Source organism: Nansenia antarctica (genome assembly GCF_963989245.1).
Source record: "Nansenia antarctica genome assembly, chromosome: 1".
NCBI classification, from domain to species: domain Eukaryota; kingdom Metazoa; phylum Chordata; class Actinopteri; order Argentiniformes; family Microstomatidae; genus Nansenia; species Nansenia antarctica.
In genome coordinates this window covers 66,702,414-66,763,361 of record NC_137674.1, presented here as the reverse complement: position 1 = coordinate 66,763,361, position 60,948 = coordinate 66,702,414, and the positions used below count along the sequence as shown (strand labels likewise).

Below are 60,948 nucleotides of genomic sequence, written 5' to 3'. Positions count from 1 at the left end.
ATAAGACCAAGGACTTCCTCGTAGTGAGATGAAGTCACTGACACTGATCTAGGGTCAGTTTTGGGTTTTCCCCGTGAACGCTAAAGGATAATACTTATTTGTGGTTGGTAAATTGATCCTAGATCCATGGGAACTAGGGAGTGGCCTCTAGTGATGACCTGGTCACACTGACCACATGATCCTTCACTGGGGATTTTTTGTTTGTTTTATGTTCATGTTTTCTTGCCAAACCTTGTGAATGAAATTTACTACCTCCAACCAAATCTCATATAATTTGACCAACATGACATAGGGCCGGTTGCTCAGACAGGGCTTAAATAAAGACAGGACTAGGCCTAATCTTGACTAGTTAAACTAGGTAATTTAAGCCGCTTGCATGAAAGTATCTCAACTGTGGCTTAGTAAATCGGAGACTATGGAGTCCTGGAGTAAGCCTTATTGCAAACACCTGGATTAGGCCTCATTTGAGGGAGGCGGAGCCAGGCTAGTTCATACATAGGGCTTTCACACCGGCAAAGAACCGTGCCGGTTCGCGAACCAAGTCTGGAACCGGCCTGGGCGTTCAGACCGAAGCTCAATTGGTTCGGAACCTGAAAAGTTGGTTCGCAGCGGGCACCAAAAAATAGTGGTTCTCAAGCGCGAACCAAAACGTAGAACAGTCACGTCGTCAGTGGGTGTGTCCTATTCTAGGCTGCAGAGACCAGCAAGGAGGAAGTAGACAAAATGTAATCTAATCTAAATCTAATCATTAGTGATCAAAAACAATATAAAAAGTGTCATTATTCTCTCTATCTTCCTCACATGCTCAGCAAACACACACACGCGCGCGGACATGCGCGAACGCGAATTTCGTAAGCCATTTCTATTCCAGTAATGGAGCAGCTGATTAGTAAAAGAACGCATATAGAAAGTGTCTTTTGTTTTGTTTCACAGAAAATTGTGTTTATTTCAGATACTGTAGTAGTGGAAGATATTATCCTCTTTTCCAGTGAAGTAGCTGCCATCTAGTTGTGAATTGTTTTGTTTATCCCGCCCCTTCATCACCCAGCGTTGATGACACGGATGGTTCAGGTTACACTGGTATGAACGTGGTATTGTGGTTCACTTTCTCTGTGCTGCTGTCCTTGTCTGGAGGGGAGATGAAAGCCCGGAGCTGCAGCGAGGTTAGACAGGCTTACACGACCAAAGGCTTCAGTCGGCGACGACCCCCCCTCCCCCCTCCCTCCCCCACCCGGCGACGACCCCCCCTCCCCCACCACCCGGAGACTCTCTACCGAAACCGTGGAACAATGGACAACCCCCCCCCATCCCCCAATCCTCATCCCCCTACCTGGTCTACACTCTGAGCAAACGCAATGTTATTATGTCGCCCCCCCCCCCTCCCCCCCGCCTAAATCTACTGGTGTTTTTGTACCCCCCCCTTCCCCACCATGACCACACACTGTACATACTTGTTGTTTTGTCCCCCCGCCCGAACTACCCATTGTACATATTATATGTGTGGTGGCCTGGGAAAACCCTTCACATGGTGGCATTTTGACATTTTCATTTTTTAATATTTCCATAAATTAGAAGTTCTCAGCTATTCATAACTGGTTGAATGACTGAGATAGCCCTTTATTTTAAAAAGTTATGAGCATTTTAATGTATCATGTCAAAAAAAGTGAAAGATGAGAAATACTGCCCCCATGCTGCCCCCGACCCCTTTCTCCTCCGGGTCGGGGGAGGAGCCTATGCAGATCGGCCGGTCTCGTTTGTCTGCTTGTGATGCAGACAAACTACCCACCACAAAAACATAAAAATAAGTACTTTCTCTTTTGTTTTCTTAAAATGTTTATTCACCATAATGTAGTATGGAGTTCAAAGTACTAGAATACCACATAATATCAAAATCGCCAAAATCGCGATTTCCATCTATTTTTGCTCTTTGCCACAAACGAACGCCAGCGACATCCGACGGGTTTTCCCAGGCCACCACACGTCTGTCCCCCTGCCCGAACTACCCACTGTACATACTTCGTGTTTTGTCCCCCGCCCCCACCTGTGGTGTATGTCCCCACCTGTCCTACCCGCTGTACATACCTTATGTTTTGTTGTATTGTTCTTCCCATGTTGGATGTATGTTTATCTTGTAGATAGTACTAGTTATTTGTCTGTATTATCTTGTAGATAGTACTAGTTTTTTGTCTGTCTTACATGTAACGATTAATTGAGTATCAAGGACCCCAATTGAAATAAGCCAGTGGCTTTCTTGGGTTTTTATCCTGTTAGTTGACCTTGTATGTAATATGTACTTTCATGTACCTACTTCTGCAAATCTTCTAATAAAATGTTTCAATCAATCAATCAAAACGCGGGCTCGTTCGCCAGACAGCACCAAGGTTCAGAGGTTTTCGAAAGCGAACCGGCACGGTTCTTTGCCGGTGTGAAAGCCCTAACAATGGTCCCCATGAAAACCCGGAATGGAACAGAAAACACAATTTTTAGTGAGAACATTGATAGAAAACAATACCAGGAGCTTTTATTTTGAAAGCAAATGGTTTTATCTTAATTGTCAGAAAAATATGTAAGAAACTGATGTGACTGATGTGGATCTTGAGATGGAACAATGGCAGTGGCAACCAGAATTCGTTCAAAGAACTACACTGAGTTGGAAAAGACGCTACTAAAACAAATTGCATCAAACCATCCAATCATTGAAAGTAAAAACCATACTGCTGCTACCGAGCAAAAGAAGAAGAGTAGTTGGATTGCAATTAGCAGTGAATTTAATGCAAATGAACAAGTAACAAAACGAACAGTACAGCAACTTCAGGTGAGATCTTCATTCATCTCTTCATGAGATTATCAGCATTTCACTTCTTATTTGCTGCTTTTTTTGGCCTCGGCTCACCTGTAAAAGAGATGCAAATCTCAGTGTGACTTCTCTGGATAAATAAAGGTTAAATTAAAAAAATAATCATATTTGTGTAAGATAATTCATATTGAATGACATCTGCTTTTATAGACTCTCTGGAAGAACATCAAACTGACTTTAAAAAAACAGAGTGCAGAAGCCAGAAGAGAGCGATTCACTGCTGGTGGCGGACCACCAAAAGATCACCAAACTGATGAATTCAGTGATGTGCTTTCTGGAATGATAGAGCACCAGCTCTGTGAAAGGAGGGAGGAGGGATTGATTAAGAGACATGAAATATGTCTGAATATTTATGAATATTTGTGACTGAAAACATTGAATATGAATGAATTAATGAATATGTAAACGAACGAACGAATGAATACGTAAACAGATACGGCCAGCACTAATGTTGTTGGGGGGGTTTTCAACATAAAAGGACATGAACTAGAGTGATTGTTATTTATACTCAATATACCTTCACTCAATTTCCATTATGATGTTTCACAAAGCTTTATCATACTGTGTCAACTTCAAGTTCCTAATTATCATATGTTGCAACTTTGAGACTTGTTGATAGTCACACCTTGTTCAAGAATAAACAATTTAACAAAGAAAACAAGCTTCCTTGGTTTCATATTTGTTCACCTATAGCCTACATTGTGAAGGAATGCCCCACAACAATAGAGCAATGAATGAGATAATTGCTGCACTATAGCTAGTAGTAGTAGCATAATTGTTGCACAATGCTCATCCTCGCCGTAGATTTTTTTTTGTGATCAATTTTTTATTTTTATTTGATGTACAAACACACAAAGGACAATGACAAAACAATTACCAAAATACACAACATTCATACCTGCATACATTCCCCCTACCCACCCTCCCACACCAAGGTCTTACTCCGCCCAAAAACCCTCAAGAAGGATTTAAACCAGCTCAACATAAATGCCACCAAATAAAGTAAATAAACATAATAGGATAAACATAAAACATTAAATACTATAATATTCAAATATCAATACCCACACCATTACAATTATTAATAGTAGCCTATTTAAGATTATTATAATAGTATTTTAGTACTATAATGTTATAAACATAATGAATGGCCTTTGAAAGAAGAGAATAAAGAAAGGAAAATGGAAGAGAAGGAAAAAGAGAAAAATAAATAAAATAAAATAAATATCATACTAGTGGAATAACCATAAGTTATGCATATCACCTCTGCATACATTCTATAAAGGAAGTCCATAAACTAATATTATTTTCTTGAGCGCCATGCATGCTGGCCACGGACCTTTCTAGTTTGGCTAGATCTAACACAGTGTTTAACCAATGCTGATAGGACAAGTCATGGGGGTCTTTCCACCTCTGAGCTACCAGTTTTTTGGCGGCTGTGAGGCCTACCAGAAGCCAGCGTTGGTGCATCATTGATACATTTAAACTGGTAAAATCATTCAGTAGTAGAATTATTGGGGAGCAGGGGATAGAGGACCCAAGAAACTCAGACATCTTATTGATGGCCATACCCCAGAATGATTTAACACCAGGGCAATCCCACACCCTATGGATGAAAGTTCCTGTTGTGTGAGCATAACTGACAGTTTGGCGAGGGTGTTAATTTCATCAAAAAAAGTTTGCGGGGTGTACAGTATAGCCTGTGTGCAAAGTTATAGTGAATCATCTGATGATTGGGGTTGCGAGATGCTAAGTTGATCTTAGTCCAAACCGTAGTCCAATTGATTGTAGATGGTGAGATAGAAAGGTCATGGCTCCAACGCAAGTTAATTTGTAGAGGGATATCTGCACATTTGATCATAAGTGTGTAAAGGTTAGAGACTAAGGCTGTGGTAGGTTTACCAACAAACATTTTGTGGATGGGATGTACCTTCAAGTCTTCTCCCCAGGGGACTCCGTATGCCCGTAGGGCACTGCGGAGCTGGAGGTAGAAAAAGAAAGAGGTGCCAGGTAAATTAAAGTGAGATTGCAGGTCTTGAAATGATCTAAATTCATTACCTACAGTGATGTCAGATAGGGTGTAAACCCCTTTTCCACTCCACTGAGGGAAGGAAATGGGGCGACCTCCTGAGCAAATGGCAAAGTTATTAAATAACGGAATGTAAGGATGGAACTTCAGATGAATGTTGGCCTGCATTTCTACAGTTCTCCATGTGGCGACAAGATGAGAGATTAAAGGGCCAAACTTGGATTTACAGGTTTTGAGAGGAATGTTAGAATAGATAATAATAATAATAATAATAATAATAATAATAATAATAATAATACCAGATAACATCCAGATAACATCCTGAAGCCTATGTGGGCTCACCAACTTCTCCTCCAGAGATCGCCAGGCTACTTGTGCATCTGGGTTGAGCCAGGTGTGAAGAGCACGAAGGGTTGTTGACCAAAAATAAAACTGGAAATTAGGCAATCCAAGACCACCAGAGGATGTGTGTTTCTGCAGAGTGGACATTTTCATCCGTGGGCGTTTCCCTTTCCAGACATACCTGGAGACCAATTTATGTAATTTGTCCCAGTGTCCAGCAGGTGGAGCCAAGGGGAGCATAGCACTACAGAAGTTAACCCGGGGCAAGATGTTCATCTTAATAATGGAAACTCTAGATCGGAAAGAGTTGGGAATAGATGACCAGCGCTCCAGATCCGTCTCCACTTGTTTCAAGGTAGAGTTATAATTATAAGGTATTGTAGTTTGTAGTGATGGATAGATTGATAAACCTAGATATTTGAAATGGTCAACCACTGGCAGGGGCGGACTGGGATCAAAAAACAGCCCTGGCATTTGCGACACAACAGCCCTATTTCCAAACCCAACACGCAACACGGATTGTTAACATATAAAGCTTGAGATAACCAGACTGACTAGAATCCAATGTAGACATTTGGAACACATAACACACGCAACTGACACACACTACAATCGCTGATGAATTCAGAGTGCCGACAACAATCCACAGTGACTGACTTAACCTGAACTGTGGCATCTATCTTAGCCAAAAGGACCTTGAGGTCCAGTTAAGCCTAATAGCTTACGTTAATATAGACTCGGTGTAGCTAAATGAAGCTGCTCTGACACGGAATACAATAACGTTAGCAAAAAAAAGCTACAGTTACATGAACCATCACATGTATGAGCCTAAACAATACACCAGCCACAGTGCATATTACATTTAGCTTCACCAAAGCAGAAAAAGAGCACTGCACAGCCACAGTGTAATAAATGTGTTTTACCTTCATGTAATTAGCAGACTACTAAGTAGTTTGTTTTTCTCTACAACCCTGTCAATCATTCTCTCCCTCGTCGTCTCCCTCTACCACAAGTTCAATGTTAGTCCTAGTGCTAGTTGAGGAGTGTTGCTGGCACCTGCTTGCTTCGCAAACAGATTTCGTTCTTATATTCTATTCTTCTTCTTCTACTCGAGTTATCTAGCTTTGCGTAGCAACGAGTTGATCATGAGAAAATTCGTTAGGCCCTGGGCATACGCGCAGATCTGCACGGACGGCCCGGGCTGATATAAAATGTTTTGGGTCGCGGTCTGCTGAAATAAGTTATTTTCAATGAAAATCACCAGAGACAAAATTACAAATATGTTATTCATTTATTTTTTATATAATACATTCTGAGCGGCCCAGAGTCTCGCGGCCCTCCTGGCATTTGCCAGGCTTGCCCGATGGCCAGTCCGCCACTGACCACTGGGATATCTGATGGTAGTGATGCCTGCCTTGAGGCCTCATTGATGGGAAGGAAAGCCGACTTGGACCAGTTAATTTTATAACCGGAAATGCTCCCATACTGGTGAAAAATAGATAAAAGATGTGGGGTTGAATTTACGGCATCACCAAGATAGAGTAGAATGTCGTCACAATAAAGTGAGATATAATGATCCGTGCTATGGGCAGTTATCGGAATGTGGGGTGACTGACGCACAGCCTGGGCTAAAGGCTCCAAAGATAAAGTGAACAAAAGTGGAGAAAAAACGCAGCCTTGGCGCGAGGAGCGTCCGACAGGAAATAAAGAGGAACACACATTCCCAGTCATAACCATAGCTGAAGGAGAGGAATAAAGGGTCTTTATCATGTTGGTGAAATTTGTCCCGAAACCCATAAGCTGGAGAACAGACCATAGGTAGTGCCACTCCAGACGGTCAAAAGCTTTCTCTGCATCCAGAGAAAGGACCGCACAGGGAGTAGCATTATCAGCAGAAGCATCAATGATGTGCAAGAGCCTGCGTACATTATCTGAGGATAATCTGGATTTCATGAATCCGGTTTGATCCGGATGTATAAGTTTGTTCATGAATGGCTCCAGTCTAAGTGCCAACACTTTTGCAAACACTTTTATGCCTGCATTCAAGAGTGACAAAGCACGGTAATTTGCGCACTCAGTTGGATCTTTGCCTTTTTTGTGAAGCAATGTTATAGTAGCGGTGTTAACATCTCTGGAAAAGGCTCCACTAAACATATTAGTGGAGGCTGGTGACTTCCAGAATTGAGGAGGCCAATTTTTTTTCCGCTTGCTCGCTTCACTCGCGATGGAATGTTCCCTGTTCTTCTTATCTGTCTTTGTTAAAAATTATTAATTTGTGTTTGGCGGTACTGAAGGGATTGGGACACTCTCAGGATGGTGGATGAAGCAGCTTTTATTGCCTGCACAATGGGTCATCAAATAAACAAAACAATTGGCATGAATCTCTGGTCCGCCTGCAGCAGCTATTGTCCCTTCTGCTCAGGCTCACAACATTCACCACAACATACTACATACAATCAATGACATGTCAAAAGCACTCAAACACTATGTCAATCAGACACACAACATACAATTCAGAACAATACTTCATCCATTTCTAATATTTATCCTGCAGAACAGCACTCATACACGCGTGTGGCGGAAAAAGGTACTACACGGAGGCCAGGCCTCCTGTGCCCACCCATTTTCAGTGATTTGGCCAATCACATATTGCCATGAAAAAAATTGCATTACATTGACTTCTATGAGAAACCACTTTCCGACAGGAGGCCTGGCCTCCGTGTAGTACCTTTTTCCGCCACACGTGTGTATGAGTAATAGAAACGGATAGGGATTCTGGCCTGTAGGTGCTTTACAATTGCAATATTGGGTTTTAGCCATGGAAAAGATTTATGAACAAAACGGAAATAATATTAATAAATAATATTAATATAAAAACATTTAAAATATGTTTTTTGTTAAATAAATAAAAAATAAAAAATATAATTATTGCTTTTTTAAATCTCTCTCTCTTCTCTCAAATTATTGGGGAGGCCAGGCCTCCTCCACCTCTATGGAGGAGCCTCCACTGGTTTGCATACATTTGCCACATTACTTTTTTATCCTAAAAAATATATAGCTCAGTCCGCTCAGTTTTTATGATAAAAAAAGTAACGTGGCAAATGTAGACCAGTCACTCTTCATGGACACACAGCTGGGTACAGGTGAGGCTGGTCTCTCCTGCTGGACCCTGAATTACAAGGTGAAGTTGTGCTTTTAATTGTGCCATATATATGAGCTGAGCTCTTACAGCCAGTTACACGGGAGTGTGGCATTGTGAAGGACAGAGTGTTAATTAACCTTTTTTGTTTCATTCAGGGGATCCCCATTACCATGGAGGGTATACACTGGGGATTGTTCCAAAGTAGGAGAATGCTTTGTGCAGACGCTCATCATCCAGGTCATCATCCAGGTTCTTCAGATACAGATTGACACCCTGGTTGAGAGAAACCCTGTTTAGTTATGTTTTTCATACCTCAAATACATCAACAATAACTATGTATAATATCAACTTCTCTGTTAGTATCAGAGAACTGAGAACTGGAGGCCACAAACCTGGTATCTGGTCATACGCTCATGCTTCATGTGTTCAAACCCTTCAGCACAGTCTTGCGCTCTCCTCTCTTCTGGGCATGGCCCACACCCACCCCCTATTGATCTTCTTACCATTCATGTCATGAACGGCCTTCTGGGCATCCTCATGCGTTTCGAAGCTAACAACGATTTATACGTGTTTTAAAGCAAGCTCTGTCCCTTTTCACCAATTGTATAATAATTATATTTATAGTAGGCTAATTATAATTGTAGTAGCCTATAATAACAGTTTAATAATGGGGCTAGACTGTATTTATGACTGTATTACTTTGAACCTATTTTAATAGCATGTTAATACAATGTTGCATATACCAATACCGTACTTATCTTTACTGAAACTACTCACATTGGTTACAATAATATTGTTTATATAAATAATCTGACGTCACTACTGTTCCCATAATCCAGTGCAGCATCATGGCGGACACCAGAGAGAAGGGGCTGCAAGACTACAGGAAAAAGTTACTTGAACATAAAGAAATTGATGGACGTCTGAAAGAGTGTAAGTAATTAAATGTTTATATTCGAAGTCGTCGACATGTTAGAGGAGCAGCCAGAGGGATGAATATCAGGACCAAACGGGAAACACAGACAGGTTTCTTGGTCGTTGGCTAGCAGCATGCTAAGTCGCTTTGTCATGCAGCAGAACGGCCGTAGAGATCAATGGTCCTGACAACCGGCTAACGTAGCTGGCTAGGCTAGGGTACTATCACATCAACAGTCTGTTATTGATGACCCTAACTATCACATCAACAGTCTGTTATTGATCACCCTAACTATCACATCAACAGTCTGTTATTGATAACCCTAACTATCACATCAACAGTCTGTTATTGATAACCCTAACTATCACATCTACACAGTCTGTTATTGATAACCCTAACTATCACATCAGTCTGTTATTGATGACCCTAACTATCACATCAGTCTGTTATTGATGACCCTAACTATCACATCAACACAGTCTGTTATTGATAACCCTAACTATCACATCAGTCTGTTATTGATAACCCTAACTATCACACCAACACAGTCTGTTATTGATGACCCTAACTATCACATCAGTCTTTTATTGATGACCCTAACTATCACATCAACACAGTCTGTTATTGATGACCCTAACTATCACATCAGTCTGTTATTGATAACCCTAACTATCACATCTACACAGTCTGTTATTGATAACCCTAACTATCACATCAACACAGTCTGTTATTGATAACCCTAACTATCACATCAACACAGTCTGTTATTGATAACCCTTAGATCAACACAATTTGTTATTGATCAACTTTGTGAGTTATTTGCCTCCAATCATGTTTTTGCTATTAAGCTTTCCAATCAGCAGTGACAGTTGATAGCATATTTGATTTCTATTAATTACATATTTCTTATTGTTTTAAAAAAGCTAGCCTTGATAAAGCAACAACTCTGATTCCTCCTCTCTAGTGCGGGAGCAGCTCAAAGAACAGACAAAGCAGTATGAAAAATCTGAGAATGACCTGAAGGCCCTACAGAGTGTTGGTCAGGTAATATTGATTAATACAAGATGTAGGTCTAATGGACAATGTTCCAATGTAGCCCTGCCTGTAAATGTTTCCCTTCAGTCCTTCATGGCTAATTGCAATGATGTGGTGAATAGAAACGTACATATTAATTTGCATATAGGTATTAAGAAACAACTGCTGACATGTTTACTGTGACTTTCTGTTTTTATTTAGATTGTTGGTGAAGTACTGAAACAACTGACAGAGGAGAAATGTAAGTTGTATTATAATTGACTGGAACAACCTGTATGTTATGTAATGACATGCTCATTTTTCCTACCTCTCGTCCCAGTCATTGTCAAGGCAACCAATGGACCTCGCTATGTTGTTGGCTGTCGCAGACAGGTGAGTCCTGAGCCTCCATCTTGCCCTCAACACTATATACACTTCTGGGTCTCTATCTGAGTTATTTTTCTATGACTGACATTGAGCTCCTGTGTGTGTGATTGACAGTTGGACAAATCACAGCTCAAACCTGGAACCAGAGTGGCGCTGGACATGACCACCCTCACCATTATGAGGTAGGCAGCCTGACCTTAACCCTAACCCTAACCTTAACCCTAACCCTAGACATGACCACCCTCACCATTATGAGGTAGGCAGCCTGACCTTAACCCTAACCCTAACCTTAACCCTAACCCTAGACATGACCACCCTCACCATTATGAGGTAGGCAGCCTGACCTTAACCCTAACCCTAACCATGACCCTAACCCTAGACATGACCACCCTCACCCTTATGAGGTAGGCAGCCTGACCTTAACCCTAACCCTAGACATGACCACCCTCACTATTATGAGGTAGGCAGCCTGACCTTAACCCTAACCCTAACCTTAACCCTAACCCTAGACATGACCACCCTCACCATTATGAGGTAGACAACCTAACCTTAACCCTAACCCTAACCCTAGACATGACCACCCTCACCATTATGAGGTAGGCAGCAGCCTAACCCTAACCCTTCCTGTCTCTTCTGTTGACATCAGTTGTGCTTCCTTCAGTTGTCAGTGTGTCCTCTGTTTCAGATGTATGTATCATTGTCCTGAAGCTGGTTGTGTGTGTGTGTGTGTGTGTGTCCGCCAGGTACCTACCCAGGGAGGTAGACCCTCTGGTATACAACATGTCCCATGAAGACCCCGGCAGTGTCTCGTACTCAGAGATCGGAGGCTTGTCCGAACAGATTCGTGAGCTGAGAGAGGTACGTTCAAAACAGTTTTTTTGTTCATACAGATTTATGTTGGAGGTTTATGTTACATGAGTTCAGAGGTTGAGAGATGGTTGTTGAATGACTCATGTCATTTCCTCATGTTTTGCGTCAGGTGATTGAGCTGCCCCTGACCAACCCTGAACTCTTCCTGAGGGTGGGGATCATCCCCCCCAAGGGTTGTCTTCTCTACGGCCCTCCAGGTGAGTCAGCAGCCAGACTTCAGCAGTAGAACTCAATCTTCATGTGTGAGACTAAACATGACAGTTTATTGATTTGTCTCCAATTTTTCCCATTAGGCACAGGGAAGACCCTTCTGGCCAGAGCTGTGGCCAGTCAGCTAGACTGCAACTTCCTCAAGGTGAGTCGCTCACTTCTTTTGTTTTCTTTAGTTTCTTTAGAGTTTGGTCTGTGGACTCTGAAACAGATGGTTGTCGGCTGTGACACTGCTTCCTGTCTTGTTTGTGACACTGCTTCCTGTCTTGTTTGTGACACTGCTTCCTGTCTTGTTTGTGACACTGCTTCCTGTCTTGTCTGTGACACTGCTTCCTGTCTTGTCTATGACGCTGCTTCCTGTCTTGTTCCAGGTTGTGTCCAGCTCTATAGTGGATAAGTACATAGGGGAGAGTGCCAGGTTGATCAGAGAAATGTTCAACTACGCCAGGGACCATCAGCCGTGCATCATCTTCATGGACGAGATTGACGCCATCGGTGAGTCTGCTGGGCCCTGATACTCCTCTCTGCTCGACCAGGGAAACCGTCTCACATCACTCAGCGCTGCTGCCTTTCAGGCCTTTCATGGGGCTTCATGACTTTCATGGGACTTTCTGAATGTGTTGTAAGTTTGCCTCACGCTTTGCTTTAAGGTGGCCGTCGCTTCTCTGAGGGGACATCAGCAGACAGAGAGATCCAGAGGACACTGATGGAGGTAACATCTCTGACTGTTCAGCACCAGGAACTGCATGGGGGTGTTGAAGAGCCCGGCATGTTTAATGAAGGATTTACTGGAAGGTGTTTAGCTTCATTAGGCTCCATGGCAGATGATCCTTCCCTGAGCGACCTGCTGACTAATCTGTCTCTCTGGTCCCTCAGCTGTTGAACCAGATGGACGGCTTCGACACCCTGCACAGAGTGAAGATGATCATGGCCACCAACCGACCAGACACCCTGGACCCTGCCCTGCTGCGGCCTGGCAGGCTGGACCGCAAGATCCGTACGTTCTCTCTCTACTTCCCTCCTCATCGTTCTCCTGTTTCTGTCACATCCAAGCAGTAACAAACCTGACGTCTATGAATGGATGAACCTTGACGGTCCTCTCTCCTGTTTCAGACATCGAGCTGCCCAACGAACAGGCGCGTCTGGATATCCTGAAGATCCACGCTGGCCCCATCACCAAACACGGAGAGATAGGTCAGTGTATAGGGTTAGGGTTAGAGATAGATCAGTGTGGACTTGTAATGGAGGCAGCTGCCAGATCCATGTGTGTGATATTGTAGTAGATGTAAAAAAACGTAATTCTTCCTTCCTCTATCATTTTGACTGCCAATGATCCCTGGCCTGAGCAGAGATTACTTTTTCTTGCGATGACTGATGGATAGATGATTCACTTACTAGGACAAATGTATTTGTTGTAAGTCGCTTTGGATAAAGGTGTCTGCTAAATGCCAAAAATTAAAAAATGTGTCACATGCTGCTCCTTGTAACAGGTGTTGTTGCCTCTGTCTTTTCAGACTATGAAGCGATTGTGAAGCTTTCAGACGGTTTCAATGGAGCTGATTTGAGAAACGTGTGCACTGAAGCAGGTAACTGTTCCCTCTGGGACCATAAATACAACAATGTATGCACTCACTGTACTGTAAGTGTCTAAATGGCATATACACTCACTGAACACTTAGGAACACCTAGTAAAAGTAAGTAAAATGTATTTATAGAGCACCTTTCGCAGACCAAGGGTCACAAAGTGCTTTACATAACAAGGAAAAAACACAGTAAAACATAATACAAGAGTGAAAGCCACAGCAGGTTAAAACAGGCAAAACAAGTGAAAATAAAAACAAGTAACAGACAACAGGTGTACAACAGCATCAACAAGACACAGGAAGACAAGCCCTTGGGGCTATCCAAAAGCCTGTATAAACAAAACAGTCTTTAGCTGTTTTTTAAAAACCTCGACCGAGCCAGCTGATCTAAGATCCAAGGGCAGAGAATTCCAAAGCCTGGGGGCCACGGTTTGGAATGCTCTATCACCCTTGGTCTGGCACGGGGGACAACCAGCAAACCCTGGTCAGAGGACCTGAGAGACCTACTGGGGCTGTAAGGACACAGTAGGTCACAGATGTAAGCAGGTGCCTGATCATGGAGGGCTCTGAAAGTGATGACCAGAATTTTGAAATTAATTCTATATTAATTCTATTAATTCTTCACCTGTACACCTTTTCATTCATTCAGGTGGTATAATGGTGTGAGGAATGTTTTCTTGGCACTCTTTGGGCCCGTTAATACTAATCAGTCATGGCTTGAATGCCACAGCCTATTTGAGTATTGTTGCTGACCTTGTGACTCCCTTCATGGCCACAATGTACCCATCTTCTAATGGCTACTTCCAGCATGATAATGCACCATGTCACAAAGCTAAAGTCATCTCAAACTGGTTTCATGAACATGACAATGAGTTCAGTGTTCTTCAGTGGCCTTCCCAGTCACCGGATCTGAATCCAATAGAACACCTTTGGGATGTGCTAGAACGGGAGATTCACTGCTTGAAAGTGCACCTGAAAAATCTGCAGAAATGGTGTGATGTCATCATGGACCAGAATCTCAAAGGAATGTTTCCAACATTTTGTGGAATCAATACTACAAAGAATTGAGACTGTTTTGAGAGCAAAGGGAGGCCCCTACCCAGTATTAGTATACTGTTCCTAATAACGTGTTCTGTGAGTGTATATGCAAGAACACATAATCGTTGATGTGAACCTGACCTGATGTTCAGGTAGTCTGAAGTATCGTGTGTGTCTGTCTGTCTGTCTGTCTGTCTGCCAGGTAGGGCTGCAACAACGAATCGATTAAATCGATAATAATCGATAACGAAATTCGTTGGCGACGAATGCCATTATCGATTCGTCGTTTTTAAAAAAAAAAAATTATTTTTTATTTTTTCCCGGGTTTTGTTTCCATAACAAACCTACTTCCTGTTGACGCACGCCACGCTGTCTTGCGGCCGGTGTAGGCATCGCGAATCATAGCGAATCATAGCGCTACCTATGGCCGGAAAGGGCAGAACCTATGACCGGAACCGGAAAAGTGGGAAAATCCGGTACCTACACCGGAGCGGCGGATACATTTAAATCATGCTACTCAAAAGCCTTGAGAGTGAAGCTGTCTGCTGTCTGCTGTCAGGACATGCTAGTGAGTTAGCTAGCAGGGTTAGCTCGCTGCTGCTGCTAGCTGACTGTCACTACGCTGCTCGTCCAGCTGTAGTCTGCGTAGCTGTGCTGAGAACCAGAGCACTAACTATGTTTCTATAGAGGAGGGTTACACTAACTATGTTTCTATAGAGGAGGGTTACACTAACTATGTTTCTATAGAGGAGGGTTACACTAACTATGTTTCTATAGAGGAGGGTTACAGCTAACTTCCTATTGTTTTATTATATAAGTCCTGCTGGGCTCAGCCCTTCCATGGTCTCCTGCTCTCCATGCAAATGCGTTAGTGTGAGTTCTGGCGAAGCGTCAGCTAAATGACTGTAATGTAATGCGATAGCCAGTGAGTGTTTGCTCGCATTCATGAATTCAATATTGCATGACAAGTGTATTTAGCTAGCTGGCTAACGTACAGTGGTAGAGCAGAGGTGATAAGCTAAAGGCTAGCTAGTGGTAGCCTACCAAGCTACCCGTGAGTTAGAGTGAGGCACTGACTGTAGCCTAGCCTATTGTATGGAGTGAGAGGACACATTGCATTGTTTTGGAGCATATCTGTTATATAAAAACATTAGTGTCTTGTCTGTAGCCTATATTGCACTTTGGGTTACTGACCTTTACATTAAGCAAAGTTATTACCTAAAACAATGCATGTATTGAGCTAGAGTTCAACTACTTTATTGAAACAATCTACCGCCATAGTCCATGGCCTGTTGTTAAACCTATTTGATGTAGCAAAGCCTTTTTTATTTATATTATTTTTTATTAATACTTATTCATGTTGCACATGTATATGTATAGGCCTGGCTGATTTAGAAAACATAAAATACAATTTGCAAAATAAATCTTTTTTAATAAAAAAAAAAAAAAAAAAACTTTTTTCCAAATCTTTCCCCCCGTGTTTTTTGGTAATCGATTAGTCGGAAAAATAATCGGCAGATTAATCGATGATCAAAATAATCGTTAGTTGCAGCGTAGTCTGAAGTGTTGTGTCTGTCTACTAGGTATGTTCAGGTGTTGTGTGTGTGTGTGTCTACAGGTATGTTCAAGTGTTCTGTGTGTGTCTACAGGTATGTTTGCCATCCGTGCTGACCATGAGTACGTCACTCAAGAGGACTTCATGAAAGCTGTGCGCAAGGTGGCAGATTCAAAGAAGCTGGAATCCAAGCTTGACTACAAGCCTTTATAATACTTATATCTATATATCTATACTTCTGTGTAAATGAAAAAGATTTGATGGAGGGTTTGCTGTTGCTGTGTTAAGAGACCACCACCGGGAAGTCTTTTTTGCTATGTTGTTTTTGTATTATGCCGAAAACGTCTCTTCCTTTATTTGGGGGAAAAAAAAACATTATATATCTTGGGTCTGTTCATAATAGAATATAATTTCTATACAATGTTGCCAAGAAGTGACCTCAGACTATTATACATACATTAATTCATATGTCCCTGTGCCTAGTTTTTTAGTCTGGAAAATTCTGTCACTAAGATTAGTATATTAAAAACAGTCCATATTCTCCCTATTGGACTACCTGTAAAGAAGTGCAAAGGAAATATGGCACATTAAAAACGTAATAAATTAAAACTGTTTATTGTGTTTTTTTATACAGTGCCCCTGCACAGTAATGCTGCAATGTTTGTTTTCAGTCTTGTCAGAGCAATACTTGGAAATAAAAGAAACATTGGCTCCCTAACCCTCTAGAACACTAAATGAGACTTCAAGACTAAATGAAGAACACATACAGATTTTTATAAAACAGGAGAAATAAAGTTCAAGTTGATGACCTAACCCTAACCCTGACCCCTATTCATCCTGATAATAAATACCTTTCTATACAGTATAAAGACAATACATATCTTTCCTCTACATTAGACGTTGTAAAGGTTATATTCTCTCATACCTACATTGTTTCAAAGCTCAGCTCAGTGAATAATTTCCCTCTATAAACTCATTAACATAATAAAATATGTGGTTGTAATGTTCACATACCCTTTAAAAAGTCGGGAATGTAAAATATATCCCTTCAATGATAAACATTTTGATTCCCTTGAAATAATACTGTTTGTATTGAGTAACATTCCTTCCATGGAAATACTAATAACATTGACATTCTACGATCATTCCTCCTCTTCCTCCTCCTCCTCCTCCACAGCGGGCTTCTGGGACAGAGCGAAGGACTCAGAGACGAAGGCCCTGCATATGGGGCAGTGTTGGAAGCGGGACACACAGCCGTCACACACGCAGGCGTGTCTACAGGGCAGCAGGACGCGGTTGACCGCTGCGTTCTGACACACCACACAGTCTTTGCCTTTTCCCTCTGACCAGTCCTCCTCCTCCCCCCCTCCTCCCTCCTCCTCCTCCCCCCCTGGCCCCTGCTCCGTCTCGCTGCTGGGGGGTTCACTGTCCTCCTGTGGTTCTGGTGCCTCTGCGCTGGGGGCCGGGTCAGTCACCCCAAAACCCTCCCCGCTCTCTGCTGACATAAAGAGTGGCTGGGGAAAAACCACACAACAGAATAACATGATGTTTCTGGACGTCAGGAGGTCAGTCTGAGCCCGTATGAGCCCCTCTCTGTACAGTGAACACAATGATGCATCATTATTACTGGGACGTGTTAAGTTAATGCATGATGTACTTCGGCATATACATCGGCATATAACGCTACCCAATGAAGACTGATTTGATTATAATTTCATTGCACATTACCTTTAACTCATACATGTTCCCTTGCGCTGTGAGAAGATACTGAAACAGGATCCGTGCAGACAAGTTGTATTTGTCATCAGGAACGTGAACCACAGTGACACTAGCCACCTGGAAGACAAACAACGAAAGATTGTTGAGAATATGGCACCGTCTAACCATGCCATCTTACTTCCCCTCACACCTTAGTTAGGGATATTACTAATCCATTACAGGATTACATGTACTAAAGTGCCTGGATATCAGATTAAATGGATAATGCTGCAAATGTCGTCTGACTGACTGACAATGTTATACGTGTCCCTGGCCTCAGCCTCGGCCAATGTGAGCAGGGCCACTAGGGGGTAGCGTTCCCGTGGCAACAGCCCGAAATTGGTAATGCCGAGATCAGCTGGCATCTCAGTGAGACGCTCCTCTCTGTCCTCGTCTCCGATTCTGAAGTTCTGGGTTAAGGTGTGAAAACAAACATAACTGAAACATCATCCATAGTGAAACATAGCTGCTGATATGTCCTCTCCTCTGTCACAGTGTCACAGCCAACATGACATGTTGCATACATTGATGAAACCTGTCAGAAACTTAATACAAGCAAGGGCCTTTCACATTGGAATATCACATCTACTAATACAGCTACCTACAAAGACACAGAACAAGCTTATCTTATCATTTAGTAAAAAGATACTGGAAGCGCTGGCAGTGGTGGTACTGCAGATGCAGAGCCTCCTGGAAGCGTTGCGGTGTGCTGAGCCTGGGGCCGTGTTGGTGGGCCCGCAGCGCCCCCTGCAGGGCGTGAACACCACAGCCCCAAAAACAGCTGAGGACGCACGGCTCCAAGCAACCCGGCTGAAGAGACACACCACCTAGAATAATACAATGTTACCATGTTATAGAGTGATCTTCCTTCATTAAAACATATACAATGTTTGAAAGATCATCAGTCCCTAATGTACATTTCCTGTAGCAGGGGAATTGATGTAATTATAATACTGGTACATATTGTTCCTTGTTAACCGTTAACACAAACTGCACTGTACGTCACAAAATAACTTGTGTCTGACAACAACCCCTGGACCTGAGTGTGTTAATGCTCACCAGTCACAGAGGCAGCCCCGGAGCCTATGTCCAGAGCAAAGGGGTTGGTCACCTGAACCATCCTCTTCTCCGGGACAGGTGAGACAGACTCCGTCTCATCAGAACTGCGTAGAATGACTGGGACATCAAACCCAAACCTGAGGCGAAGAGGAACACAACAGCCAGTAGTCAGTCACTTCCGTTATTCCACATACATTTTTATTTAACGATGACTAAAAGACTGTTGTGTTGTACTTTACAAATACTTAGGCCTATAGGTCGCCAGAAAAAAAATTTAGTCAGTGTAGAACATGTTTATATAATTCGTTTTTTCATCAGCATAATGTATTGCTTCATGTTATTCGTTTCACAACACAGTCCTAAAGCTTATTGGGCTTCAAGTGAAGTCGTTTTCATACAGAATTATTTGAGGCAAAATGTGTTCTTTTGTTACAATGTCACTTTGTTTCAGTGTTCGCGGGTGTCGCGTCTGGCGGCGCGTGGATGTGTCAGATACTGGAACCCCATGACGCGCGCGCTGTCAAACTGCGCCTCTGACCTTTATTGCAATAATAAGCGCAGACATAGCTTTTCTGCTAGTATAATGTAAAAAAACCAATGTAATATTTTATCACTGCCTGAGAAATAGAGGCAATTTACACTCGGGTAAGCTAGTTATTTGGTCAACTGGAGTCGAACACACATAAACAGTTCATTCAATGCAATGTTGTTGTCAACAGCGATGAGGAACCTACCAGCCGAGGACCATGGCGGCGGTGACAACGAAACATAAGGATATAACAGTAATGTAAAACACGGGTGAATATTCATACAACATGACTAGGAACACGGCAGCCATTTCTAAGCGTGTCTATAAGTAAACACGGTAATATAAACCCTATTATGATGAAACCTGCTGGTAACACAACATTCGTGATCTTCCATCACAAGCACTTCCGTCTTTCAACTACGGTGGCCCGGTCACACATCTCCCTGATCCGCATTATTTACGCCTTTGGGAGGAGCAGCACGTAGTGTACCGTGTAGCGTGTTCTTTAGTAAGCAAACCACAGATTAGGCATGCGAATAGAAAAGGGTGAACAGGTAGATCTATCGGCAGGATACAAAATTGGTCGCTGAAAATATTTATGAGTAATTATAAGAAGTCCCATGCTCGGCAGTTCTGCGGAAGCGTGGACAGGATCGCCGTACAGATGGTGGCAACAGCGGTGAATAAGGACCCGTTAGTCCTGGACCCATGACAGCCGACCGATAGCCCCTGGACCCATGACAGCCCGATAGCAGGTAAACAAGAAGAGAAGAGGAAGGTTTAGAAACACACTCCTTTTTTACATTGGGGCAATATTATTTTTTTGTCAAGTCATGAGCAATTTTAAGGACAGTCCGAACAGCCGCCAGCAGAGCGTGGACAACAATTCTGTCAGCAGTAATGACTGGGACATGGCAAACGATGTCTTTGTGTCCTGCTACGAGGACCCGATCGGTGAGACCATCCACGGGGGGATGGACGCGGTCCAGTCCGGCATGGACAGACACCTGCCGATGCTGCGAGGCGGTCACCGCTTATCTCAGGACGGCATGATATTGGGCCTAGTGGAAGAAGCTTATTCGGGCTATCACCCTCACCCCGACTCGGGAACATCGTACCTGGACATCACCAGCGACCTGAACTACACCGAAAGCGATGGAAATGTCACCACGAAGAAGCGGAACCGCTCCAACAGCTCCCGGCACCGCGGCGAGGTGGTCACCGAGCTGGGCCCGGAGGAGGTGCGCTGGTTCTACAAAGAGGACAAGAGGACATGGAAGCCATTTGTTGGACACGACTCTTTGAAAATTGAAGTGATTTACCGCAGATTATGTGAAGTAAGCCCCGACAAGGTCAAACGCAGGGGCCCCTCCGAGGGAGAGGACACCGGGGGTTCGGCCACAGGGTCCGAGATCCAACCGGAGGTGATTGAGGGAGCCGTTCAGACAGAGACACTGACAGCGGAACAGGGCAGTGAAGGGGACGGGGCATCAGGGATGGATGACAGTCATCTGGATTCCCGAAGGACCAACGTTGAGGCTGTGTGTGTAAGAGGGGGTCTCTATGAAGTGGATGTGAAAGAGAAAGAATGCTACCCGGTGTACTGGAACCGTGAGTCTTTTTAATACTTACATGATTTTAACCTCTTATCCTGCGGTTTGTCTTGTCAGCAGATAGCCGAACTGATAACAAGCTGATAGTCACCAAGTTAAGAAATGTAAATGTGGCCTTTATAATTGTTTAAAAATATATATGACTGATATATATATATATATATATATATATATATATATATATATATATATATATATAACTGATAAGCCTACTCCTATAATGTTGGACCAACGTGGACCACAAACGAAGCCTCTTCCCACAGAGCAGGACCGCATCCCTGTGATGAGGGGACAGTGGTTCATAGACGGCACCTGGCTGCCCCTGGAGGAGGACGAGAGTGACCTCATCGAACTGGAGCATCTGGCCCGCTTCAGGGGACAACAGATGAGGGACACCTATGAGACAGAGGTGGTGACCACCACCGTGGACAGCAAGGATGGTAGGGTGGACGGAACTGTGTGTCTGTGTGTGCGTGTGCGTGTGTGTGTGTGTGTGTGTGTGTGTGTGTGTGGGATGTGGGAGTGTCCAACCAATAGCATTTAGGGCTGCAAGGTCACAAAGCAGATCAGGTGACCTCCATTGTGCTGACATCAGCTGAACCAGGGGGGACATTCATAAGCTCACCTGACTGAACCAGGGGGACATTCATAAGCTCACCTGAGAGAGAATACACACACAAACATGCTCACACACTCACCTCATGTCTCTTATACAAGGAATAGAATACCCTAGACACACACACACACACACACACACACACACACACACACACACACACACACATACACACACAAAGCCACTGGAGACGTTCATTCATTAACTAAACACAACAGGTCTGTTAATTAACACTCTCTTTCAGCCCTCGTCAGTCTGAAACTAAGCCGCAGCCACGTGGACTGGCACAGCGTGGACGAGGTGTACCTCTACAGCGACTGCACCACCTCCAAGATCGCACGCAGCGTCACACAGAAACTAGGATTCTCCAAAGGTTTGTAAAATCCTTCTTTCTCCTATATGAAACAGCAGTCTGCTGTGAGATACATGTTCAAATAATGACGTGTTCCTGTCCTGTACAAGAGTGAGTGAGCTGTTGTGGCCTGGGGTGGTCCAGTGGTCTAGCACCACGGTCTACAGTGCACACTTATGCCCATGTTGGCATGGGTTCGAATCCGGCCCATGCCCTGCTTGCTGACATGCCCTTCTTCTCCTTACTCTACTCATCTGTCCAATAAAATAAAACATTTAGTGGGGCTGCCCCACACAGAAAAAAATCACTTGAAAAGAAAAGAAGAGTGAGCTGTCATGGCGTTTTGTTCTCCTCAGCCTCCAGCAGCGGGACGCGTCTCCACCGGGGGTACGTGGAGGAGGCTGCCCCAGAGGACACGCCGCCCGAAACAACCCACATCGTGTTTGTGGTGCACGGGATTGGCCAGAAGATGGACCAGGGACGCATCATCAGGAACACAAGCATGTGGGTCACACCGTCACATGGTCACACAGTCACATGGTCACACAGTCACGTGACTCTAATGTCTCTAAAGTGGGGATGTCAGATGAGTTTGTGTTGGTGTCGAAGCCGAAGCATTTTTTTTCTTGACTTTCAATGCAATTGAAATGTCTGTGTTGGTCTGTGTCTTTGTCTTTCTCTGTAGGATGAGAGATGCAGCTCGAAAGATGGAGGAGAAGCATTTTTCGGACCGTTCCACTGAGCATGTCGAGTTCCTGCCTGTGGAGTGGAGGTCCAAACTGGCTCTGGATGGAGGTAGGACCATGGCTGTAGACTGAGAAATGTACCTTTCCAATTGGATTGGATGTTCCTGAGTTGGTGTCTTCTTGTTGTTGATGACATGGGATGTGTGTGTGATGGTTGTAGACACGGTGGACTCCATCACACCAGACAAGGTGAGAGGACTAAGAGACATGCTGAACAGCAGCGCCATGGATATCATGTACTACTCCAGCCCTCTGTACAGAGACGAGGTGAGACTTTAGATCTCTCACTCTCACTCTTTCTCTCTTTCTCTCTCTCTCTCTCGCTCTCACTCACACACACACAAATGTTTGTGATGCGTGTTTGTTTGTGTAGATCACCAAAGGTCTGACGCTGGAGTTGAACCGTCTCTACACGCTCTTCTGCAAGCGGAACCCTGAGTTTGAGGAGAGCGGGAAGGTGTCCATCGTCAGCCACTCCCTGGGCTGCGTCATCACCTTCGACATCATGACAGGCTGGGACCCGGTGCACTTTGTCCACCCAGACGCCCCAGAGCCAGAGGAGCCCAAAGCCAGCTGGTCGACCTACGAGGAGAACCACTTACAAGAGCAGCTACGCCTCACACGCCTCAGGTACTCAACACGCCTCAGGTACTCAACACGCCTCAACACGCCTCAGGTACTCAACACGCCTCAACACGCCTCAGGTACTCAACACGCCTCAACACGCCTCAGGTACTCAGCACACCTCAACATGCCTCAGGTACTCAACACACCTCAACACACCTCAGGTACTCAACACACCTCAACATGCCTCAGGTACTCAGCACACCTCAACATGCCTCAGGTACTCAACACACCTCAACACACCTCAGGTACTCAACACACCTCAACATGCCTCAGGTACTCAACACACCTCAACATGCCTCAGGTACTCAGCACACCTCAACACGCCTCAGGTACTCAACACACCTCAACACGCCTCAGGTACTCAACACACCTCAGGTACTCAACACACCTCAACACGCCTCAGGTACTCAACACACCTCAACATGCCTCAGGTACTCAACACACCTCAACACGCCTCAGGTACTCAACACACCTCAGGTACTCAACACTCCTCAGGTACTCAACACTCCTCAGGTACTTAACACGCCTCAGGTACTTAACACGCCTCAGGTACTCAACACGCCTCAGGTACTTAACACGCCTCAGGTACTCAACACGCCTCAGGTACTTAACACGCCTCAGGTACTCAACACCCCTCAGGTACAGGTCAAGTTTTATTGTTACGTTCCATTACACATGTGTAAGACAGTAAAACTCTTAGGCTTCGGTTCCTGACATTAAGACAGTGAGACAATTGGACAAGTAATACGTTGTGGGAGACAAATAAGACAGATAAGATGGGATACAATTAGCTGTACAAATAGTAAAATAAACAAATAGTTCCGACTGTCATTTGGTAAATATGTTGAATTTACATCATTTTGTTGTGTGTAATATCTCTGTTTTGCATGAACACTTGCAGGTTGAGGGACTTGGAAGATCAGTTTCAGGGTTTGCAAACCTCTTCATCTGTGGCTGCGCCAGCCCTGAAGTTTAAGGTGATGTTGACAGATTCTCTCCTCCATCCTGTCTTGATTGTGGTGACATTTAGACTGGTCAAGACTTAACCCCTCTGCTCTCCTTCTACTGTTCCTCTGCCGTTCATCTGTTCTAGGTGGAGAATTTCTTCTGCATGGGTAATCCCCTGGCTGTGTTCTTGGCCCTGCGAGGGATCAGACCTGGGAACAACGCCACCCAGGACCACATCTTACCCAAGTCCATCTGCCAACGTCTCTTCAACATCTTTCACCCTACTGACCCAGTGGTGAGTCAACCAGCAGCAAACAGCAGCCTACAGGGCCGTCATTAATAATGTCACAATTAACTCCCTCATGATGCCTGTGGCTGTATTTACAGGCGGTTACTGTCTTACTGTATTTACAGGCATACCGACTGGAGCCTCTCATCTTAAAGCACTACAGTAACATTTCACCTGTCCAAATAAACTGGTAAGTAGTCCTTACGTTCAGCCAGGTGATAACGTGTGTCTAACCTGCCTGTGGACTGCAGGTATAACACCACCAGCGAGGTGATAACACCACCAGCCAGGTGATAACACCACCAGCCAGGTGATAACGTGTGTCTAACCTGGCTATGGACCGCAGGTATAACACCACCAGCCCTGTATGTGTGTCTAACCCTAACCCTGTGTGCTGCAGGTATAACACCACCAGCCCCACCCCCTACGACCTGATCCGTCCCACGCTGCTGAACCCACTGAAGGAGAGTGCCTCCGTGTCGGACACAGAGAGCATCCCCTCCCCCTGCACCTCCCCCCCCCAGGCCCGCAGGCACTACGGAGAGTCCATCACCAACCTGGGCAAGGCCAGCTTCGCGGGTGAGGGGAGAAGGGATGGAAGATTGGCAAAGGGCAGAGGGGGATACAGTAAGAGAGAGAGAGAGAGAGAGAGAGAGAGAGAGAGAGAGAGAGAGAGAGAGAGAGAGAGAGAGAGAGAGAGAGAGAGAGAGAGAGAGAGAGAGAGAGAGAGAGAGAGAGAGAGAGAGAGAGAGAGAGAGAGAGAGAGAGAGAGAGAGAGAGAGAGAGAGAGAGAGAGAGAGAGAGAGAGAGAGAGAGAGAGAGAGAGAGAGAGAGAGAGAGAGAGAGAGAGAGAGAGAGAGAGAGAGAGAGAGAGAGAGAGAGAGAGAGAGAGAGAGATACTTTGCTGGACTCGTCATTGTATTATCTGGTCTTTGGACTTTGACTGTTTGGTGTGATGTGGACTGTGTCATGTTTTTGAATGAAGGGTGTGTATATAGGTGTCATTTTTGCTGAAATTGCCTTATTTCGTGGCGTTGTGTTATAGAATGGAATGAGTACGTGTCTGAGGAAAGACCTCGGACTGAAACAGAAGTAGCTTGCATAGCTGATGTATCAGCAAGCCAAGCACTGCATAGCAAGCAGACCCTAAACAAATCAATACAGAGTAATTACGCCCTGTCTCCTGGACTGACAACACAGGGCCCATGAGCTCTCTGTTTCCTTAACGCAGAAATATATCTGACTAAAGTGCATTTCACAGTAATAAGGCTGCATTCTAAGGCAATTGGCAATTATGTACATAGTTCTCGTGAGATGTCTGTACATTGAGCTCTTACAAGGGTGATTCTATATGCATGGTGGCGGTCTGCGTTCTAGTCTCTCTGTATTTTTCCCTAGGTGCGGCCAGTATCGGCAAGGGCATAGGAGGGATTTTCTTTTCCCGCTTCTCGCGCTCCAGCGGTCAGGTTAGCGGCTTGGAGGAGGAGCCTTCGGACTCGGAGGGTGGGGCGTCTGAGGTAGAGAACGCCCTGTCAGGAGAGGAGGGGGGGTCTACAGAGGGAGAGGAGAAGGAGGAGGATAGGAGGGAGGTGGAGCCCACCATGTCTCAGTCCACCTCTGCTATCTTGGACAACACCTCATGTAAGTACAGTCTCTCCAGTCCAAACCTCAGAACATGTCCATGCCTCACACTGCTTTTCTAAACAGGGAATGAACTGCTACTGAAACCTTTTTGTCTTTGAGGCAAGCTTCCCCATTGCCTTTACTGTCTTTGTGTTTTCCCCCCATTATGGACGGCTAGTATCTACAGTGTGTGTGTGAGCTTTGTTGTCATCCTTTGTCTTTGTGTTACAGTGGAGTTGGAGAGGCGCATTGACTTTGAGCTGCGGGAGGGCCTGGTGGAGAGCCGCTATTGGTCGGCAGTGACCTCTCACACGGCCTATTGGTGCTCGCACGACATCGCCCTCTTCCTGCTCACCTTCATGTACAGACAGGAAGACACCTCTGTGCCCCCGGAGGACAACCCTGAGTCCTAGCTACACACACACACACACACACACACATACACACACACACACACACTCTTATCCCCACCCTATTTCACTCAACACATTTCACTGGCTTCCGGTTTACACAGCACACTCTCCATGACCTTAGCAACCACCAGACCTTAGCAACCACCAGACCTTAGTAACGAGACCTTAGTAACAGACCTTAGTAACCACCAGACCTTAGTAATAGACCTTAGTAACCACCAGACCTTAGTAACCACCAGACCTTAGTAATAGACCTTAGTAACCACCAGACCTTAGTAACCACCGGACCCAGACCGTAGTAACCAGACCCAGACCCAGCAGCATTAAGAGAACCACTCTTCAGACACGTGGTGCTCATCTCATCAGACACTGTTCCCATACCGCTGCCTCCCCCGCCCCCCCCCCCACCTCCCCTGCCCCCCCCCGGTCCTGAGAATGACTGTTCCTCTTATGACCCCAGTGACCCCAGTGTTGACCACCCACCATCCCCCCTGCGCTGTATTGGCTGTGCTGACTGGTCCTGTGACCCTAAATGATGACTGTGTTTCTATGACCATGACCATGCCTCTATCTATGATCAAGCCTCTGTCAACCACCAGGACACCCCTGGACCTGTAGCCATGGCTACGGCCTCCCCTCTCTCAGCATGGAGCCTAACCCTAACCCATACTCATTACAATGTCTTGCCTTGTAAGAGAGGAACATCTGAATGCATTCATAAACAATCTGATGCCTAAGAGAAGAACACATGACACCCATTTGATCTTATTATTTAAACCTGTGGACTGGGGTGTAGGACAGACAGGCCTGTAGGACAGACAGACAGACAGGCCTGTAAGACAGACAGACAGACAGACAGTCCTGTAGGACAGACAGACAGATAGGCCTGTAGGTCAGACAGACAGACAGACAGGCCTGTAGGACAGACAGACAGACAAACAGACAGGCCTCTAGGACAGACAGACAGACAGGCAGGCCTGTAGGACAGACAGACAGACAGGCCTCTAGGACAGACAGACAGACAGGCAGGCTGGCCTGTAGGACAGACAGACAGACAGACAGGCCAGTAGGACAGACAGACAGACAGGCCTGTAGGACAGACAGACAGACAGGCCTGTAGGACAGACAGACAGGCCTGTAGGACAGACAGACAGACAGGCCAGTAGGACAGACAGACAGGCCTGTAGGACAGACAGACAGACAGACAGACAGACAGACAGGCAGGCAGACAGGCCTGTAGGGCAGGCAGACAGACATGTAGGACAGACAGACAGACAGGCCTGTAAGACAGACAGACAGACAGACAGGCCTGTAGGACAGACAGACAGACAGGCCTGTAAGACAGACAGACAGACAGACAACATAGAATGCAGCCATAATGACTTTACTGTACTGCTTAAACTACTGTTATCATTTGGGGAGTCATAAGATGATATGTCATATTATCTTATAGATATGTCATGTTATCATGTTTACACTAATTGCAAGATTAAGCGGTTATGGAGAAATGAAACATTGTTGCTTACTCTTTGGGGTACACAACTTTAATAAGTGCCCAAATATTAGTTTGTCTTTACTCTCATGACCAAGTGACAGGGCTGTTCACTTGGCTAATAGAAATCCATTGGAAGAAGACCACATAATTGCTTGTTCAATGGAAGAAGACCACATAATTGCTTGTTCAACTGTGATTGGTCTTGATCTGACATGAAGCACTACAATTATGTATATCAATTTATACTAACACTGACATGTTGCACATGACTTAACAGATTTACATGAGTAAGTGAATTACAACAGTACACGTCTGTCATGCATGTAGAATCCATGCAAAATGTTTCTTATACAACCATGGAGTGACAATGGGCAGATATGAAGAATGAAGAATAAACCATAGTTCTTTTTTTCACACCTCATTTACACACTTCAATTTCTAAGAAGTGAACGTTAAACCGATTATGATTTGGATCAAAATGAAGCATGATATGCAGTATGTACATAGAGAATATGCTTTGTTTAAGATTGTCTTGCTCTATAAGGGGACAGTAGCATGAAGACGCTCATCTGAAACCACACTGAGAGTTTCTTCTCCTGATTTTTTATTTATTTTATTTTTTAGGTTTTTACAACACTTACATTGACATAATATCGGCTAGGAAAGGATCACACTTGCCATCCAGAGGTTTTTAAACAAGATTTATGTCTAGCAAATATTTTTCTTTAAACTCAGGATTTGTTAGAATATATTTTTACTTTATTTTACACATTTGTTTCATGAGATGTGTTTGTGAGCCTTCCCTTTGAATACTGACTGTCATTCATTCTCCTGGTAGGCTAATGTATTATTATACAGAGACAACCCTTACCAATGATTGTCTCCTCAGTTCTGCATATATCATTGTTTACATGTCACTACATTACTCAGTTAATTAATGATCATACCTCCTCCTTCCTTAGGATACAGCATAGACCTACCCATCCTTGTGCCATAACTTGTGATTATTTGATATAGAGATACTGTGCTAGGCAAAATGAAAGTACTGTACCCTAAGGAAAGTGACTAGTTATTGTGTTGTGGGAAGTCTCCATTCATCTGTACCCGCTGCCATGCTCACGAGGACACTGTATGTTTCTGTCACGCTCACCCTTTTTAACCTCGGTGTTCTGTTCCCTCTTCTAATTAATGACGTGGTGCTTTACCATGGTAAACCTTTTGTTTTTCATTAAAAATAGATCTCTACAGCTGTGTGTATGGTTTCAGTTCATTTTATTCAGCACTGTTTTACATTAAATATACTGTAGGGAGAAGCGGTCATTTTCACTGTGCTGAGAATATGCAGCAGCTGAATTGGGAACTTTTATTGATTTGTTTGAAAGTGATGATAAACCAAGTCAAACATTCAGATGATTAACGTGTTGGTGATTAATTGAAATGAGATGAAACTCCCAACAACAGTACTGGACCGGACCGGACCCACGTGACCACAGACGTGTTAAATAGGCTGGTTGCTCCGACAGAGTCGCCTTCTCTGTAAGGCACGCCGCTGTGGTGTGCCGTGTGTCAGCCCAACTAGACACAGTGCATTCTTTATCTTGGATTATACATCGATTTCGGAACATCTCGGTGGCATCATTCTGATAGGTTAGGCAGAGGAATAGTTTGGTAAACAAACCAACAGTCTCTGTTCCTGTAACGCTGTGATCCAGCAGAACAGGTAAACTACCCTGAAACATTGTTTGTCTTTGAAGGAAGTATTTGATAGCCACTTATCTTCAATTATTGTTAATGTTTCCATGTGCATAGTTGATTAATTGGTTCTGATGAAAAGATTGAATTAATGACTTCATTACTTTTTTCATTGGGGTTAGGGTTAAGTGTCCATGACCATGTGTACTGTGTCACTCACTGTTGTGCTTGTTACAAGTCTTGTTAGAAGTCTTTCAATATAATGCTGATCAAATTGTACACAAAGTAGGTAGGCATGGGTAACTATTTCTATCTACTAATATGCCCATTTTAGATAATCCATCACCTGTCTTGGCTCCAACATCCACAATGAATATCCAGTCTTCTATCAATAAGGAGGTATTTGCCCCTCAAGATGAGAGGATGCTGGTTGCTGTTGAGGTGAGGAGAAGAAATAGGAAAAGGCTTCCGTTTCTGCCAACTGGAGGGAAGGGAGACTATGCAACGTTCATCTGCCTGTCAGGTAAAACCATTGTCTGGTACATCTGTTCTGTTCTGTATTGAACACATTGTTTAGGGGAGCACAGCAGTGGCAATGTTGTCAAAGGACATGGATACATAAAGCAGGCTTTGACCACATGTTGGAAACATTTAGTTGTGTTTAGTGTGTTTGATTGATATGTATTTGGGAGTAACACACAATGCTCACAGAGTGCAGGTCCCAGAGGACAACACAGGAAAGTAAAACACTTATTCAATCAATAGCGATTGTGTGTTGAAGTCACCCAGTGTTGTTCGCCCTCCACTGCTCCCCTTCCCTGTCAGTGACTAACCCCCCCTACTCCACACCACTGACTAGTGTCCTCAGCTGACATGATGAACCCCCCCCCCTCTACTTGCTGCAAATATCACGTGAGCCCCCCCCAGAAAGAGGAAGATGTATGATACAGTCTGCTTCTGTGGATGGTGAGGTATCTCTGATACTGTTGGACTGTCTGTGTTCATAGTTTAACACTAAGTTGATGAGTCAATCCCAAACTCCAGAGCCTCTTTATACTACAACAATACCTCTGCTGTAAGAAGAGCTGCTGAAGGGAGCATCGAAGCCCAAGTCTTCCCGAAACACTTGTAAAGTGTTAATGTCAGTTGATTCAGGCGATTCCTTTGGTTCACAAACACAGAGAGTGAGTCACATGTAAACACAAGTGGTCATGATTTTAACCAACCACTGGCATCTTCATTTCAAACCAGTTTACTGATCAGTCTGTCTGGATCCATCGACACTGCAGTGTTTACGTGCTCCTTGGTGGGTAGTAGTATGAGTTGTGCTTTTTTTGTTGTTGTATTGACACATCTCTGACCCTTCATCCCCCAGTGACCAATAAGAGGCCAGCTCAGCTCCTCATCACGAAGGTCAAGCAGTTTGGTGACTCCGCCTCCTTCACCAGGAGGTCTCAGTGGACGGCAGAGCAGCTCCGACAGGTCAACGGAGTCAACCCCAACAAGGTCAGCCCTGCCCTAACCCCATCAACAACACTGTGCTGTCTGTTTGTCTGTCTGACAAATATCCACCTCATTGCCTTAGGTTGACTACTGTCTACACCCTACTGTCTGTCTCCCCCAGGACTGAGGTGTGTTTAGGTTGACAGGTCTGTGTGTGTGTCCCAGGATTGCCCAGAGTTTGATCTGTGTGCCCCCCCCCCCCCCCCCCAGGACTGACAAGTTCCCTACTATGTGCCCCCCCTCCCCCAGGACTGCCCAGAGTTTGACCTGGTGTTTGATAACGCCTTTGACCAGTGGGTGGCGAGCTCAGCGGCAGAGAAGTGCATCTTCATCCAGATCATCTACCACGCCTGCCAGACCTACTGGGAGGGCAAGGAGACCAGAGGAGTACTGGAGGCCCAGGGCAGCCCCGGGGGCCAGCCAGGTCAGAAGCGTCCATCGGGCCTGGGAAGACGGAAGAGCATGGTGGCTCCCGCTCCCCCCCCCAGGAGGACTGAGTTTGTCAACTGCCAGTCCAAACTTACAGGAGGTAAGGGGAAAGGGGAGGTATATAAAGCACTGAGGATGCAAGAAACACTGTTTCAACCTGCCAGTGAGTGGGCTTGCCTCTCTCCTCCCCACAGCATACAGAGTCCAACTGCATTTGAGATTTTGTAGTTTCACTTTGGCCTGATGCAATATGGGAATAATGGCGATTTTTTTTTGTTCGATTGTACTAATTGTCTCCTTGTGGTCGTTCTAACAGACGCCTGCACCATGAATCTGGTCCTTTACCGCTGCCAGGTGTTCTTTAACCGCATGAAGAAGGTGATGGTTCTTAAAGGTCGTCCTAACGCTGCAGGTAAGCAAACCAGAACACACTTGCACTTTTTCTCTCAGGGGTTAGGGTTAGGCACAGAGGGGAGACTATACCTTCGGATGGTGTGTCAGTTCCATCATCATGGCTTCCTCTCTCAGGCGCCTGGTTTGTTTATTGTGCTCTGTTGCACCTCTCAGCTCTCAGCCACAGTAGAGAATGGCTCTTCTATGATGTGGCCGTCAGATGAGAGGAGACTTTGTTTTTATCAGGAGGGTTGACACCAAAAAAAAAAAAAAAGAGGTTGGACACAGACACAAAGGCTTGTTTGTGACTGAAGGAGCGGCACCCCATTGAACCCGGGGTGGGAGAGGTGCCAGGCCGTAGCTAACCCTAACCCTGCAGGCAGAGACACACAGCCCATAGCAGGGCAGAGACACACAGTGTAGCGCAGCAGCAAACTGTCTCTTATTCCCTGTTTGTAATAGTAATGTAATGTATGTAGTGTAATGCGTCTTTCCAACCCCAGTTACCCACTCCAGAGCTACAATATATTACATATGGTAATATATGTGTATGACTACACAGTGACCAGGGGGGTATTCCATCAACGTTGCTGAAGGAAAATCCAGGCATATTTTTGATAAGTCTTGCGAGCGACATTGTCCTTTAGCGACATTGATGGAATACCCCCCAGGTGTTTGTATTTGAGGTGGTCGGGCCCTGTGTGTTGTACAGGTTCTAGTGGCAAGTGTCCTCCAGGGGGCAGTGTGGGTAATGTAATGCAGAGGGCCACCCTGGCGCTGAGTGAGCGTGGGGAGCGGCTGGGCCGGGCTGAGGACAAGACCGTGGACCTGATGCACAGAGCCCAGCAGTTTGCAGACACGGCTCACAAGGTGAAACACTAGATAACAGATGTGCCTTACACACACACACACACACACACACACACACACACACACACACACACACACACACACACACACACACACACACACACACACACACACACACACACACACACACACACACACACACACACACACACACAGTCTATACAGACCCAAGACTAGTTTGACAGTGATGTATATGTTTTTAATTTTCTCCTCCAGTTGGCTCTGAAGCATTCAGTCTAGAGGCACCTCTCTGGACCAGTCCTCTCTGGACCTGTCTGGACCTGTCTAGAGACCTTACCCCCACAGGGCCTCTACAGTATATATAATAATAATAATAACATCCTTACTAACGCTGAGTGAACCCTGCCTGGACCCAGTGGACTTACTCTGCACGACTCCTCTGTGAAGAACAGGCTTCCTGCTCTGAGAGGAGGGACTTGGTCACCGTGGCAGATTTCTTGGCTGTCCAGAAATGAAGAACTGTCACAGACGGGCCGGCGCAAAGCACGTCTTTGGCGTGGAGCGCAAACTGGAAGAATAACCTTTGACCTTTAGGATAGGACCTGAGCTGCTGTAGCTGGTTAAGGATGTGCTCTGTGTGTTTGCCAACGCTCGTTCACTTCCATGGTAGCTTCGGCCCTGATGGCAAGAGAACCTATTTGAGAACATATTTGAATAATTTACATTCAAGTTTTGTTTCTTTGCAGGCTCTTAGACGTTTTAGTATAGGTCATATTAGTAATCCCATACTAGAGTCAAAAGTAACAAACCTGATGCACTTTAGTTTAGATTTTTTTCAGACTTTATATTTACTGGACAGGTGCTCTCTCTACCGTGGAAGTAAATATGCCAGGTGTTGTTCTGCTCATTGCTTTACATTTATAATTGTTTAATTATGTAGCATTTATCACAGTGAATGGGCACACACAATAAGAAACAGATGGAGAGAGATTCTGTCAGACAACTTGAGATGAACATGTTTAAAGTCATTTGCGGCCTTATAATTGTACCAATTTTATCGTTTGTTCTTGTAACATTTTAGAAATAACCAACTTGAATGAAAAGCTGAATGATGTCAAATGGATAAGTGGGTCTCATTCAGGTGATGACATCATGTGTTGTTGAGGCAGGGAGAGAGGAACACCTGGATGATGAGTGGTGAAATGTTTTTTTACGAGATTGAATGTTTACTGTGTGGTTGGCCTTCTGTTCCCTTCTTAGACATGGATTACTTTAATGCTAGTTTTCTTTCACTAATTTCCACTGCTCAATTCCTCCTGTACCCTTTCCTTGCTTTTATCAAAACCTTTGATTCATCAATAAGCACTGTTAGGTGTTTTATAATATTAATATTTCATCTTCCATCTTACTGTCCCTCGTCTTTGTCAAAGCTTCTTGTATGTAAGATTAACGTGCTTGTTGTCCAAGCTGATGTCTCGTGGATCACACTCTGTCAATTGTCTTTTGTCTCTTTGTGTCATAGTGTCTCTTGTGTCATAGTGTGTGCGTCTGTAATACACTTCCTTTTTATTGAAATATTTGTTATGTTTAGAAAGTGGTTCCATGTCAAAGATAGTTGAGTACCGGTAGAGTAGAGGGTACAGGCAGGTAGACCAGGGCTCGTCTATGGACTTGAATGAGTCGGCATGTTTAAAACATAGAAGATAGAGAGAGGCAACGCTGTTTTGGGGGTCAGTGATGAAGGTTGGAGGATGTGGTGAAGATAAAGTTGATGAGTTAAATGCTGTTCTTTTGTGCCTGTGTTCATGGCTGTTACTGAATTGGTCTTTTAGATAACAAAGGTGGGTTAATTGATGCTTGTGTGTGTTTTAGCGGACAGACATGGCTTAATTGATGTGCTTTAATCAGGTGCCCCTCTTAATGCTTAACCTCTTGGAGCCAATGGCACCAGAGAGGATTCTTACTATTATGATGCACAGATAGAATGAGGCTTGATTTGATTAGTGACAAATATATTTCTTTAATGAAAAGCTCATTAGCAAAGGTAGAGAGACTGGTGACAGGTCAAGAGTTGAAACTGATAATGGTACTTGTTCAGAGCATGTTTTTTTTAGCCTAGTTATGAATGTACCAACCCTGTTGATGCCTGTTTAACCCCTGCTGAAGCTTATATTACAATTGCCTGCTGAATTCACATGTTCTTGCCTTGGCACTTTGTTTGAGGTGGTAAGTGTAAATGTAAACATGAGATTTGTTCCACTGTCTGTACTGTGATCAAAATCAAACTTGTAACACTCCTCTTTTTCACCTAATGAATGATATGGAACCAATACCATGTTCAGTGTTTTCATTGCTTGTGTGTGTGCCTGGGTGAGGATCAACACTAGATGGCGCTCATACAGCAAACAATGTAAATGTGCCACCAATCAACACCATTATTCTTCACACACCTTTCTATTTGAAGAGGTTATTTATAATAACTTGAGCATGTTCTTCTAAGGAGACATGCATAACCATAATGCACTACTTTATTTTTCCATTGTCTTATCCCAAGTCATAACTCTGTCAGTCCACTGGCCAATCAATCTTTCTTACACAATCAATTACGTCTTGTCTTTCTGCTTCTGTCTATAATTAGCCATGGTAGCTAGCTAGGCAGCTAGCCGTGGTATACTAGCTAGGCAGCTTGGTGAGACCCTATGGGTCCTCTTTAGTGAGTACAAAACCCATTGATGATTCAGCTATAATGAGGACATGCAGAGACTCCTTTTCTTAAGTGCTCCTGCAATGCAGCAGATGTTTCAAGGCTCCATGCAGACACCCAGAGACAATACCTCTATATATTTTAAATTATATTTTATCTACCAACTTGAGTTTGTGTGTGGTCGGTATGGATGTGAAACACTCACCTTCTGAAGCGCTGTGTATACGTAGACGTATGTTATGATTTACCCATCAGTAGCACGGTGTGAAGAATCAATACATTTTAACATTCATGGTCACAGCGATGAGTGTCAGGAGTGTAGTATCGACAAATAAAATATATTCCATGATGGCTAAAGTAGACGTGTCAGCAGGAACGGCCGGTCGTGACATTGTGGCCATAGGGGGCTGTGGTGACTTTTGCATCAATCGCACATTGATCCTGCTTGTCTATTCTGCCTGGGTGGAACATGCCTCTGACCCTGAGTCTGACCTCTCTGTGGCCTTACAGGGCTTAAATAAGACCCCTGTGTCACCACTCCAGGCCAAGATATAGCCTATGACCCCCTGGGTATAGGGATATATGACCCCTGGGTACAACATTCGAACATTAACAAATTGAACTCGAAGGATATTGTCATCATCATCTTATGACTGCTGAAACATCTCCTAATAATTGAACCATCCTTTGTTTGTGTGGTTAGCCAGTGTACCACGGTGGGGGGAGCAGGACTGAAGGTGTTTTCAAGGCACTTTTTGTCCCAGCACCTGATGATGTAGAGGAAGTTGGATCCTTCTGACATTGTCATCGTGCTGCATCACTGAAGGCCGTCTGGCAGCAGACTTATATCTAATAAAGTCACACTCTGATGTTTATTGGAGAGAGTCTCAACCCTCCGATTCCTGGGGGTGCACATACAGGATGACCTGTCCTGGAAGACCAACACAGCAGCCATCATCAAGAAGGCACAACAGCGGCTCTACTTCCTGAGAGTCCTCAGGAAATACCACCTCAAACAGGAGCTGCTTGTGACCTTCTACGGCTGCACAGTGGAGAGCATCCTCACCTACTGCATCTGCGTGTGGTTCTCCAGCTGCACAGCCGCAGAGAGGAAAGCGCTACAGAGAGTCGTGAGATCGGCCCAGAAGATCATCGGCGCCCCCCTCCCCTCTCTGGAAGAGCTGTACAACACACGCTGCCTCAGGAAGGCCTCCAAGATCTCCAGAGACCCATCCCACCCTGGGAATGAACACTTTGTTCGGCTGCCCTCGGGCAGACAAATAGACTGAAGCTCAGCTTCTACCCTAGGGCCATTCAGGCCCTGAACACAGCAAAGACCTAGGTTCTAGGCCCTGGACAATCTAGACAATTTGATGGCAGCTACTAGATTGTAATCAAGTGCAATACTGAAACACAACTGTGAACATTTCAAACCTGCAAACTGAGACACTTTAAATGAATGTGCAATAATACTATGTGCAATATGACAACCCTCGTGCACATAAGGTTCAGAGATAGGAAATGTTAGGATATTTATAGCATAGCATAGAGTACAGCACAGTGTTTTATTTGTATAGTATAGTATAGTGGATAGTGTATATAGCCTTTATTTATGTAAACCAGCTCTTTTCCCTTCTTGTTTTTAGTATTTTTTTTCCTAGCACCAGGGGAGCCCCCCCTCACAAATGTCGTTGTATGGTACCTGTACTATATTAATGACAATAAAGACCATTCATTCATTCATTCATTCATTCTTATTGAAACTGGTAAAATCGACTTTTAATCTCTCCCCATACATCATAGCCCTCAATCGGACTTCGCATCGATGCATATTATTACCAGTGATTTACAGGTCATTGATGCCATGAAGAGAAAGTACGCTTTTAATCCCTGAGAGAAAGAAAATCCATTTAGTTTGTCAATTTGCCCATTTTGATGCAAATGTTCTCTTTGTCTATATCAAAACACAGAAAGTTAACCTAGAAAAAGCGATTTGTGGGAGAGAGGGTACACTTAATTTTCAAAGGCCCCTCTAACATACTTCAGACAAACTGTTGTATTGTACGAGGAGAGAGAGAGAAACAAATCACATTTGTTATGAACAGAAGAGGTCTAGCTGTCAGGGACGAGATTAAGGACAGATGCACGGACACACAAACGCGTCAGGGAGCACAGGAAAGTAGGACAGGAGAGAAAGAGTGTGTGTGTGTGTGTGTGTGTGTGTCTGTGTGTGTTAGGGTTTCTGTCTCTATGCCTAGGTTCTGTACAGTACAGATAGTCTATCTTTTCAGAGAGTGTATGTAGGGCAGATCCCAGCCAGGCGACAGGCTTATCCCTGGTTGTCTCACACTGACGACAGGAAGCTCTAGGGAGAGGACAGGAAGATCTAGGGAGAGGACAGGAAGCTCTAGGGAGAGGACAGGAAGCTCTAGGGAGAGGACAGGAAGCGGCTCTAGGGTGAGGTTGTCACATAGAAGATGTCTGTTGGCTCGTCGCCATGGTTGGTTGAGATCGTGTCATAGAGGAAGGTCATGCCCATATACGAGATTTAATGGGACATAACCTCTTCATAACCATACATTTTGATATCTTTAAGCACTATTTTTGAGGGGTGAGAGATCGATGAAGGTGCTCTATATCATGCCTGAAGAGAGTTAATTGGTTGAAGGGCAATGTATGTGGAGATCTGAGGATGGTAATAACATGGTAATAACATGCAATAATTATGTGTGAAGCCTGTGAACAATCACTCTTTTATTATGATTCAATACATCTACCCGGGACATCCTTCCATATTGTCCCAGAGGACAGTTAGTGTATCATGCTGTAAGCTAACAGACAGAGATCCTGTTCCACCTGGGTGGGAGGTAGCTGTGAGAGATGGGAGGTAGCTGTGAGAGATGGGAGGTAGCTGTGAGAGATGCAGTGCTGTACCTGGGTGGGAGGTAGCTGTGAGAGATGCAGTGCTGTACCTGGGTGGGAGGTAGCTGTGAGAGATGCAGTGCTGTACCTGGGTGGGAGGTAGCTGTGAGAGGATGCTGCTGTACTGCGGTAGCTATTGTTTCTCCTGCAGCAGCATCTCTGGCTTCACAAGCATCTCACAGTGGGACCATATGGTCTTCTCTATTTCCCTCCCAGCCACACCTCTGGTCACCTTCAGCCTTCCCCTGCACCCTGGCAGCCTGACCCCCCCCCCCGTCTGGGTTACTCTCCTCCCCTTCTACAAATGCCTCTCTTTCTCTCTCAAGAGTCCCCCCCCCCCGTGCCCAACTCGCTGCATTATTCTCTCTCTCTCTCTCTCTCTCTCTCTCTCTCTCTCTCTCTCTCTCTCTCTCTCTCTCTCTCTCTCTCTCTTTCCCTCTTTCCCTCCCTCCTGTCTTGGTTGTCTCCTCATTCCTCCATAGCTCTAACATGGGACAGGTCAGGAGAACAACAAGCTGCTTTAAAGAGAACATCACTAATATATCAGTCACTGATTTGGTGTGTGTGTGTGTGTGTGTGTGTGTATGTGTGTTGGGGGGAGGACACAGTGCTGATACTGAGAAACTGAACAGAAATCTTCTGACGAATGAGACACTCCACCCACTGCAGGGGAGGCTTGTGGAGGTAGAAATCGGAGGATGGGCTCATTGTAATGCCTGAAACAGAATTAGGAATGGTATCAAACACACGTCCTCCAGTCCAGGCAGTGATCAGTCCAGAGACTTCCTCTAATGAATCAGGTCTGATGAGGTGGTCAGTGGCTGGTCTCTGCTGGTTATATGACCTGACTGTATGGTTTTATGGAGGGGCCTCTACAGTAGCTCACACCCATTGATTAAAATGAAGTGTGTGGTGGGTGAATTGATCCCCCCCCCGCACACGTAGAGGAGCAACATCTGATTGATGGTGGTGTTTGTGTTAACGTGTGACAGAGTAATTGGAGCCCTCACTCCACTGACCATGGGCTCTGCCTCTGTTCCCCACAGATGAAATCCAACATGGATGGTTCTGAGCGAAGAAATATGATCCAAATCAGCCATGTAGCCATGTTTTTTTTGTGACAACATAAGATACTGTAAGAATCTAAGAATAATTCAAAGCTGAACAAAACGCTTTTAGACTGAATGAAAGTGACTCGGATGTAAAAAGCTCTATTATTACCTCCCTGTCACCCGATCTGATATAAAAGCCGAGCAAGGCCATGAAAGGGAATAACTCCATTAACTCTCTCGCTCTCTCATGTCCCCGGTCGGTGTTGGACACGGCTCTGGCTGGGCTCTGAGCAGATGTTTGGTAACATCACAGAATTAAGCTGGTGTTTCTGCTTGACTTCTGCCGCTCGCTGCACAAGCCCTGAGCCCCCCCACTGGCTCAGTGTAGGGGGAAGGGGGAGGGGTAGAGAGAGTGGGGGGAAGGGGGAGGGGTAGAGAGAGTGGGGGGGAAGGGGGAGGGGTAAAGAGAATAGAGATGATGAAAGGTATAGGGATGGGAGGGAGGCAGTTGCCAGCTTGAAAGGTTACCAGCATGAAGCTACTTTCTCATTACATCTCACACCCAGTAAACTACTGGAAACTAACTGCTGCCCTTCACTCTCTGATTCATATCAGTTAGGTGCTCTTAGAAAATTTGAATGTTTTTTATTTATTATTACTATTGCTGCATTCATGGAAAGTGTATTGAATGAATGAATGAATGAATGAATGAATGAATGAATGAATGAATGAATGGACTTTATTGTCATTGCTACAGTACAGGTACCAAACAACGACATTTAGGAGGGGTGGCTCCCCTGGTGTTAGGAAAGGGAAAAAAAAACACTTTTAGAAAAAAAACACAAGAAGGGAAGGAGCTGGTTTACATAAATAAAGGCTATGTACACAATCCACTGTACTATACTGTACAGATAGTCGACTAGGGTTGTCATATTGCACAATAGTATTTTTTCACGTTATTTAAAGTGTCACAGTTTGCAGGCTTGAAATGTACATGTTTGTGCCTCAGCACTACACCTGATTTTTTCAGTCCAGCAGCTGCCATACAATCCGTCCAGACTGTCCAGGGCCCAGAACTTAGGTCTTTGCTGTGTTCAGGGCCTGGACGGCCCTGTGGTAGAAGCAGTTCTTCAGTCTGTTTGTCTTAGCGGCCAGGGTCCTGAACCTCCTTTTCGAGGGCAGCCTGGTAAAGTGTACGTGCCCAGGGTGGGTCGGGTCCCTGGAGATCTTTGAGGCCTTCCTGAGACAGCGTGTGTTGTACAGCTCTTCCAGAGAGGCGAGGGGGGCGCCGGTGATCTTCTGTGCTGTTCTCACTACTCTCTGTAGCGCATTTCTCTCCGCTGTTGTGCAGCTGGAGAACCAGTTGCAGATGCCGTAGGTGAGGATGCTCTCCACTGCGCCGCGGTAGAAGGCCACCAGTATCTCCTGCTTGTATTGGGATGAGATGTTCAGTAGAGTGGATCATGTGAGATGTTCCCAGTAGAGAGGACCATGTGAGATGTTCAGTAGAGTGGACCATGTGAGATGTTCAGTAGAGTGGACCATGTGAGATGTTCCCAGTAGAGAGGACCATGTGAGATGTTCAGTAGAGTGGACCATGTGAGATGTTCAGTAGAGAGGACCATGTGAGATGTTCCCAGTAGAGAGGACCATGTGAGATGTTCAGTAGAGTGGACCATGTGAGATGTTCTCAGTAGAGAGGACCATGTGAGATGTTCAGTAGAGTGGACCATGTGAGATGTTCAGTAGAGTGGACCATGTGAGATGTTCAGTAGAGTGGACCATGTGAGATGTTCAGTAGAGTGGACCATGTGAGATGTTCAGTAGAGTGGACCATGTGAGATGTTCAGTAGAGAGGACCATGTGAGATGTTCAGTAGAGTGGACCATGTCTGGCTGGGTGAACAGGCCAAACATCCAGAAGCCTTACTGATAGATCCCCTGTCTGTGACCCCCCAGCCAAGGTCTGTGACCCCCCCAGCCAATGTCTGTGACCCCCCAGCCAATGTCTGTGACCCCCCAGCCAAGGGCAGCAAGTAGAGGCTCCATGGTCCATAGCCAGCACCTCCCACCCACCATCCTCTGCCCACCTGCCCACCCATTCAACCCTCCAACTGACCATCTGCTATAGGGCACCTGCTCTGCTATAGGGTACCTGTCTGTCTGTCTGCTCTGCTATAGGCCACCTATCTGTCTGCTCTGCCATAAGGTACCTGCCTGTCTGTGTGTGTGTCTGTCTGTCTGCTATGCTATAGGGTACCTGTCTCTCTGTCGGCTCTGCTATAGGGTACCTGTCTGTCTGTCCGCTCTGCTATAGGGTACCTGTCTGTCTGTCTGCTCTGCTACAGGCTACCTGTCTGTCTGTCTGCTCTGCTATAGGCCACCTGTCTGTCTGCTCTGCTATAAGGTACCTGCCTGTCTGTCTGCTCTGCTATAGGGTACCTGTCTGACTGTCTGTCCGCTCTGCTATAGGGTATCTGTCTGTCTGTCTTCTCTGCTATAGGTTACCTGTCTGTCTGCTCTGCTATAGGCTACCTGTCTGTCTGCTCTAGGGTACCTGTCTGTCTGCTCTGCTATAGGGTACCTGTCTGTCTGTCTGCTCTGCTATAGGCTACCTGTCTGTCTGTCTGTCTGTCTGCTCTGCTATAGGCTACCTGTCTGTCTGTCTGCTATAGGCTACCTGTCTGTCTGCTCTGCTATAGGCTACCTGTGTGTCTGCTCTGCTATAGGGTACCTGTCTGTCTGCTCTGCTATAGGGTACCTGTCTGTCTGCTCTGCTATAGGGTGTGTGTGGAGGGTGTGTGTGGAGGGTGTGTGTGGAGTGTGGAGGTCACCGTGCAGCTCTGGTTACAGAGATGCTCTGATGTGATTCCTCTGTCAGACCTTTTTTACCCAAAGACTCCATGTTCTAATAATAACCAGCCAATAACAGCTTTGCTGTTGACCTTTCTTCCTTATCTGTCCTCACATTGTATGACCGTGTGTTTTGAGAGAGCTGGTCACGTATGTAAACGATGTTTGTTTTACTGGATGCTCTGCTGGTTTTGGAAAATGTGTTTACCTTTGAGAGTATTAGGTCTGTGTATAGGCTGTGTACAGGCTGTGTACAGGCTGTGTATAGGCTGTGTATAGGCTGTGTATAGGCTGTGTATAGGCTGTGTACAGGCTGTGTATAGGCTGTGTATAGGCTGTGTATAGGCTGTGTATAGGCTGTGTATAGGCTGTGTACAGGCTGTGTATAGTCTGTGTATAGGCTGTGTACAGGCTGTGTACAGGCTGTGTATAGGCTGTGTATAGGCTGTGTATAAGCTGTGTATAAGTTGTGTAGAGGCTGTGTATAGGCATGGCTGTATATAGGCTGCATTTCACTAGGATATGAATGGGTTTGCTTGTCTGTGTTAAGCCTGAGAAGCATATCTTTTTACATGGCAGTGGCAATGTACACACACACACACACACACACACACACACACAGTGCTGCTTCCTCCGAGTCTATTTATATCCAGGGCTTAATCCAGTAGTCATTACTGTAAATCTCCATGCCGTGTTATTTGGCGTATAGAAGGAAACACCAGGGCTGCTGCCAGTTCACTGGTCTGTGTCTGTGATGTGACATCACGGTCACATCTGTTTGCAACGACCAGCCAAGAGGTGGCATTAAACGCCTCTCTAATGACACACACACGCACCATAATGTTTAGTGGTGTAGAGTAGAGTCATTTAGGACTTTATGAGGATCCAGTCTTAAGGGCGGTCCTGCTGGCTGCTTATGTAATGCTACTGGCAGAGCGACTGGATGGAGGATTTTGAATCTGCACATCTGTGCTTCCCATAAAAACCCAGGGCGTGTTCATCACTCAGCCACTGAGGAGGTGGTGTGAGCGGAGGGATGGATCCTCTGTCACCCCCCCCTCCTGTGTCCTCTGTAAGCCCCCCTCCTGCAGGGCTGATAGACCCCCTGAGGGATCTGATTGGCCAGCAGTCATATTTCCCTTGGTTTACTGGACACCATCTCTCCTTCTCTCTCTCTCTCCTTCACTCCTTTTCTCTCTCTCTCTCCTTCCTGTTCGGGTGACATTGATTTATCTGTGAGTTTTGTTTTTACACAGACAACAACCCCCCACCCCTCCCTCACACACACACACACACGCACACACACACACACACACACACACATACACACGTACACACACACACACACACACACACATATTGTACATACATATACACACACATACACACAAACAAACACATGCACATGCACATGCACACACACGCACACGCACGCAGACACATATACACACACACATACTGTACACACACACACACACACACACATACTGTACATACACACACACACACACACACACACACATACATACACACAAACACACATGCACGCACACATACACACTCACACACACACACACACACACACACACGCACACACACTCCCATACTCATTAAAACTATGTAGACCCTCAGTTGTGCTCAGCCTCCTCCGATAATGACTGCAGAGGGAGTCTCTTTATGCCGGTGTGTTAATGATGAACCACCATCGTTGGTCGTGTTTATTGTGATGAGTCTGTGTTTTTGTGCTGACTGCCTCTTAATAACCTTCAGCTCATTATCTCAGCCTCTTGGCTTCTACAGTCAAAAAAGAAATTAGGACACCCCATGAAATATTAAGTTATTTTTTTAAGAAGTTGGTTGGTCTTTCTTTCAAACAATATCTATAGATAAAGGTGATTATAATTGAACCAAAAACAATGACAATTTAACTTTATTGTCATTTATTTAACACAAAATTAACAAACATGCCAATTCCTACTGAGGACAAAGTTAGGACACCCTATGCCCTAATAGCTGGTATTGCCCACTTTGGCTAAAATAACATCAATTAGACTTTTCTTAGAACTGTCTACCAGTCTCTGACATCGACTGGGAGAAAGTGTTTCCCACTCCTCCAGCAGAATTCTTTCAGCTGTGTGATGTTTGAGGGGTCTCTTGCATGCAAAAGCCATATCAAATCAGCCCACAGCCTCTCAAAGGTATTCAGATCTGGGCTTTGACTCTTGCCATTCCAGAACTTGTTTTTGGTGCCATTCGTTGGTGGATTTACTGTCAGCGCAAAACATGCTGTCATCGATAAGAGGATAACCTTGGAGGTGTACGATTCTGATGCATCGAACAATTTAGAACCGGTTCTCAATTCCCATCCCAAGGCAGGGTCAAAGGTACGCCCTTTGTTGCTGCCCAGGGGCCCTAACCCTAACCCTAACCACAGGGACTATACTACTACATGTGTTTGCAGAACTGTACCTACCCCCCAGGACTGTACTTGCCCCCCAGGAGGGTCTTTGACTATCTTGGTCCATGTCCAACATTATTGCTGTGTGTGGGTGAGGGGGGGGGTAGGGGATGGGGGGAATAAGATGGCACTCTGCCAAAACGGATGGCAACATCTCCCTCATCTCCCTCACTATTGTTCGTGGACTTCAGCTCGGCCTTCAACACGATCCTCCCACACATCCTGGAGCACCAGCTATCCCTGCTGCAGGTGCCGGACTCCACCTGCAGGTGGATTACGGACTTCCTGACTGACAGGTCTCAGCGGGTGAAGCTGGGGAAGAGCATTTCCAGCTCCAGGTCCACCAGCACGGGCTCCCCGCAGGGCTGCATCCTGTCTCCAGCACTGTTCTCCCTGTACACCAACAACTGTGTCTCCCTCCACCCCTCAGTCAAGCTCCTGAAGTTTGCAGACGACACCACCCTGGTGGGCCTCATCTCCAGGGGGGACGAATCTGCCTACAGGGGTGAGATCGAGGGGCTGCGGAGCTGGTGCAGTTTTAACAACCTGGAGCTCAATGCTCTAAAAACAGTGGAGATGGTGGTGGACTTCCGCAGGAAAGCAGCCCTGCCCCCTCCCATCACGCTGGGAGGTACCCCGGTGGCCTCCGTGGAGTCATGCCGCTTTCTAGGCATGACCATCTCTCGGGACCTAAAGTGGGAGCGGAACACCGAGGCCCTCACTAAGAAGGCCCAGAAGAGGATGTTCTTCCTCCGGCAGCTGAGGAAATTCAGGCTGCCGAGGTCCATGATGGTCCAGTTCTACACGGCCATCATAGAGTCCATCCTCACCCACTCCATCATCACCTGGTTCCCTGCTGCAACAGCCAAGGACAAGGCCAAGTTGCAGAGGGTTATACGTGCAGCGGAGAGGGTGATCGGCTGCCCCTTGCCCTCCCTCAACTCCCTGCACGACACCAGGACTCTGAGGAGGGCAAGGAAGATCATGGCCGACCCCTCCCACCCGGCCACGGCCTCCTTACCCTGCTTCCCTCTGGGAGAAGGTTGCGGCTGCCTAAAACAGTAAAGGCCCGCCACAGGCTCAGTTTTTTCCCCTCAGCCGCCCCCAATGACTCTGGCTTCCCCCTCCCCCCGCCCCCAAGTCTGCCCAGGACTGAATATGCACTGGACCTTTGAAAAACTCTGCACTGCACTTTATATATATATATATATATATATATATATATATATATATATATAGCAGTATATATATATATATATAGCACTATCCAATGCACTGGACCGTCTGTCCTGTGTTGTCCTGTTTTTGCATTTGTATCTGTTTTTGTTCATGTATACATGTGAAAAAAGCGTAAATGCACCTACTGTAATGCCAAAACAAATTCCTATATGTGTCAAGCATAATGGCAATAAACGTTATCTGAATCTGAATCTGAATCTGAATTACCGGTTCACTGCCAGTCTGCCGGATGAGAGGTATGTCAGCACTGCGGGCCGGGAGGGGGGGTATAGGGTGAGTGTAGGGGGCGGGGAGGGTGAGTAGAGGGAGGGTGTAGGGAGATATAGGGGCTCTGCACAGGAATCAGCAGCTTACATTTCCCTGGTCAGGCTCTATGCAGTTCCTGCAGTTCCGTTGTCCGTGCAATACTGTGTCGGGCTGCTGTAAGACGATACACATGTGGATGTGCAGTTTTTGCCGCCGTCATGCACGTGGGGGGGGTGGGTTGGGGAGTGGGGGGGGGTGGCGGGGGGGGAGTGGGGCGGGGGGGGTTGCAGCATTAGTCTGGTAGCTGCAGCACTGTCCTGAATGTTTAATATCTGCTCAGTTTCAGCCGCAGTGTAGCTCAGAGACCAGTGTAGCTCAGAGCCCAGAGCCCAGAGCCCAGGGCTTATGGTTATAGTCTTCACAGAGTAGCTCAGAGGCCAGCAGCCTTCACAGAGACCAGGCTTCACAGTGTAGCTCAGAGCTCAGAGCCCAGCAGCCTTCACAGTGTAGCTCATTGCCCAGCAGGCTTCACAGTAAGAGCTCAGAGCCCAGAAGCCTTCACAATAAGAGCTCAGAGCCCAGCCTCCCAGTCCTCCAGTCCTCCAGGCTTCACAGCATCGATCTGGCAGAGCTGCTGTTGTTACCTGAAATAGCCCTGCTTCACGTGGAGATGCTGCAAGCTCACACACACGCACACACACACACACACACACACACACACACACCACTCAAACCTCCCCCTCCCTATAACCCCCCGCTTGAGACGAGAGCGCTAGTCCCACACCCATACATCCAGCTTTAGGAGAGGACCCTGTGAGGCTGCAAGACATTAATCACCCTGTAGGTTAGAGGAAGCGGGAGGGAGGGAGGGAGGGAGGGGGAGAGAGAGGGAGGGAGAGAGGAAGAGGGAGGGAGAGAGGGAGGGAGGGAGGGAGAGAGGAAGAGGGAGGGGGAGAGGGGGGAGGCGGGGAGAGGGAGGGAGGGGGAGAGAGGGAGGGATAGAGAGAGGGGGAGAGGAAGAGGGAGGAAGTGAGGGAGGGAGGGAGGGAGAGAGAGAGAGAGAGAGAGAGAGAGAGAGAGAGAGAGAGAGAGAGAGAAAGAGAGAGACAAAGACAGAGAGAGACAGAGAGAGAATAGTATAGTATCCTCTGTGTGGACAGAGCTCTGGGTTGAGACAGCAACGGTGGTGGTCTCATCTCTCTGAGACAGCAGAGGTGGTGGTCTTCAGAGGGGCGGTGGTCCTAATATCTCTGAGGAGGGGAGGGAGGGGGTTCCTCAACTCTCTGAGGCAGTAGAGGGGATATGGTCCTCAGAGGGGTGGGGGTCCTCAGAGGAGTGGGGGTCCAAACCGCTGGCCTACTTCACCTGCTGAACAAAGGGAGGAGAAAAAGGAAACAGATGCAAATCCCTTAATCCACACATGCTGACCCTGGGATGATTAAAGAGCCCAGTTGGAATAATGCACTCTACTTTAAATAACACAAACCCCAAATACGCCCTAATGGTCTCACGGGAGGAAAAAAGGAAAAAAAATAATGGGGACAAACCAGCCCAGGAATAGACAGTTCTTGTATTGTTTTTGTTGATTTTCTTTTCATCCCTGATGAAACTGTTTCACACATTGTTTATAGATGCCTGTTTTGTGTGGAAATGGTGACAGACAACAAAAGAGAAAAAATAAAAAAAGACTGACCTTTCAGGAACAGTGTGTGTGTGTGTGTGTGTGTGTGTGTGTGTGTGTGTGTGTGTGTGTGTGTGTGTGTGTGCACGCACTTGCATCTATGTGCGTGCGTGCATGCGTGTGTTTGTATGTGTGTTCACAGCACAGATACTCGACATAATCTCTGAATGAGTAATTTTTATGGGTCATTGAAACCATTTTATTGACTGCACGACTTGACGTGGGTGAATGTGAGTGTCTATTCATGTGCTGCGTGAGAGCCTTGACATGGCTGGCGTGTGCTTTCCTGCAGGCATGTGCTCTGCTGGGCTCCAACCTCCACCTCCATTGTGCTGCCAAGGCAGCTGGGAGTATTACCATATCGGCCTCCTTCCTTCTCCACAGCTTCCTTGCTCCATGGAGGGAGGGAAGAGATAGAACGGGAGTTGGAGAGAGTATAGGGGGAGAGAGGAGGGGAGAGTGTGATGGAAAGGGTAAGGAAAGGTGGAGTACAGAGGGAAGAGGAGAAGGGCATTTTGAAGGCTTTGATTACGACAGAGTTCAGTAAATATCCTTAGAGAACCTCAGATGAAAGACCAGAAGAGACTTTCCTCCTCTGTTGTTGCAGACCACCATAATAAGAGTAGAACCGATGGTTCTGGAGCCTAACGGCCCTTAGGGGCCGTTTCCGTAGCGTGAGGTGGTTTGATGTACACCCCCTGGACATGACGCTGGTATGTCGCAGGGTCTTACCCCCAATCCAACCCTTAATGCTGAGTGCCAAGCAGGGAGGCATCGGGTACAAATGGATTGCATAATAACAACATTCCACTCTGCCTCTGGCAAAACTACCCTTAGCCAAACTATCTCTCCCCCTGCCTCCCACCCTCCACTGAGTGACTCCCGCATGACAGTTCCTCACCTCCTCACCCAGTTGCATCCTGGGTAATGGCGGTGTGCACTTCCAGGTGTCAGCAGATTGCTCCATGGGATGTCACAGTGGATATCTCATGTTCCGATGGCTCGTCTCGTCAAGGAGTGACCTCTAAACCTCCCGTGTCAGCAGACTAGGGAGGTGTCACACTGTGACCAGCGCAGCGCAGAGATGAGGACAATGCTGGCCCAACAAAGTTCTCATGGAGCAGAAAAACACAGATATAAACAATGCTGCAGTTCACACGGTTTGTTTTTGATGAGCACCAAACTCTGAGGGGAAGTGGTGTCCCGATAAACTCTATAAACTCTAGCTGCGATGGAACTTTTCGGGAACCATCAGCGAATCGGATCAGTGTCGCCAAGTGTTGCACTGACATAACGTCGCCGTGTGATTTTTTCTCTTATTAAGAAAACAGGTTGCTTTGCCGTGCAAATTACCCTGGAGCGGTGACTCAGGTCAGATCAAACGACTTGAAGATGGAGACATCAGCCGCTGGTCCTAAGCAGCCAATGAGAGAGAGAAGCAGCCAGAAATACCCCAGCCACAGAACGGGGGCCCTTGAAGCCCTACGAACAGGGGCAAGGGTGAAGCAGGTCGCTGTCGCCGACGTCCCAGCAGCCATCTGTCAGAGCGGGAGGAGGACACGGATGAGGCGACAGGGCTGAGTGGGTCGCTGCACGGCCGCGCCCCGGCCCTCCGCTGAGAGTCGTCCCCTGTGATGGATCACCGGCAGGCCCAGGCATTAATCTCCTTCCCTTAGCCAGCTGATCCAGCACTCCTCCTCCTCCAGTGGCGGACCGCCACCCCCCCTGCCAGGATGGGCTGATTTCATCAGCCTCGTGCCCCCTCCCCCACCCTCCACAGTCCCACAGCCACATCATCAACAGGGGTAGAAGGAGGTGGCTGAGCTGGCAGCTCGCTGGCCTGTTTGTCATGCATGGCGGCCCTCCAGCTAGGGAGGGGTTTAATCTGACAACTTCTCTGTTTCTGGCTTCCAGTAACACACATACTATAGTGCATGATGTGCTATACATTTGTGAATATTCCTTTTTCATCTTTCAGCATAATGAGTACTTATATACCAACATTTCACTGAGAGAAATTGGACCAAATATTGCTGGGTCCAGAATAAAATTTAAATATAACTAACGTGTTTGATACCATTCCTCATTCCATTCCATGCATTACAATGAGCCTCCGATTTCTACCTCCACCAGCCTCCCCACTGGTTTCCAGCCAATATCATAATAACTTCATGGCAATAATCAATATAGACAAAGGTTACCCAGGAATTGATCAATGTTAGTCACACGCATCTCTATCAACATCATTATCATCATCATCATCATCATCATCATCATCATCATCACCATCATCGACATTGTATCAACATGAACAACAACTGCAATCCAAGATGGCCGCCGGCAGGCTGTCATGTCTGTTTGTCCTTGCCTGAGCTGCTTTTGATTGTTTGTTGAGCGGTTTCTGGGCAGCATTTGACATTTGTGTGTTTGAACGGCTCTCTAGTCGTTTAGTTGCAATTTTCTAGTTTTTTTTCTTCCAGGAAGGCGCAGGCTGCCTAGCCTAGCTACCCCCAAGCCCAGCTACCATCTGCCCAGCTACCAGCTGCCTAGCTACAACCAGGCCTAGGCTACAGCAACCCAGCTACCAGCTATCCAGCTACCATCAACCCAGCTACCATCAGCCCAGCTACCAGCTACATCCAGGCCTAGGCTACAGCAACCCAGCTACCATCAGCCCAGCTACCAGCTGCTCAGCTACAACCAGACCCAGGCTACAGCAGTCCAGCTACCATCAGCCCATCTACCATCAGCCTAGCTACCATCAGCCCAGCTACCATCAGCCTAGCTACCATCAGCCCAGCTACCATCAGCCCAGCTACCATCAGCCCAGCTACCATCAGCCCAGCTACCATCAGCCCAGCTACCATCAGCCTAGCTACCATCAGCCTGGCTACCATCAGCCTGGCTACCATCAGCCCGGCTACCATCAGCCTGGCTACCATCAGCCTAGCTACCATCAGCCTAGCTACCATCAGCCCAGCTACCATCAGCCTAGCTACCATCAGCCCAGCTACCATCAGCCCAGCTACCATCAGCCTAGCTACCATCAGCCTAGCTACCAGCTGTCCAGCTACCATCAGCCTAGCTACCATCAGCCTAGCTACCATCAGCCCAGCTACCATCAGCCCATCTACCATCAGCCCAGCTACCATCAGCCCATCTACCATCAGCCTAGCTACCAGCTGTCCAGCTACCATCAGCCCATCTACCATCAGTCCATCTACCATCAGCCTAGCTACCATCAGCCTAGCTACCATCAGCCCATCTACCATCAGCCCATCTACCATCAGTCCATCTACCATCAGCCCATCTACCATCAGTCCATCTACCATCAGCCTAGCTACCATCAGTCCAGCTACCATCAGCCTAGCTACCATCAGCCCAGCTACCATCAGTCCAGCTACCAGCTGCTCAGCTACAACCAGGTCTAGGCTACAGCTGCAGTGAGAGGTTTGTTTTTAACCTGAAATCCACTGCAGATCTTTGTGATAATTTATGTGCTGTTTGCTGACCTAGACATGTGTTTTCTCACTGGAGCTCCCCTGGCTTTCTGGCCTATGTTGTTTGTTGTTTTGCTATACACTCCTGGCCCTGACTCCTGGTCCTGCTAGCGGGCACACACATGAGCCTGCCATCATTTCCTATGGTGGTAATTATGTCAGTTTACTGTCCAGAGATGTCTCATCCTTCTGGATTACAAAGTGCTGGACTTCCCAATCTGTATGCAACATATCTTACTCCATGGTTCTCATATGTGTTACTGCAGCAGCTCTATGACTCTTCCTCAGTCGTTTTAGTCAAACCCTCTGGGAAAGATAAACAACGGTTTTGGTACTGTTTTCCGACGTGTGTTAATCATTCTCATGTTATCTATCTCTGGCAATGTTCACCCAAACGCAGGGCCTGCTATCGATAATCCCATGCTCATTTTCACTCTTCTAGAAAGGGAAATTGTTGGCCTTAAATGCTAAGGTTACCATACCAACAAACCAAACGCAAAAGTTAAGACCTATCTGTAGATATAGGATCTGTAGAAAAATGGTCACCACAGTCTACATGGAGCTTCTGTTAGTATTACACTCAAAACTCAGGTTCTTATCTACTGTACTGTATCATAGTGTCCAGGTACTTGCAGTGTGCTGGGTGAGCAGGGTGAAGGTACTTGCAGTGTGATGGGTGAGCAGGGTGAAGGTACTTGCAGTGTGATGGGTGAGCAGGGTGAAGGTACTTGCAGTGTGATGGGTGAGCAGGGGGAGTTTAGGAGGTACTTGCAGTGTGATGGGTGAGCAGGGGGAGTTTAGGAGGTACTTGCAGTGTGATGGGTGAGCAGGGGGAGTTTAGGAGGTTGCAGTGTGATGGGTGAGCAGGGTGAAGGTACTTGCAGTGTGATGGGTGAGCAGGGTGAGTTTAGGAGGTGCTTGCAGTGTGATGGGTGAGCAGGGTGAGTTTAGGAGGTAGTTGCAGTGTGATGGGTGAGCAGGGTGAGTTTAGGAGGTACTTGCAGTGTGATGGGTGAGCAGGGTGAGTTTAGGAGGTGCTTGCAGTGTGATGGGTGAGCAGGGTGAGTTTAGGAGGTACTTGCAGTGTGCTGGGTGAGCAGGGTGAGTTTAGGAGGTTGTTTTCTGGTGGTAAAAGCGGGATGGTGCTGTGCAGCAGTAAATGAAGGAGCCAGGTTGGTGCCTGATGTCACACTTGTGCTTGACAGGAGTTATAGTGTGTCAATAAATTCAACCCCTGCCTGCTGTTTCGCTCGCTATTATCTTATTGATTGCACATTCTCATCAGGCCTCATATTGAAGGGGCCCTGAAAATCACCCATAAATCTCCTTACAAGTGGTCCTTTGGTAATAACTCAGTCCACGCCTGTACTGGACCTCAAACCCCCCACCCCCTCCGCCCTGCTCACAGCCAGCTCCCAGACCAGGACCTTGGCAGGAGTCCGAGGAAAGGAGCTACTGTACGCTCACAAATCTCCCCTCAGAGATGTAGCCTGTACACTTCTCTCTGGAACTGTTTGAGTCGAACAAAGAGCGACTACCCTTCCACCCCTCTGTGGGTCTGAAGGTGGTGAGCCTATGCAGGGATGAGGGTAAAGGGACGAGACACTGCAGGGGTGCAGTGATCAGGCTTATGTCCACACACACACACACACACACACACACACACACACACACACACATTCACAGACGCACACTTCAGCAGGAGGTTCAGTAATATGATCAGGGTTATAATTCGAGAGTCAAGATTCAGCACTGTACATTCACTCTCTCTCCTCCCTCCCTGTCTTTTGCACACATTCACACACACACACACACACACACACACACACACATTCACACCCACACATTCGCAGACGCACACACACACACACACACACACACACACACACACACACACACACACTCAAGGCTTAGGGAGTCAGAGGAGGTAAGGCTTGCTGACAGCAGAGTGACAGAGTGCAGAGTGGACAGAGTTGTGTGCTCACTGTGTCCCCTGGTTGTCATGATCTATATCCATCACTAGCCTGAGGAGACCTGCAGTGATTCTAGATATGTTGGACTCCAACAGTCCAATATCCTTCACAGATACTATGATGCACCAGCTAATGTAGCTAAGGTAGTCAGCCATGTTTGGTGTGCGTGGTTTGTGTCTCTTTTTTTTTGCTTTACGACTTTTGCTTTGTGACATGGTGCATTATCATGCTGGAAGGGGACCATTAGAAGATGGGTACATTGTGGCCATGAAGGGATGCACACGGTCAGAAACAATACTCAAATAGTTCTGTGTGTAGGCTGTGGCATTCAAGTGATGATTGATTGATATAAACAGGCCCAAAGTATGCCAAGAAAATATCCCCCCACACTGTTACACCACCTGGATGAATGAGGAGGTGTACAGGTGTTCCTAATAAAGTGTCCAGTGAGTGTCCACTATTCTCATGTGAGTGTGTTGTTTATACCTCCGTGGCCAACAACTGTACTATGTAGTGATGCAATGTTTGTTAATCCACTTAAAGGGTAGAGCCAGATAGGGATTAAAACTATCTCTCTTATGCTTCAGAGTGAAGAGCTACCTGTCCCTATCACATAGTGACTCTATTTCAACAGCCTAAACACTGGGGGTGCTAGGGGGTGTGTCTACCAGGGGGCGTGTCTGCTAGGGGGTGTGTCTGCTAGGGGGCGTGTCTGCTAGGGGGCGTGGCTGCTGGGGGGAGGGTGTCTGAAATATAATTGTTATAATATTATAATATAAATATCATTTCCAAGGCCAGATTTTCTTAGCTCAATTGATGGCACCTGAACTGCTTAATGCCACTAACTCCACCCACCTGAGGGCTCAATGCCACTAACTCCACCCACCTGAGGGCTCAATGCCACTAACTCCACTCACCTGATGGCAGACCAGACAGCTCTGCAGTTTTTGGACTTTTGTCTGTTTTGTACTTGCTGAAAATACAGCCGTGTGTGTGTGTGTGTGTGTTTTTTTACTCAAATCCATGTGTGACCATCTATAGTTTCTGGTTGAAATGGTCTGAGGTCACATGGTCTGAGGTCACACCCAGCAGCAGTAACCAGACACCAGTGTATCTTCCCATTGACACTGTGGAAACCAGATACTGTACCTGCTCCAACACAGAGGGCAGCAGAAGGCCATTGACAGTCTACAGACCTTACTGCAGACATACGCTCAGACAAAAGCTGGATGTAGTTTAAAAGGATTAAAGGGCACTTTGTACATGTCAGATTGCAACAGAGATAGTGGTTGCTTTGGGGAGAATACAAAATAAATGGATTTAGGATTTAATTAGATTCAACTTTATTGTCATTGAAACAAACAAACAAACAAAGGTCCTCAGAGATGTGGACACCCAGGAACTTGAAGGTGGTGTTACGGCTGGGCCTTCACACACACCCTCCCCCGCCCCCACAGCTCGAGCACAGCGTGCTCTCCGCCGCAGGTGAAGCTCGTTCCCGGTAATTGGATGGTTATCCAGCCACAGCCAAACCAGCACACCTGTCTCCACTCCCAATCAACCCTCTGGCTACATCTACCCTGGACTTCTACTCATTCCTCGTCAGTTCTTCCCTAAGAATGGCCTGGCAAGTATCCTCTATTACCAGTCGTGTACTTTGCTCTTGTTACTATTTTTGTGATTTGTATTTTTCCCATATACAAATTCCCTTGTGCTTTTTCGGATGTGCACATACCTTTTTTGTACTGGCCTACCGTAGAGACTTACCCTGTTTCTCTCTTCCTCTACAGCCCACGCCAGCCACTACCCCCAGCCCGCCAGGCTGAAACCCCCCGGACATCATCATCCCCCCTACACTGTAAATAAATACCCTACGGGGCTAACACTGTATTCAGCCTCCGGTGTCGTGTCCTTGAGCCCCCTAACTACCGTGGCGTAACAGGTGGAGACTCATTGATGTACATGGGGGTGTGTATGCAGCACCTAGTTTTCCTGAAGTCCACAAGGATCTCCTTGGTCTTACTGGTGTTGAGGGCCAGGTTGTTGATGTTGAACCTCCTCCCTGTAGGCTGATTCGTCGTTGTTGCTTATCAGGCCTACCACCGTGGTGTCATCTGCCATCTTGATGATGGTGTTAGCCATGCACAGGCACGCAGTCGTAGGTGAAGAGGGAGTAGAGGAGAGGGCTCAGCACACAGCCCTGTGGCACACTGGTGTTCAGGGTCAGGGTGGAGGAGGAGTGGTTGACCAACTTGACGAGCTGGGGTCTGTTGGTTAGGAAGTCTAGGATCCAGTTGCAGAGGGAGGTGCTGATACCAAGGTCACTGAATCTGGTGACCAGGATGCAGATAAAAAAGGATTCAGAGGGGGTTGGTTGAGGAACAGTTTGCATAAGAGAGTGTCAGGAGTGGGTGACCGCCCGTTCACCGCTGGAGTCTACTGCATTGCTGCCCTCTGATCTCACACCATGGAGAACAGTGTCAAATCACAATGATCTGTCACATTGTGTTCCATGAGTGTGTGTGTGTGTGTGTGTGTGTGTGTGTGTGGGGGGGGGGGGGTGTGTGTGTGTGTGTGTGTGTGTGTATGAGCAGCATGTCTTGTGTTATGCTGGCATGTGGTGGGGATTATGGGAGGAAACAAGGGTGAGCAGGATGTATTCTGGGATGGAAAGGGGGGGGGGGGGGGAGACACTGGGATGGGGGGGGCACTTGGCACCCTCTTCCCAAACACCAGACCAATGTTTAATTAATGTAATGACTGATGTTTGATATCAGAGCCCAGTGTAATGAAATAATAGAAAAGACCTACAAGGTTGGATAATGAACAATCTCAAACCATCCTCTGAATTATTTCACTTCCCTACTGTTTCCATCTCACGCTGCAAAAAGTCAGCTCTCAAATAATGAAAAAAATGCAATAAAATGGGGACAAATTACTTAAAACTAGTGCAGTCAGACAAAAAACAAGCCTTGATTCAAGATAGTTCATCTTACTTAGATTTACTTTTTGCAGTGCATTAATCGATTTTTGAAAGCTTGGTTGAACCCTGCAGTCTCCTGTTACTTACAGTATGTCAGAGTACAGTATGTGAGCTGGGTATAATAAATAAATAATAAATAATTATGTTTTTTCAGGGCCATATTGCATATTTTCAGGCAGATGATGATGGCTCAGAGGAATAGTGCTTCGAAATACAGAAGCGTTGTCCTCTGTTCTGTGAAATATGTGTTCAGACAGATAGAGGTCTCTGTTCATTAGCAGCTCTCCTCCTGCTAAGCTCACACCTGCTCTCTTCCCACCTGCAGTGACTGGCAACTTTCAGAACTTCCAACGCCTGATAAGACTGCAGAATGCTGCAACTGCAGAGCTACTGAAACCGCATGTAAAATCTCATTTGTTTTATGAAAGAGATCGGTATTGATGAAGTCTCTTATCCATGGCTCTGTATCAGCGATGGAGATGTCTAAATTTAGCACTGTGAATGGTTTCTTGCTCACCCTATTCTTGACTATTGATTTATTTTTTAACTAATTAGACAGAATGATGTCAGACAGACAATATCGATAATGAAGGGGAGGTCCTTCTTTCTCCTTTCTCTCCTGCTTTTTCACTCTGTCTCCTGGTCTTTCACTCTGTTCACTCCCCCCTCCCCCACCCCTCTGTCTCCCTTGTTAAGCCATGGGAACCTTAAGGCCAATCTATACACCTTGTATAATATACATTATATATGTTCTGTGTGTACCGCAGAGAGAGAGAGAGAGAGAGAGAGAGAGAGAGAGACGCACACGCACGCACACACGCACACACAGAACCTGGGAGAACACTAACTGAACAATAATCAAAGGAAATAGGTGATGCTTACGGTGCTTACGGCAGCAAAATGTCTCCCCCTGGGGAAAAGTAATAACTACTGTGACGAAGATCATCAGTGTTTTCAATGTCTCTTTACAGATACAGGAGGGGCAGGGGATGAGGAGGTGCGGGAGCAGAGGCCCATGGGAGGCCAGACATACCGTGACACCTCTAGGGCTCTCAGGCTGGCAGGTATTCTGTTGGGGGGAGCTGAAGTTTAAGCTCAGATGAGATTTAGGCGAAGGGATTATAATTAGCTAGATCAAGCTTGCCTTTGCAACCTCTCAAGCTCATGCACATGGAATCCGATTTCTCCCTCACAAGGGTTGGTCTGCCTTTCTTTCTTTGAGAAACTGACAAACAAATACTTCCTTCAGGTAACTGAAGAAAGTAGAAAAACTACCTGATTGGGCACTGTGTGAGTGTGTTTTTTGAACAGCCCTGTTAATGGCGGTGAAGAGCTTGGTAATTCCGTAATGACTTTAATGCCGTCACAGCGACTCAAACCGTTGTGAAACTCTGCACTATTAAAAAGCACTGAGCTGGCTATCATGTCCGAGAGATGCCTACGTTTGAGTGACGGTAATGCCACAACACAGGACTCAGAAACGTGTCTGAATGAAAGTGTTGACAACTCCAAAACCGCTGTTCCTGCGTGGACAGCACTTCCTGAGGAGGTAAAGGATGAGCTAGCTGCTGGATGTGTGTACACATGCTCATATCAGACAGGAAGCTGTGTTCTGAAGTCTTGTCGTGCTGCCAGCCCTAGGTGACGAGTGGGATGGTCTGAGGCGACGGCGGTTGATTTCACTGAGATTCCCGAGTCATTATTCTCTGCGCTCCACCTTGTGAACTGTAACTTTTCGAGCCCCATGTGACCTCATAAAGCCTTAATGATGGTGGGCACAGTGCCCAGGCCTGGTAATGACTCCGGTGGGCAGCGTGCCCGCCCAGGGACGGCCTCCAGCCACACCTCACTCTCCCTCCCATTTACTCTGCCATCATCACCCCATTTGGGCCTTTCATCAAGATCTATGCTGAGATGAGATTCTCCTGCCCATATTATAATACTGTGTAAATTCACACCGATGTTGTGAATCAATGCAGAATGACTATAACTCCTCCTGGCTCTCAGATCTGTGTTTGTTATAGATCCACTCCCAGAACGGATGATTTTCGTTGTATTGCAGAAATACAACAATGTAACGATGTAAACTCGTGAATGTGACTCAGCAGTTTTGTCCTTCTCAAGTGTTTCCTCTTCTCTAGCAGTGCAGTCTTTATGTTTGTGACCACTGCCTCAGGCACTCCAGATCAGACGCCCTGGCCGCTGTCTCCGATGGCTGGCTGTGTGCTTTGAAGCCTGAATCTGCTCCAAACCAGAGGATAGGGGGGGGGGGGGCAGGTAGCACAGACATACCAAACAGCCCTGTATAAAGGGTGTCCCCTGTCCTCTTTGATGTTTGTTCATACATCAGTCTGAGGAAATGACACACAGATTTGTCGTGCATCTAATTCTTTTATTTGTGAATCATACTATACATGTAAGGTTTTCTAAGAAATGATGTCAATGACACCATGACGTACTAGCTTTTGAATGGTGTCTTTGATGATAAATACTGTTATCTTTAGATCAGGGGATAGTGCATATCTTAAAGGTCAATAGGGTTAGGGTTAGGTATAGATACGGTCAACAGTTTTGCAGAAGTCTATTCATGCATTTTCTGCAGGGTTTCTTTGAGAGACAGCCCATTGATTATAAGCGTATGCTGTGAGGGAGTTGAGTATGAATATTTATAATGGTTGGCCATGTATCTGAAGGGCTCTGAGTGTTTCTTCTGTGTTGTGTACTCTCCCAAGGAAAAACACAGAGCCGTAATGGAAACAAACTCGCTGTTACAATCACAGGAGCTTTAAATGTTTTATTTTGATAACATTGGAGCTAAAAGCAGCCACGCATGTTTTATCCAGTTCATTGTTCTGTTGAAAAGCCGGCAGATGCGATGCCTATGAATTATTGATGAGCCACATTGACATTTATGTGGTTATTTACATATATTGTGGCGCTATTTGTAGATAAACAATCCACTGTAAGGACCCAACATGAATACAAATTCAAGCCTTAATGAACCTACATATCACAGCATTTAATGGAGAGGTGGTGTGCTGCATGCGTATCTACAATGTTTCGAGATGAAGAGCAATGCGAAAACAGCCGGCATCTGTGATCACACTGCGGTTCACTGTGGCTATTTTTAACTGTTCTGTTTAAAAGTTCTGTTTCTAGTCTATCCTGGTCCTGTGTTATCCGATAGCCTCTTATTATATTATAATTATATTATTATATTATTTCCGCCCTCCCCAACCTTATGAAGGTTACAAGGGAGCAGTTATTAGAATAAGACTACTTGCAGCACAGTCTCCTAATTCAGGGCTAAAACTATTAGCAGGTAATATCAGTAGATATTAAGAAAATACCTGTTATGTAAAGTAAGTGACATTGAGAGAGAGAGGAATGCACAGCCAGTATAGTGAGCTGAGTGGAGCTTGTTTTGTGTTTGGGTGCAGCATCTAAAGTCCCTGCTGAATTTGAAAAATGTATCTGTCGAGGCCTTCGCTCTTCGATTTTTCTCCTTGGAGTTGCAGAGTCATCTTGGCAGCAGTACCTGTATCTCCACCGCCACTCCCCACTCTCGCATCCTGCACCGCATCCTGGCTGGTCAGCTGGGGAGCACTCTCTGCAGCGTTGCAGCGTTCAGCACTTTCTCACTGACCTTGAGGGAGAGCGGGCGACCTCGGCTTCTGACAGCACTGAACCCCGGCTACCTCTACGCTGCCTCTACGACCCAGCCAAGGGTGAGACAAGCTGCCTCTACGACCCAGCCAAGGGTGAGACAAGCTGCCTCTACGGCCCAGCCAAGGGTGAGACAAGCTGCCTCTACGGCCCAGCCAAGGGTGAGACAAGCTGCCTCTACAGCCCAGCCTAGGGTGAGACAAGCTGCCTCTACAGCCCAGCCTAGGGTGAGACAAGCTGCCTCTACAGCCCAGCCAAGGGTGAGACAAGCTGCCTCTACAGCCCAGCCTAGGGTGAGACACGCTACCTCTACGCTACCTCTGCAGCCCAGGCAAGAGTGAGACAAGTGACACGCCTTTTATGAAGCTGTCAACAACAACAAAAAACGACCAGTGTGCAGACTCTCTATCTGTATCAGGATCACACCTTTGAAGTTGAGTGTCAGTATAATGTGATGTGTTAATTAATTTCCATGTTTCACTAGCAGATACTGTTATATTCCTGCAGGATTGTCTGTTGAGATACTGTACATGTCCCTGGAGACAGAATACCTGTGTTCAGCAGTTGACCTAAAGAGTCTAAGGGCCAAAGGACAAACTTTTCATGAATTCAATAAAGCATACACCTATTGTTTTGGGTCCCACGCTATCTCAGAAAGACATTTACTGTATCATGTATAATCTACTACTTGAAAGCAGCACACATCACACATTGTTCGTATACATGAATTCCATTTTTATTTGAGTCTTTCAGGTTGGTCTTACAATGATACTTCTTTTGGAAAATGGTAGCACCAGAGGCAACAACTAATTG

General features: G+C 46.1%; 3 protein-coding genes across 4 annotated transcripts; 2 read left to right on the top strand and 1 right to left on the bottom strand.

Annotated features, from left to right (window-relative positions):
- The first annotated feature begins 9,213 nt into the window (after nucleotides 1–9,213).
- On the top strand, nucleotides 9,214–16,531 carry psmc6 (proteasome 26S subunit, ATPase 6). 2 transcript variants are annotated; one of them, XM_080530609.1, is made up of 14 exons: nucleotides 9,214–9,303; nucleotides 10,251–10,330; nucleotides 10,523–10,562; nucleotides 10,641–10,693; nucleotides 10,802–10,869; nucleotides 11,431–11,545; nucleotides 11,667–11,754; nucleotides 11,851–11,912; nucleotides 12,139–12,262; nucleotides 12,418–12,479; nucleotides 12,644–12,764; nucleotides 12,881–12,961; nucleotides 13,282–13,353; nucleotides 16,038–16,531. In XM_080530609.1, the coding sequence occupies exons 1-14, from the start codon at nucleotides 9,219–9,221 to the stop codon at nucleotides 16,154–16,156; spliced, it is 1,170 nt and encodes a 389-aa protein (XP_080386735.1). In that variant the 5' UTR covers nucleotides 9,214–9,218; the 3' UTR covers nucleotides 16,157–16,531. The 2 variants fall into 2 exon arrangements, with proteins under 2 accessions (XP_080386735.1, XP_080386736.1); XM_080530610.1 differs by lacking the exons at nucleotides 9,214–9,303; nucleotides 10,251–10,330; nucleotides 10,523–10,562; nucleotides 10,641–10,693; nucleotides 10,802–10,869 and adding an exon at nucleotides 11,264–11,283 and having other exon boundaries at nucleotides 16,038–16,530.
- A 185-nt stretch (nucleotides 16,532–16,716) lies between these two features.
- On the bottom strand, nucleotides 16,717–19,691 carry cgrrf1 (cell growth regulator with ring finger domain 1). Its single transcript, XM_080530627.1, has 6 exons — nucleotides 19,495–19,691; nucleotides 18,761–18,897; nucleotides 18,351–18,528; nucleotides 17,956–18,103; nucleotides 17,672–17,779; nucleotides 16,717–17,457 (listed from the first exon to the last, which is right to left on the bottom strand). The coding sequence occupies exons 1-6, from the start codon at nucleotides 19,596–19,598 to the stop codon at nucleotides 17,086–17,088; spliced, it is 1,047 nt and encodes a 348-aa protein (XP_080386753.1). The 5' UTR covers nucleotides 19,599–19,691; the 3' UTR covers nucleotides 16,717–17,085.
- Nucleotides 19,692–20,101: 410 nt separating this feature from the next.
- ddhd1b (DDHD domain containing 1b) lies at nucleotides 20,102–26,656 on the top strand. Its single transcript, XM_080534893.1, has 13 exons — nucleotides 20,102–20,900; nucleotides 21,166–21,342; nucleotides 21,763–21,891; nucleotides 22,227–22,374; nucleotides 22,556–22,665; nucleotides 22,777–22,883; nucleotides 22,990–23,246; nucleotides 24,145–24,220; nucleotides 24,337–24,486; nucleotides 24,606–24,670; nucleotides 24,881–25,059; nucleotides 25,879–26,121; nucleotides 26,335–26,656. The coding sequence occupies exons 1-13, from the start codon at nucleotides 20,123–20,125 to the stop codon at nucleotides 26,514–26,516; spliced, it is 2,601 nt and encodes an 866-aa protein (XP_080391019.1). The 5' UTR covers nucleotides 20,102–20,122; the 3' UTR covers nucleotides 26,517–26,656.
- The last annotated feature ends 34,292 nt before the right edge of the window (nucleotides 26,657–60,948 follow it).

Coding starts and splice junctions, on each gene's coding strand:
- cgrrf1 (XM_080530627.1), bottom strand. CDS start 19,598: ATGGCTGCCGTGTTCCTAGTCATGTTGTATGAATATTCACCCGTGTTT. Junction 17,780..17,955: donor CCAGGGACACGTATAACATT/GTCAGTCAGTCA, acceptor TTTGTCTTCCAG/GTGGCTAGTGTCACTGTGGT. Junction 17,458..17,671: donor GGAACATGTATGAGTTAAAG/GTAATGTGCAAT, acceptor GTTTTTCCCCAG/CCACTCTTTATGTCAGCAGA.
- ddhd1b (XM_080534893.1), top strand. CDS start 20,123: ATGAGCAATTTTAAGGACAGTCCGAACAGCCGCCAGCAGAGCGTGGAC. Junction 25,060..25,878: donor GGGCAAGGCCAGCTTCGCGG/GTGAGGGGAGAA, acceptor ATTTTTCCCTAG/GTGCGGCCAGTATCGGCAAG. Junction 26,122..26,334: donor TATCTTGGACAACACCTCAT/GTAAGTACAGTC, acceptor TTTGTGTTACAG/TGGAGTTGGAGAGGCGCATT.
- psmc6 (XM_080530609.1), top strand. CDS start 9,219: ATGGCGGACACCAGAGAGAAGGGGCTGCAAGACTACAGGAAAAAGTTA. Junction 10,694..10,801: donor TTGTTGGCTGTCGCAGACAG/GTGAGTCCTGAG, acceptor TGTGATTGACAG/TTGGACAAATCACAGCTCAA. Junction 12,263..12,417: donor GGACGAGATTGACGCCATCG/GTGAGTCTGCTG, acceptor CTTTGCTTTAAG/GTGGCCGTCGCTTCTCTGAG.